Here is a 72,089-nt window from a genome sequence, read left to right on the forward strand (position 1 = left end):
TAATTGGCTACGGCTTCTAGCTACTGTGATAGTTTAGCTCAAGGTCTAATTTTCTAAAGGCCACAGGTCCCCAAATTGCCCCTACTGTAAACAGTAGAGCTCCATTCCATCACCATTATACTAACGGGAGAATTCCATGGGTATCACAGTAAATGGAATGAGTTTCAATCTGAGCAGAAGCCTTCACGGATACTAACAGGGTAAAATCCACGGGTACCGCTACATGACTCCCTCCTACTTCCCTAAAGGGTTAGAAAGCCCGGGTATAGGGCTGAAGTGTGTGAGGATATTGTGTAAGTACTCAGTGTGTGAAGGGACATATTTACCTCTTCCTTTCATGGGATATTTTCATTTTTTTTTTTTATGAAAGTTGTTGTGAGAAATAAGACAATCAAAAATGGTTAGAATAATAACAAATCAACATACCAAGATTTTTGAATTTTGCAAATTAAACCCCCCCTCTAATTACGAATTCAATTTATATGGGCATAAAACTAAATCTATTCTTGGACCTCTAAACCAGGATAAAAATTGTCCCCATTGGAGTCGCCAGGCTGTCGCAAGGTATTTTGCGATCGCCCAGACAAAGCTCTTCATCGAAGTGGGAAAAGTAAGGAGTCGCCACTCTAATTTTGAGGGAAATTAAAGAAAACCATTTTGTGAAAATAAATTAAAAGGAAACCACTTTAAAAAGATAAAAAGAGATTCTAGGTTCGGGGTCCGTTTACGGGTGGGGAAGGTGTTAGGCACCCTACCTCGTCCCTTAACAAGGGTAAACAGATTTAATGTTATGCTCTTTGTAAATTAAAAGGATAATTAGAGGGTTGGGATAGGGATGATGTTAATCCTTTGTGCATAATAAAGGAATATTTAATATTTCACTTATTTTGGATTGCCCTAAGAACACAAGTTCATGAGATGACCCTTTATTGATTAGGTGTCGAGTAAAGTTATCTAGTGTATTGGAGTTGTTTTGTTTTAATTTGGATTTTGTTAAGAGAGCTTGGATAAGAAGTTTCTACCGATCTCTTGGTATGTTTTTTATAGTTTTAAGCGGGAGATTTCAGATAAGAACTCTCCTCCGATCTCCATATATTTTATTAAGGTTTTGGCTGAGAATCGGGTAAGAACTTTCCCCCGATCTCTTAAAATATTTGGTTTAAAAATTTTAGACAAAGGATTTCGGATAAAAACTCTCTTCCGATCTCCGTGTTTTTTATTTAAATGAGAATCAGGTAAGAACTCTCCCTTGATTTCCATGTTTTTGGTTTAAAATTTTAAGTGAAGGATCTCGGATAAGAACTCTCCTCCGATCTCCATGTTTTATTTTAAATGAGAATTAGGTAATAACTCTCCCCCGATCTCTTAGAATATTTGATTTAAAACTTTAAGCGAAGGATCTCGGATAAGAACTCTCCTCCGATCTCCATGTTTTAAGTTTAAAATTTTAAGTGAAGGATCTCGGATAAGAACTCTCATCCAGTCTCCTATGTGATCGCCTTGTCAGAAATCTTTGGCTGGCGATATCCGATCTCTTCTGGTTACTAGTCTAGGATCCAATCTTATCTTAATTCCCACTCTATTATGCTATCTCCTGGGCTCGTTTAGTAGCTTGACCTCATGACTTTTCCTCTAATCTACTATTCAACCCCTTTTTATTTGTTTGAAAACTTTCACGTTAAGATACTTCTACCGATATTTTTAAGTTACCTACAATTTACCCACAACGAGAACACCTATTTTCGAAGGAAATGAAAACTAAGAAGAAATGAATAAAGTTTACGAATGAATAGAAGAAGTAAGCTCAAGGAATATCTATCAGCCTGAATAGTCTACGTTGGGATTTTTTAGTTCAACTGAACTTAATGGAAATTTCAAGAATAAAAGCAGAGAAAATAAAACACGAGCATTCTGTAGAGTGACAGTCAAAACACTTACTTGTGGGAGGTTGAGGCTGTTGAACTAATTTTGGGACCACAAATATTGTAGAGTTGAAAGCTGATGGTCTAGGGACTAATGCTTGCTTCGAAATAACAAGAACCAGGTCAGAATGCAGTTGAGCTGAAGCGACGATAACTGGGTCGGAATAAGATCAAGCTTGGAGAATAATATGCTGGTGTTAGGGCGATGAAGATGAAACTGAACAAAAAATGGTATCACAGAATAATGAACAGACTGAAAATGAAGATTTTCAGGGTCCAAAACTCTTTCAAAGGAGATACTTAAGAAAACTAGTTTCTGAAGTTTCTCGATTTATGCAAGCTTAGAACGGCAGAGTAGCAAGACTGAATTAAATTTTAGAGCCTTTCCACTATAATCACCACCACCTTTTTGTTCGTCTGTTTTACAGTATTGCATGCAGGTATTTATAGGGAACGGGTGCTTCTAATGAAGGGTCAGGATCTCTCCTGGGGAGATGGAAGGTTTGGATTCAAAGGACATAATCCGATGTCTGAGAATTAAAGAGAATCAAAATGGGCGGCTGGGGTCCTATTCAGAATATCCGTCCTTTCTCTCTTTAATCCAACGGCTCAGGATCTTGCCTTACAAGATCGATCCGAGGGCTGGGAATGAAAAGTGTCGAACCTATCGTATGCTTTTGATTCAAGGGCTTTGGGTTCGTCCTTACAAGTATGATCAGTGGTGGAGATTGAGATATACAGAACTGCCATAATTGTTTTGGCGTCTGTTAGCAATGTGGGCAATTCTATAAATGAGGTGTGCGGTGAAGATTTGATCACGCCTGCAACGCTTTAACTATCTCGGCTCTGATTATGTAGAGAGTTATTGGAAGCTACCTTATCTTCTTCGTGCTTTCCGATCTCTATTCCTTCCGATCCCTCTGCTATGACCCTCTTCTTTTCCGATCTCTCTCATATTGGGTCCCTCATTGCTTCCCGATCTCTCCCATTCTATAACTTTCCTCTTCATTTGACCTGCCTTAGTCAAAGTAATTAATTCTTCAGTTACCGATGCTTCCGCTTCGGTTTCTATATGCAATAAATGCTCAAGCCCCTATATATATGTACCAGCGAGAAAACTTCTCCATACTTCATTTCTCCTCCCTCCATTTCTTCATTTCTCCTGTTCTAGCTTTTTTGGCGACAATTTTGATTAAGGTGACTGCTTTTAATCTTTTTCTGATTGTTTTCTTTGCTTCTCGACAGAAAATTTATGATCCCGGTGATCAGAGAATCATGAGAACAATATCTGATGATAGTGAGGGAATCAGACTAATTTACTGATCAAGATCGAAAAGGTCGATCGTGCCGATCTCGAATCGGTCCACCATTATAATTGGTAGGCCGATCTCGGGCAAGAGTACTACTAATTTCAATCTTAATGTCGGTGGCTGCCTCTTAAAGTTCATTTGGCTCCTCACCACATTGGGCGTCCCGACTGCAGCTCAGTTCTGGTCGATGACATCGACGATGACTCTACTCACCACCATGAGAGTCATAGTCACCCCATCTGAGCTGCACATTTATCCGATGCCTATGGCTGGCTTTCTGATCAAACACATCTTTTGATTCAGCCATAAGACTAGGCTTTGACATAGGTCCTTACTAGGCAGGATGTAGTGCCGATCTTTAGAGATCTCCCAAATGATGTAATCTGATATTTAAAGGTTCTCTTAATGATGTAATCCGATCTCTTGAGATCGCCCAAATGATGTAGTCTGACCTTTTAGAAATGAAATGAAATTTTATTTGAAGGTTATTATTTAATTATTGCATTGGTTGTTTTTCCGATCTCTGATGTGCATATCCGATTTAATCTCTAACTAAATCGTCATTAGCCAATCTGTGACTCTGAACGTTTGCCCAATCCGACAACTCTAGCTAACCGATCTCATTTTATTCAATTTTATTTATTGTGTTTCTGGAACCTTCCCGTGACGTGTCAGGAAAGCGGGCTAATTCCGCTAATCGATGCATTACTTGGGACTCTGTGAGCATTGAATGCTCAAATGGGTATAAATAGGGGAAGGGTGCATCAGTTGCTCCCCTATGTCACTTTCAGCGCTCTACTAGCAACGTCAACATTCTCTCGTTTCTTTAAATTTTTTCGGCACCGACCATATTCCTATAAGGGTTTTGATCCTTTTCTTAGTTAAACCTCTTTTGTTTTTTGTGAAAATGAGCGGCGCCGAGGGTCAGAGAGCGGCGAGCCCCCCCTCCATCCATATCTCGTGGACAACGGATGAAGTTGAGGTGGTCAGGCCAAGCGGGCGACTTGAGCCTCCTATGACCTCTGCTTCAGCCCATGGTCGAATGGCCCAATCAAGACAGACATCTTCCTCTAGGAGAGAAAATCTTCCTGTGGCCGAGTTGCTGTCAATCCTCTAGGAAACTGATCTGCAATCCATTAATCGAGAGTATAACCTTTGGACCGACTCTTATGAGCTTATCAGATGCTATGGCGATCTCCGAGCCGATCACTTCTTTGAAGAAAATGATGCGATCATGGTGTATGAAGAGTAATTAAAAGCCGAGCTTCGGTTGCCCCTTGATGACTTCTTTAAGGACGTTCTGAAGTTCCACCACATATGTGTAGCCCAAGTGCATCCAAACTCATGGCGAATTCTGGTGGCTTTTAGAGGCCAATGCCAGGCCAAGAAGCTCGAGCCTACAGTGAAAGTTTTTGCTGAGTTGCATAGGCTCACTCGTTGAAAGGACGATGAATACTGGTTCTTCCAAGCCAAACCGCACTGCGGGCTTTTTACCAACCTCCCCTCTTCATTGAAGAATTGGAAGAATCACTTCTTTATGTTGAGGAGCAAGATTCTGAATGGTTTTGAGGGTTTCCCCAGTAGTTGGCAATATCTAGTCCCATCAATTCCAAAGAAGATCGCCCTGGGTAGGGACGAGTGTGCCATGGTAATGGAATTAAAGGATCAGGCAGCCACTCACAGATATTCATGCTTATACGCCGTTATGGCTGAACTGAGATGGTGGTTGATGCAGATAATCGCCAATGAAGATTATGAACTGCAACTCTCTGACCTCAGACCTAGGATCAGTATAACCTAAATCTTTAGTCTCCCGACTTAGGTAATCTCACTAACTATTTTTTTGTGCAGAAATGGCTGGAAGCAAAAGCGCAAAGGAGAGCCGCAAATGAAAAAGAGAAGTCTCCCGAAAGGTACGAGAAATGAAGATCGCAGCGGCAAGGCGAGATTCGGGAGAAGTGCCGGGAGACTCATCCCGACCTTCGGGACAACTGATCCCAGAAGTAGAGGTAGCTCCTTCCCCTTCTCAACAGGAAGAACGACCACCTCCACCTGTTTCTTCAAGTGCGAAAGGGGGGTCTTCCCAACCTACTGTGAGGACCCTTTCTCGTGGTGCCCAAGTCCTCATTCACTCTCTAGAGAAGAACCGATTAGTTCGGGAGAATCTGGGCTTGGCCAAAGTTCTGGGTGCTACCATATACCTCCAGGAGGACCGGAACAGGCTGACTCCAGATAGCATTGATGATCTCCTAGCTCAGATGATGTGTTTGAGCATAGAAAGCCTAGTGAATCAGCATATAATCAGGGAAAAGGCTCAGCTTCTGAGGCAGGAAATTCTGAAGGCGGTCCAGGACGCAACTTCCTCCCGAGCCCAACTTTTGTCCGCCCAGGACTATATTGCTGAAATCGAAGGTCAAATGAAATCCTACAAGGCTAAGTTAACCGAACAGGCCCGTGAACTTAGAGAAGCCCGGGCGCTCCGAACTGTCGACATCGTTCGCCTTACCGAAGAACTCAAAGCAAAAGAAGAAGAGGCTGTGACGAGGGAAACTGGCGCTTACGTGAATGCACACAGCGATCTTTTGGCCAAGCTCGAGAGGCATTATCCTGGGGAAGACTTCTTTTGGATGGTGTATCTTGCTCCTAGAGACGAAGAGGGGAGCAAGGAGGAAACCAAAAGAGAGAGAGAGGATGAACGAAATGATAATGTACCTGGAGAACAGGCTGGGGGTGACCCTCCAGCCAAATGACTTGTAAATTTTATTTTAAGATGAAATGAAATCCCTTTTGTTCAATTCCTAAATGAGATCGGAAAGTGTCTGAATTGTATGAGTGCTTGATTGTTTGAACAAATTAGAACATCAAACTTAAAAGCGATTATTAATCTAAGTATAAGAGGTCGGAAAAACATTGTAAGCGTGAGATCGGCCTAAGCTGAGACCAAACACCGGGTAGAACTTTAGATCATTAAAATTGGAAAGGCTTGATTTGAATTCTTAAGATCAGAATCACCATTAAGTCGGACTGAAACCTTAACTTTGTTTTAAGGAATGTCTAAGATATACAAATGAGGAACCCAATCTTAGTGTTAGTTAAACGAGTTTCAACTATATTTGTAAAGAAGAGATCGGGAATGAGACTGGATGGCATGGAGACCTGATATTGGTTTGATCTCCTTTGACGAGAGATCAGAAAGCAATCGACTAGATGTGGGATCAGTTTATTTCATGATCGAGTCACTTGTGACTGAAGAATGTTGGCTGGGGGTCGATTTTCAAAGTCTATTGACTTCGGTGATCGGCCAAAATATAGTGTCGACAGCTACCCCTCTTTACATAATTTCTATTGAAGGGAATAAAATTTTCTCATATAGGAATTATGTAAAGATTCAGACCCATATTTTGGACAATTGGGGTATCAAATAAAAAAAATTAAAACGTTGAGAATCAAAATTTGGCTCAGAAGTTAAAGTTGGAAGCTAAAATCAACTTAGATCAAAGAACCAGAGGTTGATGACAGAAATTTAAAATGCTGAAAATTAAAATCAACTTGGATCAAGGAACCAGAGGTTGATGACAGGAATTTAAATGCGAGAAATAAAAATCAACTTGGATCAAGGAACCAGATGTTGATAGGAATTTAAATGCAAGAAATTGAAATCAACTTGGATAAAGGAACCTGAGATTGATGATAGAAATTTAAAATATTGAAAATTAAAATCAACTTGGATTAAGGAACTAGTGGTTGATGACAGAAATTTAAAATGCTGGAAATTAAAATTAACTTGGATCAAGGAACTAGAGGTTAATGGCAGGAAATTTAAATGCGAGAAATAAAAATCAACTTAGATCAAGGAACCAGAGGTTGATGATAGAAATTTAAAATGCTGAAAATTAAAATCAACTTGGATCATGGAACCAGAGGTTGATGGCAAGAAATTTAAAATGCTGAAAATTAAAATCAACTTGGATCAAGAAACCAGAGGTTGATAGGATTTTAAATGCAAGAAATTAAAATCAACTTGGATTAAGGAACTACGGTAATTCTTTAAGTATACTACGGGATCATGTTATGCCTTATGGAGAGGTAAGGTGTGACAGATAGCTAAAATACAATTAGCAGCAGATACTGAGAGACAAAACAATAACTCAAATCCATCTTACATAGTGCTATAAAGCACAATGATAAAAAATGAGAGGAGAAAGGAGGGAAGAAAACTATATGTCCATTGAATTTCATTATGACGTATACATTTAAGTGAACAATTTGCAATACTTCTTGAAAAGTTAAGAAGTTAGACGATTAAATAAAAATGGCATTATAAGTTTATATCTATTGCCAATCCTTCAGCACCCAGCAAAATTCAACATAAAAATACACATTTTAGCTCAAAAGTAATCACATTAGCAAAAGCATTACCATCATATATCCCCACAACAAAAAAATGGATAGACTAAACATGGATATTGCATAAATAACGATAGGAATGTTAGATATCAAACATAAGCATCTATTTATAAGCATTTAACCAAACTCTCTCTCATAGAAAGAAGAGTGAGAAACTCATCTTGTATATGTAAACAACTTAAAAGATTAGCTATGAGAACATTTTCTTTCTGGCATAGTAAAATTTTGAGAAATATTATTCTCTAAATATTTAGTGCACCCTTTTTCAATTAGCAAATTAGCAAAGCAAAATGAAGAAAAAATTTAATCATAATCATAACTATTTACTTCTGTAAAACAAACCAAGAGCTATATAACGATCATCTTTTCTCATTAAAATGTTAGCAAGACTCCTAGTAATAGCTGGGAAAAGAAATTCATCTTAAAAGAGCCGGTTTATAAGTATCAAAGCTTGCCCACCATGCTTTGAGTCCTTGCTCCTCAAAAAATGTTGAATGATGGGAATGGCCTGTTGTTTACCATTTGTGAAAGTATTACATAAGTGATTGAATGACTTATAGCTTCAAAATAGGCTCTGGCATAGTAAGGGCTACAAGTTTTTCTTATGTTTAAAGTTCATCTTTGCATTTCCTACTTGATGGAAAATCTGTAGTTTCAAATTCAATTATGCATAAAAGAAGATTTGGTTTAAGTATACAGGTAAATACTTAATTTTGCAACTTAATCTTTCACATTCAGAAAAAAAAAATTAGAGGAGAAGCGAGGGAAGCTGCCACATAATTAGTTCAAGTAATGTAATGAAAAAAAAAAAAAAAAGAATGCATGGAGGCTTAAAGGTTTAAGACAAACGAGGTCTTATTGGTAGTAAAACTTGCATTTGTTAATATAATAATAATAATAATAATAATAAAACCTATATGTTATGACAAATCAGATTAGGTGCACTCTCCATAATTTCAATTTCAAATTTGAATAAAATTTCTCTTAATTTTGATATTTTAGACCATTAATCCAAAATTAAAAGAATTGGATTAAAATTCCAAAACATGAAAGGGTTTAATTTTTTAAGTCATTAGGCTTTATAAAAAAACACTTAAATTTTGGATACAGCTTCGACTGAAACTCAAATTCAAAAACTCACATATCAAATTCAAAACCTCATAAATTGATGGAGTCACATCATATAGGTATTTAAGAAGGATATTCATTTCATTTTATTAGTATTTTGTTACTTTCATATTTATTTTCAAATGTTTTTAGTTTTCTTTTAAAATCTATGTTAAATTGGTCTGATTCCTTAGTTTTCGGTCTTTATTAGGTATGTATCAACACCCAAGATGGTATGAAGGCAGTTGGAGAAGTGTCAGAGCCTCAAAAATGGAGTTTGGAAGCCATTTGACATAACACGACCCGTGTAAGTTTAAGAACAAACTACACGACCCATCTTATCAACAAAGTGGAAGAACAAACTACATAACCCATCTTATCAACAACATGGCCCGTGTTCTTGGAAGAGAAAAATAACAAGGCCCATGTGTGGCAAGGACTTTGCGGTCGCCGGAAGATTCTCACTGAAGTGGAAAAAGTGAGGAGTTGCCACTTTAATTTTAAGGAAAATTAAAGGAAACCATTGCTGAAAATAAAAACCACTTCCGAAATAGAGATTCTAGATTCGGAGTCATTCACGGGTGGAGAAGGTGTTAGGCACCCCACTTCGTCTCTTAACGAGGGCCAGCAAATTTAACGATGTGCTCTTAATTACTTACAATTGATAATTTGAGGGTTTTGGAGTCACGATGTTGGTCCTTTTTTATTGTCAAAAGAGGCGTTCAATATCTCACCATTTTGGGTTTTCCAAGAACACGGGTATATGGGATGACTCCACGGTGAATTGGTATTTTGTTTATTTGATTGGTTACATATTTTATCTAATTTTTCAGCTTTGAATTGGGATTCTAATTTTTAAAAGATGTTATTTGAGTCCCTAAAGATTCGTAATGAATGAGGATTCTTGACTCACATGTTATGTACCTCGGTATTTAAATATTAAAATTTTGATTAAAAAGCTTTCGAGAAAGGACTCTCTCCCAATCTCTTAAAATATTCTTATTAGAATTTTTGCTAAGAGAATTTGGGTAAGGACTCTCTCCCGATCTCTTAAAATGTTCTTATTAGAATTTTAGCTAAGAGAATTCAGGTAAGGACTCTCTCCCGATCTCTTAAAATGTGTATATTAGAGTTTTAGCTAAGAGAATTCGCGTAAGGACTCTCTCCCGATCTCTTAAAATGTTTTATTAGAGTTTTAACTGTGACACCCCTTACCTGTCTACAGTGTAGCCGAGTAAGATATACCACACAGTGTGACGGAGCACTATATCTTATTCCATTACAATTTATCATTTCTTAATTTATTTATTTATCAGTCACTAAGTGCAAAGTTTTACCAATTATATAATTTATTTACAATTTTGATTAATTGAATTTTCCGCAAATTTTATAGAAAATTCGACAGATTGCCAGCTGTAAATTGGAAAAACAATTCTTCTGAACCTATTAAAAATACTCCTAATATGGTTTTCAAATCCACAACTCCAATATACATACATATCAACTCAATCTCTAAATTTTAATATAATTTCCAAAATTTTGTTAATATTACATTTCAAATCAATTTCATGAATAACTCCCCAACATTTTATTACTCAACAAAATGTACCGATAATTACAGTAACATATAATTTCATATATTTACATCATCATATAATTACATGAGTTTGTAATTACAAACAAGAACTAGTACAAAATGAAAAGTACAAAATACAATCCAAAATCCTAATGTCCTACTGAGTGCACTTCAGATAAGAGGTGACTATGGACTCTATGCAGATTTGACTGATCACTGAGTCTGAGGTCTGCTGGGCTCTCCAGCTATATCTCCAGTACCTGCTCGTGGCAAAAGTGACACGCTAAGTAATACTGCTTAGTGGTACCAATATAAAATAAAATAGCTAAAATAAAATGGATATGCAAAATGTATGCTGATATTTTATGCAGACTGAGTTTCTGGCAATTATTTGTAGTATTATTAATCGGATACTTTTTATGTTAATTATTTGATTAAAATTTAGTAAGATTTATTTTGATTGCCCAGTAACCTATACTAGTTGACTGGACTGGATAAATAGGTAAACTAGCACTAGGTACCAAGTACCTCGGGCCGTCACACCATCGGTCACAATGTATCTCCCGGTGTGCAACAGAATAGCTAATAAGTTGTAATAATTATTAGGCATGAGACCAAGTATAGTAGTCTCAATCAAAATAGCCAAAGGCTATTATATCACAAAATGGCACGAAAGTCCATAAAACATAGAATGGGGTGAAACCATATGCAGTACTACTAACAAAACCCTATTGGCATGCCAACCTATCCAAACTAATCATTCTAGGTATACTAGGGCATTTTACACAGTTAATTATTTAATTATTTATTTTTGTAGTATATATGTCACTATTCACTTGACTATTTCCACTTAAAGGTTGACTTTTTAATTTATAATAGATTTGTTGAGCCTAAGTTCACCGAGATACCATATTTTGCATTTTATTTTTGTTGGCATTGATTGCCAAACTCAATTCCTAGCCTTCTAGGTTTTATTTCAAATTTTCAAAATTTGAGGTCCATGTTTACTATTCCATTGGACCTTGCTACAATAAAAATTTGACCAAACTCTCTTCTCCAAAGTTGTTCCTTATTATCTCTTCTTTAATTTCCTTTTTGAATCACTCCATTTAGAGTTTTCTAGCCCAAGTTATGCTAATTTCTTTAAAACTGACCGGATTAGTATCTACCCAGAATTTCTGGGCAGAAATGGTTCTGGCAGTTTTGATACCCTGACTTTGGTTAGTAATTCAGATAGGTTATGATCAGAATTTGGTTTGGTATTCTTCATGAATGTTGTTCTAAATTGTCTAAGCTTTCTATTGATATAAAATTTAGGTCAATTAGACATTTCTACACTAGGTTATGACCAAATGAATAAATATTGTTCATTTAGTCATTTTCCAGGGACAACATGTTGGTCACCCAGATTGAGGCATTTTTTAAGTCAACTTGGGTTGGTTTTATAGGCAAGGTTTCTTCACAAAAAATATTGCATTATGTGTCTAATTTCACCTCCAATTGGCCTTACATCAATTGAAGCTACACAAGTCAAATTAGGGCTGTTCATACCCACTGGACTTAGAGGTCCAACATTCCCTGCATGAAGGCAACACTTTCAATACTCCAATTCAATCATCAACTAGTTTTAAAATCCATTCATTTCTCATCAAATGGTCAATATGTGCCCTCCACAATCTCAATTAGACATTATAACACATTACTCCCAAATTTCCCCTCAAAACCCTAACCTCCACACTTCACATCTTACATAACTCATACAATCTTCAATTATACTTAAGTATACATTGCAATTGATGCTACTAGACAAAGTTTAATCAAAAGAAATCATCAAGGTTATCAACTTCCATTGCTGGCCGAAATTTAGGTCTTACCATTCATGCATGAATTTCACTCTTTCTTATGTAATTCATTCTTAACAACCCTTAATTTAAAGAATAAAGATGAAAGGAAAGGAGGGATGAGCACTAACCTTACTTAGGAGATTCCAAGCTTCACTGTAACACCCCTATTTACATAGCCTGGCACATTTTGTTGTTCCGATAATCGGTGTCGGTTTAGACAATTAAGAGAATTAGAACCACGTCTAAGACACCTAGTTAAGCCCTGAACACAAATAATTAGTAATTGCCAAATAGTTAAGTATAAAGAAGAAAAAAACAAAATACAAAAAGTTAAATGAGTCGGGAGTCACAGCGATGGGTGACCTTTTCGGGAATGACTGCGAGGTCAGTCTAAACTCAAATTTCAAACTATAAAATGTGATACCGCGGTCCTTAGGACTATTGCGAACACAATGGAAAAGAGAAAATCACAGAAAAGAATTGTTAAGCAGGTCAAATAATTAGGTTAGGGATCCGAAAGAAATATTAAATAACTTGTAAACCGGATCGAACCGGTGAGGGGCAATTTGATCAATTCACCCCTAGAGCTGACTCCTGACCTAACTGTCCAATAAAATTGGAGAAACAAATCTTTGGGAATCAGGAATTAAATTAAAGAACTAATGAAAAAATAAATGCAAAAGAAAAATAAAATTAAAAAGTTTATGTACATCACTCGGATGACATTATGGATAGTGTCAAAATTAATTTAATTTTTTCCTACAAATTTAGACTAAGTCAAATAGCTAATTAAAGATGAAAATAACATAAAAAAAAAAAAGAAATCACTCTCTTCTTCTTCCTAAACCAACAGCCCCATCTCTCTCTCATTCCTCTCTCTCAAAACTCCATTGAAGCCCACTTTAAGCTTGAGAAACCCTAAACCCAATCATTAAATCCATAAACTCCTCCATTAAATCTTGTCTTTGGACCTTGCTAAGCAACTTAAGAGCAAAAAGAAGAAAGGAATCAAAGGTTTGAGAAGAAGAAATTTTGTCTAAACAAGGTTAATAATCTAAACTTGAAAATTGTAGTTAAATATTTATGTTCTAGTTTAATTAACTTAGAAATTGTGTAAAATCAAAACAAAACAATTATTAGAGGACCAAATATGAATTTTGTCCAGCTAGGGATAGGGTTTGAAATGAATGAGTTTGAGGTGTTTGAATAGTTATTTGAGGTGAATTAGTGTATAGATCATGAATATACACTTTAAATTTGCATTAGAGTTGAAATGTATGTATCTAGGGTTTGAAGCTTGTGAAAAATTGGAGAAAAAGTTGAAAATTGGTCAAATGATGCAGTTGACCTTACTTGAGTTGAGAAATGGTCAATTGTCACCATTTGTGGTGTGTATGAATTGTTGAAACTAAGTTTCAATTCGGATTGGTGAGGGTCAATCTGCAGGCAGCTTGACCTAGGTCCTTTTCAAGGACCAAAACTGAAAATTTACCAACCTAATTGGTGTGAAGACAATTAAGAATGAAACTAGACACAAGATGACACATTTTTCATTTAGGAATCATGCCCAGAAAGTGACCATAACTTAGTGAACAATTAGGCCAAATCCGGAATTGGGCACACTACCCTATACAAAAATGACCAAATGAATAGTAGTTACTTAAATGACCATAACTTGGTCTAGGAAGGTCCAAATGATCTGAATTTTATACCGATAGAAAACTGAGACATAGCCCTACAACTTTCATGAAGAAAAAAAAAAAACCCAAAATTTGACCATAACCTGTCCAAAAACTTACCTGCAATCAACACACAAAAATGGCCAATAACTAGGGCTACAAAACTCCAAATGGAGTGATTCAAAAAGGAAAATAAAGTTAAGACAATAAGAAACAACTTCTATGAAGAAAACTTAGCCAAATTACCACAGCAACTTGACCAATGGAATAATGCAAAATAGGACACTAAATTTAAAATTTTTGAAGTTTCACCTAAGAAACTTAAAGTTTGAGAACACAACCAAAACCAACAAATTAGGTAACCAAAATGTGGTATGTAGGTGAAATTGAAATTGCCATACCTATTAAGCATTAGAAAGTCAATAATTTGACTTAAATAGTGTCATAAATAGATTTGAAACTGTTTTTGGATTTATGATAAATTATGATATTGAAACACTGTGAAATTGTGTGTTTTAGTTGAAAAGAATACCGAAAAAGAACTCGAGGCATCGAGTCAAGGCCAAGAGGCAACTTGCATAAGGTTTGTGCACAACATAGAAATTTCTATAAATTTTCTTCTACAAATTGTTTTGAATGAATTGTGATATTAAATTGTGACTTAATTGTATTGAAATGTTTATTATGCTTTTGACTTAAATTGTTGAAAGTTTACTTGTATGTGTTTGGAATAGCAATAAATGTTTAGTAAATTGCTAAGATGATTTTAAAACCACAGTGTCATTGTAACACCCCTATGTTCGGTAGTGCGTTCTACTGTTCCGGTGACCAGTGTTGTCCGGACAGCTAGGATGCCTAGAACTACACTTCGATATGAGTTAGGAGACATAAAATAATGAAATACAAGAAAAGAAAATACAAGAAAAACAAAGGAAAAATAATAGCAAAGAAATGTAACCAAGTTAAGCGAGCCGAGAACCCTAGCGATGGGTGACCGCACCAGAAAGTCACGGCGTGGACCGTTGACTAGCCCTGGACTGCGGGAAACCCTAGAAAATATTTTTAGGACTTAAATAGACCCCTATTGAGGTATAAATACCATAAGAAATATTAAATAAAAATTAAATAATTAGTACAAAGAAAAGTGAGAAATCGAAAAACGGATAAAACCCGGTGTTATCGAAAAATTGGGAATGCAACCCGAACAGGGGCATTGTGGTCATTTGAAACTCCGAGTTGTCTTTTAACCTAAATGTCCATTAAAAATAAATAATATTACATCTGGAAAATATAATGAAAAATTAATTTAGTGGTACCTAATGTAAATAGCAAAAATGGGGTTCAAATTAGGTAATTAACACTTTTAACTTATTAAATCATTAAATATTGATGAGTGGAGCACTTTGGGGATTAAATTAACCTTATGTGGGCAGGTGTAAACCCACTAACACCTTCATCTTCTTCATTCAAACACCATGGCCGAAATGAAAAGCTTGAGAGTCTTCCATGGCCAAAATTGATGAAGCTTCCTAATCTCCTCCATTCTCACCTCCAACCACTAAAGTTTCTTCACTAATCTTGATCCCCACCTCACAAGGAAGAAGTAGATACTAAATTTAAGGGAGTTTAGTGCAGATTTAACAAGCCTCATCAAGAGGTAAGTTGGTGTTTTTTTATTATTGTTTAATTAAAGTTTGTAAGGATGTTATGGGTGTTTAAATTATGGAGAGATTTTTGAGGTTTGATGTTTAAAGGGGGAAGTGCACTTTTTGCAGCCATGGAAACACCTTGAAGACAGTTTATTTTTGATTTTAAATGGTGAATTAAAGGATTGATTAAATGTTTATTTGTGTAAGAAATTATTTGGGTGATGTATGCTTAGTATATGTGAATGTGTATTGAAATTTGAATGCTTGGAAATTATGGGAATGTAATGCATGAATCGGCAGCCTGGTTGGGTGAACCATAAGGATGTTATTTCATGTTTGGATTATGGAATATTAATGTTGAATTGTGATAGTGGTTATGGCAGTTTGAGTGTATGTATGATGGTGTGAGGTTGGACATGTAAAAGTGTTATGGTTAGGTGATTGAATTGTTGTAAATTGGGTTTGAAAAATTCTGTACTAAATGGTGCAAATGTAATTGTAAGCTACCAAAATGACCTATAATATGTTGTGAATTATGTTTAGGTTATGGTACAACCAGAATTGGCTTGAATGTTGAGTTTGGTAAGTGTTAAAAGTGATCCTTAATGTGTATGAAGGAAATGCAATAAGGCAGTTTGTGTTTTGAGCCTAGAACTTTAAGTGTGTGGCTCCAATTGGTATGACACCAATTGGAGGTGAAACTAGGCACAAAATGTGCCAACTTTCATGAAGAAAGCTTGCCAAAATTGTACTTGCAAGGTAGCTTGAAAAATGACCAAATCCGAATTAAGTGCAAATAAGGCCTGAAAATTGATCATTTGGGCAGCAGTTAGTTTTTAGGCCATAACTCACTCAAAACAGGTCCAATTGACCTGAAATTTTGACCATGAATAGTTAAGACCAATATCTACAAGTCTTATGAAGACACCAAAACCCATAATGACCATAAGCAAGTCAAACAGCTTGCACAATTTCGGGTCCAAAAACTGGCCAAACCAAAATTGACCTAAAATGACCTAAAGTGACCAATTTTGATGCATTTTGACCAGCAATAGTAAAATGACCATAACTTGGTCTACATAACTCATAATGACATGAAATTTTTCCCCACGCGCAATAAGACATAGATCTACAAGTTTGTAGCTTTGATCGAAACCCGAAAACCGAGAGAACTAGGTCGTCCGGCTAGGTCAAACTAGTATCCCGTCCAGCAAGTTGCAATAAAACATAGTATACATGGAAATGAAATTGGTAACATGTACCAACCCTAAAAGACTATCGAATGTGACATTATTAGTAACATTAAAACCTAATTTACCTAGAACGCATTGAGGGTCGACATATTAGGTGATTAAGCAAATAATAGAATTCAGTGAATTAATTATCAAGCATTATCATCTGAGACAGTTTAAATGAGTACTGAAACACCTCAAATTGTGTTTCTCAATTAGCAAAGATTCAGGGAAAGGGAAGGAAACAGTGAGTCAAGGCCAGGAGACAGTTATCAGAGATTTGTGCATAATAAGTATTTCTTTTGAATTTTTCAATTGAAATAAATTACGATTATTTGTATGTCATTGTTTTAAATTATGTTTGTGCACAATAGCTATTCCTTTTGAAATTTTCAATTGAAATAAATTATGATTATTTGTGTGTTATTGTTTTAAATTGTGTTTGTGCATAACAGCTATTTCTTTTGAATTTTTCAATTGAAATAAATTATGATTATTTGTATGTTATTGTTTTAAATTGTGTTTATGCACAATAAGTATTTCTTTTGAATTTTTCAATTGAAATAAATTATGATTATTTATATGTTATTGTTTTAAATTGTGTTTGTGCACAATAATTTTGACTTCTCATTTTCTACTTAAAAATTTATTTGAACATTATAGTTTTAAATTGTGTCCGTGCACAATACTTTTATATTCACTGCTTTTACTAGCAAAGTTATTTGGAGAAATGGGTTATGAATAATTTTTTATTGTTTTGGCTTTGAGAATCTTATTTAGAAATTATTGTGTTGCCAACTTTGCAAATGGAAATTTTGAGATAAAATGTGATTTATGGTTTGTATGAAATATTGTGATTTGAAATTGTTTTGATTCACACTTGGCATGACACTGTTACTATGTTCCTCCTCCATTTATGGGGTGAGTGTGATATATTCCTCCCTCTTTGACCTATCAGTCTGGGGTGAGTGTGATTATGTTCCTCCCTCTTTGACTTGCCAGTCTGAGGTGAGTGTGGATGAGTATTCATTATTCAGCTAGCTTCCTCCCTCATTGATTTCGATTATTAGAGTGAGTGTGTCTTGTCGTGGTGTACAACACGGCATGTGTGGAAAAATTGTGTTGTGGCTTAAATTGTGATATTGATCGGCAACACTATATTATTCAGTTATTTGATCAAATTGTGTTATTGATGGGCAAAACTATATTATTCAGTTATTTGATCAAATTGTGTTATTGATGGGCAAAATTGTATTATTCAGTTATTTGATCAAATTGTGTTATTGATTGGCAAAACTGTGTTACTCAGTTATTTGATCAAATTTGTATTATATGAACTTTGTAAATTTTGTGAACTATTTGATTTGTGAATTGTCAATAAAAGATTTATATATATCACATTTCAAATTATTATTGTGCACCACTGAGTAAATTTTACTCAGCGATAGCTTTTCATTGCTGTCGCAGGTAGACAGACTGACAGGGCAGCAGACTAGGCTGCTAGTACTACATTGAGAGATCATCGGGTATATTGAGTATACCACATTTTGCATTTTGTACTGCAATGTATGTTCACTGTATGTATATATTGTTCTTGGTTTTGAGCAGTTGTAAATTAAAATTGTACATTAAAGTTGTAAAATAAATTGTAAATTATTTTGGTTTGTAAATATTGTGTTATATTTCTTTTATCTCAGCCTTTAAAAATACTGAAAAATTATTGTGGATTTGCGTTGATTAAATATTGGAGTTGAGATTGAAAAATATATTTAAAGTACTTTTTACAGGTTTTTGGAAGAACTATTTTATTCAAAATACAGATGGCACTCCGCTAAAATTTTTACAGAAATTACTAATAATTCAAATGTGTTAGCTATTTCACTTTAGTTCAAAAAAGTTGTTAACACATGTAAATAGTGCTCGCCACTGTAAAAGAAAAAAAAGAAGTTTTAAAATCCCTTGTAGTGTATTTAATGGGTTATCAGTAGACAAAGTCGGTAATTCATTAGGTATACTACGGGATCATATTATGCCTTACAGAGGGGTAGGGTGTGACAGTCATGATCATATATTTGAATGCCTCACTAGCATGACTAGTGGGGGAAATTAGTTTTGAATTTTGATTCCTTCTCTGGCTGAGGTGTTAAGTTGTGTGCCAGTAGAAGAAGAAATTTGAATGGGTACCCATATATTTGAGCTAGCTAGCCTTGTGTTTTCTCATAAGCCTCTGACTATTGAGATGACTATTGTTCTAAATGGCATGATATAACTGTGTGTTTTTATGAAATTCGTTTTGAGACTTCCAAAATGAAATTGTTTGGACTAAAAGTTTATAAATCATGTTTTGTATCTGTCTTTCATTTTCAGTACTGTATTTGAATAAATGTGATTTGAATTATGCATAAACTGTTATTTTAGTATGTTGTGCACCACTAAGTCATAATACTCAGCGATGGCTGTTATTGCTGTCGTAGATATAGAGACTAGAGGAGCAGCAGAGTGAGCTGCTAAGGATCTTGAGCTGCATCCCTAAAATTTTATCGGGTATATTTTATACCCTGATTGTAATATTTATTTTGGTGTATGTAAATCTTTGTGCATGTATAAACTGGTCATGAGCAGTTGTATAGAGTTTGTCATAAAATTAGTTTGGATTTTCTCATGTATATTTTGGATGATGAATGTAATTTGATTTTACTTTAATGAAAAATGAATGAAGTTATTCTCATGCGGAGGCTCCAATTAGACAAGTAGAGCACATTAGGTTAGAGGATAGAAAGAAAAAAAGGGGTAGACCTAAATTGACTTGGAGGAGAGTAGTACAACATGACTTAGAAGCATTACACATTTCTGAGGATTTAACCCAAAATCGTTCAGAGTGGAAAAAGCCAATCCATATAGCCGACCCCAAATTTTTGGGATAAAGGCTTAGTTAAGTTGAGTTGAGTTGAGTTGAAAAATGAATGAAGTTATTTAGTATTATATTTTAAAGACAATTGAAATGAGAATTATTTTGAATTTTGGAGTTGGGAAAAATTGATGTTGATTTTGTTGTGGTAGTGTTTGATTTGATGAAATGAGATATTAGAAGTGTTTTTACAGGTTTTTGAAGAACTGTTTTCTTAAAATATAGACGGCACTCTGCTGAAATTTTTCTAAAATTTGCGAACAAATAAAAATAGATAAAAATTTTAACTAACTTTTAAACTTCTAGTAAATGTAAGAAAATGCTCACCACTTCCAAAAAGTAAGAAAATGGTTTTAAAATCCCTTGCAGGATACTTAATGAGTTATCGGTAGGTGAAGTTCGATAGTTCATTAGGTATTCTATGGGATCATATTATGCCAAAAGTAAGAAAATGATCACCACATCCAAAAATGTAAGAAAAAGCTCATTTTTTTCTCTCTCTTCTCATTTTCATTACTTTCTTCCCATTCTTTCTCTCTCTTCACTCTAATTCCCTCCATTGAAGCTACTTCCAAGCTTGCATAAATCCCAAATTAAACCATAAATCCCTTAAATTCCTTAACTAAAACTTATAATCAAGCCTTGGCAAGAAGATTGGTGAAGGAAAAATTCAAGAAGAAGTGGGAAAAGTGAAGAGAGAAAAGCTACCCAAAAGGTTAGTGAAATTCTTTCATTTCTCTCTTTAGATTCATACATGAACGTTTAATTTAAGTTAGAATTGGTGAAAATTGAAACAAAATGAGATGATAAGGAACCATAGAGAATTTGGCCAGCCTGGAATTGATTAGGGTTTGATGGTTTTTGATGCAATTGAATATGTAGGTAAGTTGGATTGAATATGCGGATGAAGATTATGTACTTTGATTTCATGAATTGAGTAAATTGATGAATTAGGGTTCTTGAGCTTTAGAACTTAGGGGGAAATTGGTAATTTGATTTAATTAGACCTAATTGAGGTTTTAAGTGACCAATTGGTAAGTTTGGGAGTGCATGGGAATGCAGGAAATGGAATTGAAATTGTGCAGATGAAATAGCCAATTCTGGCAATTGGACCTTGGTCAACTCAAATGGCCATAACTAAAAATTGGTTGGTCTAATTGATGTGAGGCCAATTGGAGATGAAAACTAAGACCCAAAACTACAATTTTCATACAGAAACCCAACTCTAAACCTGAACTCAAATCCGGGTAATGTGCACTGCCACTGTACAAAAATGATCAAATGAACAATGTTTGTTCATTTGGCCATAACTTGGGATAGACAGGTCCAAATGACCTGATTTTTGTGGCATTGGAAAGCTATGACATAGCACTAAAACTTTCATGCGAAACAATAGCCCAAATTCTGCCCATAACCTAGTCATTTTGCCACCCAAAATTAGTTATCCAAAACTACTAGAACCAATAAAGTGCCCAGAAATTCTGGGTAATACCAATCTGGCTAGCCTTAGTAAAATAGCCATATCTTAGCCTACAAAGCTCCAAATGGAGTGATTAAAAAAGGTAATTAAAGATAATATAATAAGAAACAACTTTGATGAAGGACACTTAGCCAAATTCCCACAGTAACCAGACCAAAGGAACAGGGCAAAACAGGGCACCAAAACTGAAAAATTAAAAATTCTCCTAGGAGACCTAGAAAATTTAAATGGCAACGAAGACCAACAAATTAGACACTCAAAATGTGGCATGTGGGTATAATTGGAATTCACATACCTATTAAGCATGAAAAATTCAATATTTTGACTTGAATGTGCCATGAATAGTAACCCTAAAATGCAAAGTTTAAGAAATGTTATTTTAAGTAATTTTAGGGGTGCAAGTAAGTAGGCATAAATTTATTATTGGATTTATTATAAGTTATGATACTAAAACACTACAAATTGTGTGTTTCAGTTGAAAAGAATATGAGGAAGGAACCTGAAACATCGAGTCAAGGCCTAGAGGCAACTCGTACGAGGTTTGCGCACAACATAAAAAAATTATCTTTAAATTTTCTTTTGCAATTTGTGTGAAATGAATTGTGACTTAATTATATTGAAATTGTGATTGAAAGGAACCATATGCTTTTGACTTAAATTGTTGGCAAAATAAATTGTACGAGTTTGATTTGCAAATTAATGTTTAGAAAATTGTTAAGATAGTTTTGAAATCACAATGTCATGACCAAATGTCTGAATGCCTCACTAGCTTGACTAGTGGGAGGAATTAGTTTTGTATTCCCTCTCTGGCTGAAGTATTGAGGTGTGTGCCATTAGAGGAAGAAATTTGAATGGGTACCCATAGATTTGAGCTAGCTAGCCTTTGTATTCCTCATAAGCCTCTGGCTATTGAGACGAACACTATACTGATGGCATGATATGATTGAGTTTTTATTAAATTTGTTTTGCTACTTTTGAAGTGAAAAATTAGTTGACTAGAAATTTAAATTATGATTTGTATCTGTTTAACGACTTCAACATTATAATTGGGATAAGTGTGATTTAAATTATGCATAAATTAGTATTTTTGTTATGTTGTGCACCACTAAGTCATTGTACTCAGCGATGGCTTTTTATTGCTATCGCAGGTAGAGAGACTAGTAGAGTAGCCGAGTGAGCTACTGAGGACTACAGCACTACCTTTGAGATTTTGTTAGGTATAACATTATACCCTTATTGTACATATTTATTTTGATGTATATGACTGTATGTACATATTGTAAACGGGTCTTGAGCAGTTGTACCGAACTTGTAATAATATTATTTTGGATTTTCTTATGTAAATTTAGACCGATGAATGCAAATCAATTTTTCTTTAATGGAATGTGAATGAAATTCTTTAATATTAGTTTTGAAAATAATTGAGTTGAGAATTAACTTGAATTATGGAGTTGAGAAATATTATGTTGAATTGAGTTGTGTTATTGGAGGTTGGATTCGGGACCTTCGAATTATGAATAGTACCATTTTTGGTCCGTGACTAATACTATTCAAAGACACCTTGAGGACCAAAAATAAATAGAAAATTAATTGAGATAGACACAATAAAAATTCTAGTGAACAAAAAAGCTAAGGACTCATCTGTATTATAAAAGAAGGATTATGACTGATGAGGGCATTTTGGTCAATTCACCTCAAGAGTTGACTTTTGACCAAAATGTCAATTAAATTAAATGAAATTAATGAATTGAATTATGGGGTAAAAATTGAAGAAAAATTCAAGTAAAAATATGTAAGGGAAAATTTAAGAAATGAAAACTTAAACTTTCATTTCCATTATGACAAAATTAAAATGAAAGACTTATGGGCTTTTGATAGTTAAATTTAATTATTTAATTAAAAGGAAAAATTATGTTTAAATGTAAAAAAAAAAAAAGGAATAAAAATTTAAGTTTAATTATCCTTATGACACAATTAAAATTTATAATTTTAATAAGCTAATTTTGGGGATATATATATATATATATATATATATATATATATATATATATATATATATATATATATATATATATAAATAAGAAGACAAATGTCTTCTTCATTTCTTTTTTTTCATAAGAGGCCACCACCCTCTCCTCTCTCTTCCTCTCCCTCTCTCTCTTTCTCTTCTTCTTCCACTTTTTCCCCTCATTGATTTCCCCTCCCAAGTTTTAATTTCCTTAAATTCCAAGCCCACTAAAAGAAAACATCAAAGAGATCTTTGATTGAGAGATTAAAAGCAAGGAGAACAAGAATTAGAAGAAAAGTTAAGTTGGAAAGAAATCAACAAGAGGTAATTTTTTTTTCATGTTAGATTAGTTGTATAAGCTTGGAATGAAGTTAATTTATGATGAAATTTCATAAGAAAATAAAGAAAACATATATGAAACCTAAACTAGGGTTTTGGCTAAATGGGAGAAAAATTAGGGTTTTGAACATTAGGGTTTAGAGACCAAAAATGTGAAGAAGTGCTAAATGATGTCTTTGACATAGTTTAAGGAAAGAAATGGCCATTTGTGACCTAATTAAGTGTGTTAGAAGTGTTTAAATCAAAGCCAAATTCGGATTGGGTATGAAGCATGACTAAAAGTCAACTTTGAGGGACCAAAAATGAAATTTTACAAGTCCAATTGGTATGGAACCAATTGGGACTGAAAATAGGCACTAAATGACACAATTTTCATTTAGGAAGCATGCCCAAAAAGTGACCAAAACCTAGTGAACAAACTGACCAAACTTGAAAAACTGCAGTATGAACAGTACACATGAACAGTAATCGTGTTTGGGTCATAACTCGAGTTAGGCAGGTCAAAATGACCTGAAATTTTACCAGTTGTGAGATGAGATATAGACCTAAAACTTTTATGAAGAATACAAACCCAAATTATGCCATTAACCCAATCAAATTATTGAGCAAAGTTGAGTTACTGAATCTGCAAAACTGCAGAATTGCCATATGAGCAGTAAAGTTTCCATGGCTATAACTCTCTCTAGAAAACTTCGATTTAGGTGATTCTTAAACTGATGGAAACCTAAGACATAGTAGAATATTTCATATGAAGAATATTAGGCCAAATTATGAACTTAACTCAATCAAATTGTGAAACAAATTCGGGTCACCAAATCTGCTAGAATCTGGGCACCTAAAATTGACCAAATGAACAATAAATTTTTGCAAGGCTATAACTCTCTCTAGAAAACTCCGATTTAGGCAATTCTTAAACCGATGGAAACATAAGACATAGTAGAACATTTCATATGAAGAACATTAGACCAAATTATGGACTTAACTTGGTCAAATTGCTGAACGAAGTTGGATCGATAAATCTGCCAGAACAAAATCTGCAGCATGAATAGTGACGTAAATAGTAATGGTGTTTTGGGCATAACTTGAGCTACACAGCTCTGAATTAGGTGATTCAAAAAGGAAAATAAAGTTAAGACCTAAATGAACAATTTTCATGAAGAACACCTCACCAAATTATGATCGAAACTAGGTAAAAATTGGGTTCAAAAATTGGGGCACCAAGCTGTCCCAAAACAAAAATATTCTAAAATTTTCAAAGCTAACTTGGGATGCATTAGGCATGCATATAATGAGTTCTTGGCAGCAATTGAGATTGGTATTGAGGTATTCTATTTGTGTATTTTCAGTAGAAAAAAAAGTTGGAACGGACAAGGAGAAATAGGTAACAATAAAGGAGAGCATTGAAGGTTTGTGCACAACTAACATTTTCTTCGTTTTTAAATTTGTAAATTGCTTGGAATGTGTTAAATTGAATGAGTTTTCTTTGAACAAGTTTATTTTGACTGAAATATGGTTTTTCTCTTGCATTTAAGAAATTTAGGTGTTGCTACCTTTATTTGGATATTATGATGAATTTAAATGTATTTATTGGTTTATAAATGTGATAGTTGAATGGAAAATTTTTGGAAACTGTTTTGAAACCACAGTTAGCATGACAGTCCCTTTCGGAACTCCCCAGTAGTAACGGCTACTTGGGATTGGTAATTGATATTGATTATGTCTCCCATTAATAACGGTTAGTGGGGTAAGACTATATGAGTACTCATTAGCTAGCTAGCCCTTCCCTCATTAATAACGGTTAGTGAGGTTGAGATTGCTTTGTCGTAGTGTACAACACGGCACTGATCGTGAAATTTTGTGTCATGGCCTGAACTGTGTGTTGATGTTGGCAACACTAATGCTTTGTGAATTGTGATTTATGAAGTATGATTTCTCATTTGCAATGTTATTCTAATAAATGGCTCTTATGAACTTAGAACTCTTGTGAAGTTTTCATGCTTAAGAAAAATGTGATTTATTATGCTTTGACAAATTGTGTTTTACCTTAAGTTTTAAAGTTATTAGTTGTGCACCACTGACTGATATACTCAGCGATAACTTCTTTATGCTGTCGCAGGTAAGGGAAAGGAGAAGGCTGCCGAGTGAGAGACTTGAATGCAGCATTTTGGTATTGTTTGTGGGTATTTATGTTAGGTATACCCTTGTGATTCCTTTGGATGTATTTTGTACCTATATGTATGGATGTACGGATATTGAGCAGTTTGTATTTAAAAGCATTGCATTGCTATCTCATTTTGAGTTTGTAACTATTTTGTATTTTACTTTGAGACTTATGAAAATGTAACTTTTGTAATATTTAGTCTATCATTATTTCCAATGAATGTTTACATGGAATTTTAATTATTCTCATGCAGTTTTTCGCAAAAGAATTGATAAGATAAAAAGTTATGGTTTGTTTTAAAATCCTTTATAGCATAACTAATGGGTTATCTGTAGGTGGAGTTTGGTAATTCATTAGGTATGCTACGGGAACATGCCGTGCCTTATAAGGGATAGGGTGTGACAAAGTGTATTATTGGAAGTGTTTTTCTACAGGTCAAAATTTTGGGTTTTCTCAATTACAGCCGGCATTCTGTTGAAATTTTTACAAAAATTGCAAAAAAATAAAAATGGTCAAAATTTTTACTTATCTTTGAAACTTCACTTAAACATTTTTAATACCTGTTAAAAATGCTCGCCACCTTCAAAAAGAGATAAAATTGTTTTAAAATCCCTTAGACGACTTCATCAGAGAGTTCAGACAGAAATATGTCCCAGATGCATATGTGGATAAAAAATTGCAAGAATTTCTGAGTCTGAAGCAAGGGAATAAATCTGTGGCAGAGTATGAGAGGGAGTTCTCCCGCTTAAGCCCACTTAAGCCACTATGCTGGGAGTCTCCTGTCTACCAGCAAAGAAAGGTGCAAGAGATTTGAGACCGGTTTGAAGCCTAGTCTGAGGATGTAAGTAGTGGGATTCAGACACAGTAACTTCTCTGAGCTCATCTCTCAGGCACTTGAGTTAGAAAGGATTGAATTAGAAGCGACACTAGCGAAAGATAAATCAGAGAAGACTGAGAAATTAAAGAAAGATAAAGGAGAAAAATTAGTAGAGCAAAGTCCTAGTGGTACATCGGGAAAGAAGAAAAAATTTGGGGGACCAAGAAGAGGTAGAAGAGGAAGGTTTGGAAGGGGCAGATTCTTTGGACAGAGACCCCCTAGGTCTGGTCAGCAGTCGACCAGGGGTTCATATCCTCCCCACCCCTGTGAGACCTGTGGTAAGACTCATCGGGGAGAATGTTATGGGGCAACAGGAGCTTACTTTAACTGTGGAGGCAAGGGCCATCTTGCTAAGGACTGCACCAGTGCCCCTAGATTTGGTCTAGCTCGTACTACTACAGAAGGATCCATTCAGAGTCCGACTACTAGAGGTTCACAACCGATTAGCAGAGGACGAGGCAGAGTTAGAGGCAATGCTTCTGGCAATCAGGGTACTATTAGCCAGTCAGCACAAGGAAGTGCTCCAGCCAGAGTTTACATGATGAGACAACGGGAAGAGGCTGAGACTTCCGATGTTGTAGCCGGTATATTCTCTATCTCTGATCAAGATGTATTTGTACTGTTTGATTCGGGTTCAATCCATTCATATGTTAGTACTAGTATAATTAGTTCTCTTGCGGTTCCGTGTGCCAAAATGGATTTTGAAGTGCTTGTAACTAGTTCGTTAGGACAAGAGGTCCAAGTCAATAGAATTTATAGAGATTGTCCTTTGGTGATCCAAGGACACACTTGTCTGTCAGATTTGATTGAAATGCCCTTCAGAGATTATGATATCATCTTGCGCATGGATAGGTTAGCCAGGCATCATGTCACACCTTACCCGATAAGGCATAATATGATCCCGTAGAATACCTAATGAACTTCCGAACTTCACCTACCGATAACTCATTAAGTACCCTACAAGGGATTTTAAAACCATTTTCTGATCTTTTGGAACTGGTGAGCATTTTGGTAGGAATTAAAATCATTTAATTGAAGTTTTAAAACTAGTAAAAATTTTTGTCCATTTTTATTTGTCCGCAAATTTTAAAAAAATTTTGGCAGAGTGTCGTTTGTATTTTGAGAAAATAGTTCTTAAAAAACCTGTAAAAACACTTCAAATAATTGTTTCCACAACTCCCAACCACCAAAATGACTCAAGTTAACACAATTCAATTTAAGTCCACAATTCAACCAAAGTTTGTCATCTCAAAATACTTCATAAATTCATTCACATTGCATATAATACTTAATTTACAAATATAGATCTTAATTTACAAAAAGAAAATCTAAAATAACATTATTACAAATTACTGTACAACTGCTCAACTTTACATTAATACATATGACATTACAATATTTACATTAAATAACTACAAGGGTATAAACAAATACTCGTACAAAAAAGATCAGTGAAGTCCTTGTCAATTCAGCAGCTCACCCTGCTACTTTTTCCTTACCCTTATCTGTGACAGCAAAATAAGCTATCGCTGAGTATAAAAATACCCAGTGATGCACAATAAAAATTTGAAATGCAGTACATATAACATTCATTGATAAATCACAATTAAAATATTTCACAAATTATCAAAACTCATTATAGCAAATTTTGGTTAAACAATTTAATAAGCATAGTGTTGCCAATTCATACATAACTTAAGCCATGATACAAAATATCCGATCAATGCCGCGTTGTACACCACGACAAAGCAATCTACAACCCCACTAATCGAAATCAATGAGGGAGGTGGCTAGCTAGCTAATGAGTACTCATCTGATCTATAACCTCAATCGGTAAACCAGAAAGGGAGGAAAATAATCGATCTCAACCCCATAAATGGAGAAGGAATAATAAGGCACTGTCATGCTAAGTGTGAATCAGAAATCAATTTCAAACATTTTATTCAAATAATTCATGAGAAATCTGATAAATTTCCAAAGTCATAGTTTCATTCACAAAGTAGCAACACAATTCATGATTAACACCAAGTTTTCATAAATCATACCCAATCAAATCGGTAATAAGAAAATGATGAAATAAGATTTATTGTGCACAAACCTGACGTGAGTCGCCTCTAGGCCTTGACTCAGTCCCTTAGACCTTTCGGGTTTTTTTCAGCTGAAACACGAAATTTATAGCGTCTCAGTATCTTTGCCTCACAATAATTCCAACAATTAATTTATAATGTTTAATTCTAGCCCCAATATGCTTAAACTTACATTCTTGAAAATTTTCATGTTGAGGTTACTATTTATGATACTATTCAAGTCAAAATATTGACTTTCTTATACTTAGGTATGAAAAATTCAATTATACCCACATACCACATTTTGGTTACGTAACTTATTGGTTTTGGTCTTTTTCTCTAATCTTAAGTCTTTTAGGCACAAATTTGAAATTTTCAGTTTTGGTGTCCTGTTTTGTATTGTTCCATTGGTCATGTTACTGTTATAATTTGGCTAAGTTTTCTTCACAGAAGTTATTCCTTATTATCTTAACTTTATTTCCCTTTTTGAATCACTCCATTTGGAGTTTTGTAGCTCAAGTTATAGCCATTTGAACATGGCTGGCCGGATTGGTCTAACCCAGATTTTCTAGGCACCAAACCTGGTTCTGGTAGTTTTAGGTCACTAATTTTGGGTGGCTAAATGACTTGGTTAAGGGCATAATTTGGGTTTGTATTCTTCATGAAAGTTATAGGGCTGTCTCAGCTTTCTACTGATAAAATTTCAGGTCATTTGGACCTGTTTAGCCCAAGTTATGGCCAGATGAACAAACACTGTCCATTTGGTCATTTTTGTACAGGTCAGATTGCCTAATTCGGATTTGGCCAATTTGTTCACTATGCTATAGTCACTTTCTGGGCATGATTCCTAGAAAAAAAAAATGTGCCATTTTGTGTCTAGTTTCATTCCCAATTAGCCTCACACCAATTGAGTTTGTAAATTTTCAGTTTTGGTCCCTAAAGGGACCTTGGTCATACTGCCTGCAGAATATCCATAACCAATTCGAATTTCAATTTGGTTCCAACACTACCAACACACCACAATTGGTCATACATAACCATTTTTCAACTCAAACAAGGTCAAACACATCATTTGACCAATTCTCAAAATTTTATCTCCCAAACCCTAGGTGCCAAAACTCTAATTTGTCCAATCATCACAATTCATGCAATCTAAATATATAAATCACATATACAACATCAATTCACCAAGATTTCATGTTTAACCTAACTAAACACCATCAAAACCCTAGGGTTCCATGGCTGCCGAATTCTCTCTTCCCTTATTCAAGCATGGTTTTCTTTATTTCTAATGCAATTTCATCACATTTAAACTTAAATTCATGAATTCAATAAGAATCTAAGCTTGAAGTTGCACTTACCTAAATTTATAGATTCCCTAGTTCTTCAATTCTCCAAGTTTTCTCTTCCTTCTTGCTCCCAAAGTGTTTATCTAGGTATATGGGTAAGATTTAATGTTGGGATTTGGGGGATTTATGGAAAGGAATCAAAGAGTTTCAAGCTTTTGTTCTTTAAAAATGGTGGAAGAAAAAGAGAAAGGGAGGAGAGAGAATTGGGGCGGCACTTATGGAGAAGAAGACCAAAACAATTTTCTTTTATTTTGTTATTTTATGTGTTTTTTTAATTATTAATTAATACACAATTATCCTAAAATTTTCAATTTGTTTAATTATTAGGTTTATTGCATCATGCATGATGTTATGCACGATGTAATAAACTTTTTCAACTTTTCTTTTTCTTTTTTTTTTATTTTTATTTAGTTCTTTAATTTAATTCTTTATCCCAAAATTTTCTTTTCTCCAATTTTATTGGACAGTTAGGTCAGGAGTTAGCTCTAGGGGTCAATTGACCAAATTGCCCATCGCCGGTTTGACTCGGTTTGTAAATAATTCAATACTTCTTTCGGATCCCTGACCTAATTATTTGACCTGGTTAACAATTTTTTTTTTGCGATTTTCTCTTTTTCACTGTGTTCAAAATAGTCCTAAGGTTCTCAGCATCACATTTTACGGTTCGAAATTCGAGTTTAAATCGACCTCGCAGTCCTTCCCGAGAAGGTCACCCATTGCTGTGACTCTCAGCTCATTCAACTTCTTGTGTTCTGTTTTTCTTATTTATACTTAACTATTTGACAATTACTAATTATTTGTATTCAGGTCTTATCTAGCTGTCTTAGATGTGGTTCTAATCCCCTTAATTATTCGGACCGACATCGGTCACCGAAATAGTGAAATATACCAGGCTATACAATTAGGGGTGTTACACAACACGCCATGATTGACTGTAGACTGAAGACAGTCACTTTTGGTCTCCCTCTGTACGGTGATGTGGTAATACATGGGGAGAGGCAATTACTGCCATCAAACATCATTTCAGCTGCACTAGCTAGAAGGATGATCAGAAAGGGGTGTGAACCATACATGGCACATGTGATAGACACGCAAGTGGGGAGTCCAGCACTGAGGAACATCCCTACAGTATGTGACTTTCCGGATGTGTTCCCTGATGAGTTGCCAGGATTACCTTTAGAAAGAGAAGTGCAGTTTGAAATTGATGTTATGCCTGGTGTGGACCCAATCTCCATAACACCATATAGAATGGCACCAGCAGAATTAAAAGAATTAAAAGTGCAGTTGCAAGAGCTGCTTGATAAGGGCTTTATCCTCCCTAGTGTGTCACCTTAGAGAGCGCCAATGTTGTTTGTTAAGAAGAAAGATGGCACTCTTCGTTTATGTATTGACTATCAGCAGTTGAATAAGGTGATAATAAAGAATAAATTCCCATTACCCTGCATTGATGACTTGTTTGATCAGTTGAGGGGTGCAGCTGTGTTCTCCAAAATTGACCTGAGATCAGGTTATTATCAGCTGAAAGTACAAGGGTAGAGTATCCCTAAAACTGCCTTTAGAACCCGCTATGGCCATTATGAGTTCTTGGTCATGCCATTTGGGTTAACTAATGCTCCGACTGCTTTTATGGATTTGATGAACACTATCTTCAGACCATACCTCAACCAGTTTGTTGTGGTATTCATAGATGATATATTGTTCTATTCGAGGAGTGTAGAAGAGCATGATAGACATCTGCGGATTGTATTGCAGACTTTGAGGGAGAAACAGCTATATGCCAAATTGTTGAAGTGTGAATTTTGGCTAAAAAAAATTATCCTCTTTGGGCACATAGTTCGGTAGAGGGCATCAAGGTAGATCCAAGTAAGATAGAAGCTGTCCTTAATTGGAGGCTACCCAGAAATATCACTAAAATTCGCAGTTTTCTGGGTCTAGTTGGATATTACCGTCGATTTGTGAAGCAGTTCTCCATGTTGGCATCTCCATTGATTAAGCTACTTCGAAAAGATGTAAAATTTCAATGGACGGATAAATGCTAATAGAGTTTTGATAAATTGAAGAGGTGTTTGACTGAAGCTCCAGTTCTTACTTTACCTACCCCGGGTAAAGAGTATACAGTTTACAGTGATGCTTCTCACAATAGGTTAGGCTGTGTACTAATGCAAGAGCGGAATGTTATTGCCTATGCATCATGCCAACTGAAATCGCATGAGAGGAATTATCCGACATATGACTTGGAGCTTACAGCTATTGTATTTTCTCTTAAGATCTGGAGACACTATTTGTATGGGGAGAAGTGTTACATCTACACAGATTATAAGAGTTTGAAGTATTTGGGCACTCATAAGGAGTTGAATTTGAGGTAGAGGAGATGGTTAGAGTTGATAAAAGACTATGATTGTCTGATAGACTATCAGCCAGGGAAAGCTAATGTGGTGGCTGACACCTTAAGTCGCAAGACTATGGCAAGTCTACAAATTTCTCCTTTGTCTATAATACATGAGTTGAGAGTATTGCATGCTAGCTTAGAGATTAATGATGAGGGGTAGACAGTAGTTGCATGGCATGTACAGCCAATGTTGATTGATAAGATTAGAATGGCTGCACAGAATGATGAGAAATATCAGAAGCTATTAGAAGAAGTCAGACAGGGCAAAAAACCAGAATTCTCAGTAAGAGATGATGATCTACTGCTTCACTAAGGTAGAATGTGCATTCCTAATAACGTTGACTTGAGACAGATCATTTTGAAGGAAGCACATTCTCCTTTTGCTATGCACCCTGGTGGCACAAAAATGTATAGAGGGCTGAAAGAGCACTACTAGTGGATGGGTATGAAAAGAGATGTAGCAGAATTTGTTTCTAAATGCCTAACTTGTCAGCAAATAAAGGCAGAGCATCAAGTAGCAGCTAGTTTGTTACATCCACTACCAGTACCAAAATGGAAATGGGAGAGAATAACTATGGATTTTGTGATGGGACTTCCGAGGACACAGAAGAGTCATGATGCAGTATGGGTTATAGTTGACAGACTGACCAAGTCTGCTCATTTTCTGCCTGTCCGAATGGACTATAGTTTAGAAAGATTGGCCAAGTTGTAAATTGATGAGATACTAAGATTGCATGGAGTGCCAGTATTCATTGTATCAGACAGAGATCCTGGGTTAACTTCTAGACTCTGGGGTAGTCTTCAGAGAGCCCTTGGAACTAGATTGAACTTCAGTACGACATTCCACCCACAGACAGATGGCCAGTCTGAGAGAGTAATTCAGATCTTGGAGGGCATGCTATGGGCTTGTGTGATTGAATTTGAGGGCAGTTGGGACACACACTTGTAACACCCCTAAGTTCGATAGTGCGTTCTACTGTTCCAGTGACCAGTATTGTCCGGACAGCTAGGATGCCTAAAACATACACTTCAATATGTGTGAGGAGACATAAAATAATGAAATACAAGAAAAGAAAATACAAGAAAAACAAAGGAAAAATAAGAGCAATGAAATGTAACCAAGTTAAACGAGCCGAGAACCCTAGCAATGGGTGACCGCAGCGTTAAGTCATGGCGTGGACCGTTGACTAGCCCTAGACCGCGGAGAACCCTGAAAAATATTTTTAGGACTTAAATAAATGTCTATTGAAGTATAAATTCTATTAGAAATATCAAAGAAAAATTAATTAATTAGTACAAAGAAAAGTGAGAAAACAAAAGACGGACAAAACCCGGTGTTACCGAAAAATCGGGAATACAACCCGAACAGGGGCATTGTGGTCATTTGACACCCCGAGTTGTCTTTTGATCTAAATTTCCATTAAAAATACATGATATTATATTTGTAAAATGTCATGAAAAATTAAATTAGTGGTACCTAATTCAATTAGCAAAAATTAGGGACTTAATGTGGGAATATGGAAAGTTTAACAATTATTTATTATTAAACTATGTTAGTGGACCATTATACAACATATTATATCTTAAGTGGACAGAAATATCCACTAACAAATCTGCAATTCATCTTCTTCAATTGAAAATTTCCATTAGCCGCATGAAAGCTCTCAAACCTCTCCCATGGCCGCCCACCTTCAAGCCATTACAACTCCATGATCAAGCCATCTTTTCCCACACTTGTCTTCATTAAAGTTTATCTTCACCTTGCAAGGAAGAGTTTGATAGCAATTTTAAGAAGTTTTGGTGAGGTTTTGAAGAATTTCCAAAGTGGTAAGTTTGTGTTTTTTATTATTGTTTTATTAAAGTTTATAAGGATGTTATGGGTATTTGAATTATGGAGAGGTTTTTGAGGTTTGATGTTTAAAGGGGGATGTGTACTTTTGGCAGCTATGGAAACTCTTTGAGGACAGTTTATTCTTGCTTGTAAATGATAGATTAAAGGGTTGATTAAATGTTTGTGTGTGTAGGAATTAATTTGGGTGATGTATACTTAGAATATGTGAATGTGTATTTGAAATTGGAAACTTGGAAATTAATGGAGTGTAATGTATGAATCGGCAGCTTGGTTTGGTGAACCATAAGAATGTTATTTCATGTTTGGTTTATAGAATATTAATGTTGAATTGTGATAGTTGTTATGACAGCTTGGGCATATGTATGATGGTGTGAGGTTGGATATGTAAATGAGCTAGGTTAGGTGATTAAATTGTTGTAATTGAGTTTGAAAAATTCTGCACTATATGGTGCATGTTGAGTGTGATTATAAGCTGCCAAAATGACTAACAATATGTTGTGAAATGTGTTTAGGTGATGGTACAAACCAGAATTTGCATGAATGGTTAGTTTGATAAGTGTTAAAAGTGACCTTGATGAGTAATGAATGAAAAGCAATAGGGCAGTTTATGTTTTGGGCCTAGAACCTTAAGTGTGTGGCTCCAATTGATATGAGACCAATTGAAGGTGAAACTAGGCACAAAATGTGCCAACTTTCATGAAGGAAGCTTACCAAAATTCTGCTTGTAAGGTAACTTGAAAAGTGACCAAATCCGGATTAGTGCATTTAAGGCCTGAAAATTGACCATTTGGGCAGCAGTTAGTATTTTGGCTATAACTCACTCAAAACAGGTCCAATTGACCTGAAATTTTGACCATGAATAGTTAAGACCTATTTCTATAAGTCTTATGAAGACACCAAAGCCCAGAAATGACCATAGGCAAGTCAAAAAGCTTGCACAAGTTCGGCTCCAAAAACTGGCCGAACCTAAAATGACCTAAAATGACCAATTTTGGTACATTCTGACCAGAAATAGTAAAATGACCATAACTTGGGCTAGTAAACTCAGAATGACCTGAAATTTTGCCCCGTGTGCAATAAGACGTAGATCTACAAGTTTGTAGTTTTGACCGAAACCCGAAAGCCAAGGGAACTAGGTCATCTAGCTAGGTCAAATTAGTATACCAGGATCCGAAAAATTACAATAAAAAGCAATATACATGGAAATGAATTTGGTAACATGTACCAATACTAAAAGGCTACAAATGTGACATATTGGTAACATTAAAATCTAATTCACCTAGACTATATCGAGGGTTGACATCTTAAGTTGACTAAGGAAATAATAGAATTCGATAAATTAATTATTGAACCTTATTCTTAGAGACAGTTTAAATGAGTACTGAAACACTTCAAAATTGTGTTTCTCAGTTAGTAAAGACTCAGGGAAGGGGAAGGAATCACTGATTCAGAGCCAAGAGACAATTATCAGGGGTTTGTGCACAACTAGTTTTTAACTAATTTTGTTCTGAATATTTCATATGATTAAATGACATAATTTTTTTATGTATTATGTTTAACAAGCATTGGATTTAATTCAATGATTATTGAAATTGTTATAGTATGTATGAATTTAGCTTTGTGAAATGATATTTCCACAAGTATTAAGCATTATTATGGATTGAATAAATTATGTTTTAGAAAATTGTGATAGAACATGTTTTGAATTGTGATGAGCATAAAAGGATTGTGATATTGTTTTATTTCTCACTATAGATGCTTGACTAGGTTAATACCCGTCTCTCTCATTTGTTGAGAAGACAATCAAGTTAGTTGTGTTTTGATTACCATGGTACGTGCACAGGCTTAGATTTTCCTCTGATTTGAGGTTAGATTTAAGGTTTTTTTTTTTTTTTTTATCATTATGGCCCTTGCGAAAGATTCATTATTGTGGTGTGTACTGTGCACGATGATTCGACCTCCCCGACCATAGGGAGTTAGAATCACTTCGAACATGGCCCTTTCGGATTAGTCTTGCATAGTTAGTGAGATAAAGAATGATTTTTGAGATACAGTATGGTTTTTGAGATACAACATGGTTTTTGAGATACATAATGGTTTTTGAGATACATAATGTTTTTGAATAGTAAAGAATTGTGATTTCAATTATGATTTATGTATAATTGATTTTTTTGGAATTACCTTAAATGGTTAGTTATGATTTGATAAATTGAATTTCGTGATCAAAGTCATTTTATACAAATGATTTACATTGTTGGCAATGAATATTTTGAGTTTTGGAAATTAATGAGTATTCAGATTTCCAAATTATTTGCTGTAAATTTTATCAAGGTATATTGTACTATGTTTTAAATTATAGTTGTGCACCACTGAGTTCACCACTCAGCGATAGCTTTGTTTGCTGTCGCAGGTAAAAAGAGCATAGAGCAGTGAGTAAGTTTCTTTGAAGACACATTCAGATCAGCTCCAAGTATATCATAGGTATACCCATGTACATAGGTTTTGATGTATACATGTAATAATATGTATGTAAATTATTTGAGCAGTTGTATAAAAACTCTTGTAAAATATTTTGGTATGTAATTAAATGTAAATTATCATAAATGTAAATTTGAAATTTCATTTACTTGAATAGTCTTGTAATCAATGAAATGTTTCTTTATGATGAGATTAGTTTGAAAATGAATAGATTGTTTATTGAGATTTGAATTGTGAATTGAAAAGAAGTTATTGGAGTTGTATTTGAGAAAACATATTGGGAGCATTTTCTTTTGCAGGATTGATGAACTATTTTCTCAAAATACAGCTGGCACTTTGTCGAAATTTTGAAAAACTTTTTTATAACACCACATTTTAATTGATGATTTTAATTTCACGAAAATTGTTTTAAAATCCCTTGTAGTATATCTAATGGGTTATCAGTAGGCAAAGTACGGTAATTCATTAGGTGTACTACAGGATCATGTTACATCTTACAGGGGAGTAGGATGTGACAATAATTGCCTTTGATTGAGTTTGCTTACAACAACAGCTACCAATCAAGCATTAAGATGCCTCCATATGAAGCTTTGTATGGTAGAAAATATAGAACCCCGTTGTGTTAGGATGAGGTAGGTGAAAGAAAGTTGATTGGGCCCGAAATTGTTCAGCAAACTGAAGAGAAAATCAAATTGGTTAGAGATCGACTCAAGGCTGCATCAGACCATCAGAAGTCCTATATTGATCTAAAGAGAAGGGATATTGAATATGCAGTAGGTGAGAAAGTATTCCTAAAGGTTTCTCCTTGGAAGAGAATTATGAGATTCGGCAGAAAGGGGAAACTAAGTCCTCGTTCCATTAGGCCATATGAGGTTCTAGAGAGAGTGGGTCCTTTGGCATATCGTTTGGCACTACCTCCAGAGTTGGAGAAAATACATAACTTCTTCCATGTATCGATGTTGAGGAGGTATTGATCAGACCCATCTCATGTACTACCAGTAGAAGAGATTGAAGTGAATCCAGACCTCACATATGAGGAAGAACCCATAGAGATTCTGGCTTATGAGGCGAAGCAGCTACGGAACAAACAGATACTGTTAGTGAAAGTGCTGTGGAACCATCATTCGAGCTAGGAGGCTACTTGGGAATGAGAGGAGGACATGAGGAGACAACACCCAAAGCTGTTCAGAGATTGATACCAGGTAAAAATTTCGAGACAAAATTTATTTTAAGGGGGGGGGGGGAGAATTGTAACACCCCTATTTGCATAGCCTGGTACATTTTGCTATTCCAGTGATCGGTGTTGGTCCGGACAATTAAGAGAATTAGAACCACGTCTAAGACACCTAGTTAAGCCTTGAATGCAAATAATTAGTAATTGCTAAATAGTTAAGTATAAAGAAGAAAAAAACAAAAAAACAAAAAGTTAAATGAGCCGGGAGTCACAATGATGGGTGACCTTCTCGGGAATGATTGCGAGGTTAGCCTAAACTCGAATTTTGAATCGTAAAATGTGACACTGCGGTCCTTAGGACTATTGAAAACATAGTGGAAAAGAGAAAATTGCAGAAAAGAATTGTTAAGTAGGTTAAATAATTAGGTCAGCGATCCAGACGAAATATTGAATAACTTGCAAACCGGATCAAACCGGCAAGGGGCAATTTGGTCAATTCACCCCTAGAGCTGACTCCTGACCTAACTGTCCAATAAAATCTCAGAAATGAATCTTTGGGAATTAAGAATTAAATTAAAGAACTAATGGAAAAATAAATTCAAAAGAAAAAGAAAATTAAAAGTTTATGTACATCACTTGGATGACATCATGGATGATGTTAAAATTAATTTAATTTTTTCTTACAAATTTGGACTAAGTCAAATAGCTCATTAAAGACAAAAATAACATAAAAAAAAAAAGAAATCACTCTCTTCTTCTTCCTAAACTAGCCGCCCCATCACTCTCTCATTCCTCTCTTTTAAAACTCCATTGAAGCCTACTTTAAGCTTGAGAAACCCTAAGCCCAATCATTAAATCCATAAACTCCTCCATTAAATCTTATCTTTGGACCTTGCTAAGCAACTTAGGAGCAAAAACAAGAAAGGAATCAAAGGTTTGAGAAGAAGAAATTTTTCTAAACAAGGTTAGTAATCTAAACTTGGAAATTGTAGTTAAATGTTTATGTTCTAGTTTAATTAACTTAGAAATTGTGTAAAATCAAAACAAATTAATTGTTGGAGGACCAAATAGGAATTTCATCCAACTAGGGTTAGGGTTTGAAATGAATGAGTTTGAGGTGTTTGAATGGTTATTATAGGTGAATTAGGTGTATAAATCATGAATATACATTTTAAATTTGCGTTAGATTTGAAATGTATATAACTAGGATTTAAAGCTTGTGAAAAATTGGAGAAAAAGTTAAGAATTGGTCAAATGATGTAGTTGACCTTACTTGAGTTGAGAAATGGTCAATTGTGACCATTTGTGGTGTGTATGAATTGTTGGAACTAAGTTTCAATTCAGATTAGTGAGGGTCAATCTGCAGGCAGCTTGACCTAGGTCCCTTTCAAGGACCAAAACTGAAAATTTACTAACCTAATTGGTGTGAGGACAATTGGGAATGAAACTAGACACAAAATGGCACATTTTTCATTTAGGAATCATGCTCAAAAAGTGATATAACTTAGTGAACAATTAGCCCAAATTCAGAATTGGGCACACTGCCCTGTGCAAAAATGACCAAACAAGCAGTAGTTACATAAATGACCATAACTTGGTCTAGAAAGGTCCAAATTACCTGATTTTTATACCAATAGAAAGCTGAGACATAGCCCTACAACTTTCATGAAGAAAAGAAACCAAAAATTTGACCATAAGTTGTCTAAAAACTTACTTGTACTCAACATACAAAAATGGCCAATATCCAGTAAATGCCCAGAATTTCGGGTAACACCAAATCCGGCCAGCCATGTTCAAATGGCCATAACTAGGGTTACAAAACTCCAAATGGAGTGATTCAAAAACGAAAATAAATTCAAGATAATAAGGAACAACTTCTATGAAGAAAACTTAGCCAAATTACCATAGCAACTTGACCAATGGGATAGTGCAAAACAGGGCACCAAATCTGAAATTTTGAAAGTTTTACCTAAGAAACTTAAAGTTTGAGAAAACAACCAAAACCAAAAAATTAGGTAACTAAAATGTGGTATGTGGGTGACATTGAAATTCCCATACCTATTAAGCATTAGAAAGTCAACAATTTGACTTGAATAGTGTCATAAATAGATTTGAAATTATTTTTGAATTTATGATAAATTATGATACTGAAACACTATGAAATTGTGTGTTTCAGTTGAAAAGAATACCAGGAAAGAACCCAAGGCATCGAGTCAAGGCCAAGAGGTGACTCGCATAAGGTTTGTACATAACATAGAAATTTCTGTAAATTTTCTTCTGCAAATTGTTTTGAATGAATTGTGATATTAAATTGTGACTTAATTGTATAGAAATGTTTATTATGCTTTTCACTTAAATTGTTGAAAGTTTACTTATATGTGTTTGAAATGGTAATAAATGTTTAGTAAATTGCTAATACAGTTTTGAAACCACAGTGTCATAATCATATATTTGAATGCCTCACTAGCATGACTAGTGGGGGAAATTAATTTTGAATTTTGATTCCTTCTTTAGCTGAGGTGTTGAGGTGTGTGCCAGTAGAAGAAGAAATTTGAATGGGTATCCATATATTTGAGCTAGCTAGCTTTGTGATTTCTCATAAGCCTCCGGCTATTGAGATGAGTATTGTTCTGAATGGAATGATATAACTGTGTATTTTTATGAAATTCATTTTGAGACTTCCTAGATGAAATTTTTTGGACTAAAAGTTTATAAATCATGTTTTGTTTCTGTCTTTCATTTTCAGTATTGTATTTGAATAAATGTGATTTGAAATATGCATAAACTATTATTTTAGTATGTTATGCACCACTGAGTTATAGTACTCAGTGATGGCTGTTATTGCTGTCGTAGATATAGAGACTTGAGGAGCAGCAGAGTGAGCTGTTGAGGATCTTGGAACCTTATCCCTGAAATTTTATCGGGTATATTTTATACCCTGATTGTAATATTTATTTTGGTGTATGTAAATGTATGTGCATGTATAAACTGGTCATGAGCAGTTGTATAGAGTTTGTAATAAAATTAGTTTGGATTCTCATGTATATTTGGATGATGAATGTAATTTGATTTTACTTTAATGAAAAATGAATGAAGTTATTTAGTGTTATATTTTGAAAACAATTAAAATGAGAATTATTTTGAATTTTGGAGTTGGGAAAAATTGATGTTGATTTTGTTGTGGTAGTGTTTGATTTGATGAAATGAGATATTGGAAGTGTTTTTACAGGTTTTTGAAGAACTATTTTCCTAAAATATAGATGGCACTCTGTCGAAATTTTTGTAAAATTTATGGAAAAATAAAAATAGACAAAAATTTTAACTAACTTTTAAACTTCTATTAAATGTAAGAAAATGCTCACCACTTCCAAAAAGTAAGAAAATTGTTTTAAAATTCCTTGTAAGGTACTTAATGAGTTATCGGTAGGTGAAGTTCGATAGTTCATTAGGTATTCTATGGGATCATGTTATGCTAAATGCAAGAAAATGATCACCACTTCTAAAAATGTAAGAAAAAGCTCATTTTTCTCTCTCTCTTCTCATTGTCATCACTTTCTTCCCATTCTTTCTCTTTCTTCACTCTAATTCCCTCCATTGAAGCTCCTTCCAAGCTTGCATAAATCCCAAATTAAACCATAAATCCCCTAAATTCCTTAACTAAAACTTATAATCAAGCCTTGGCAAGAAGATTGGTGAAGGAAAAATTCAAGAAGAAGTGGGAAAAGTGAAGAGAGAAAAGCTACCCAAAAGGTTAGTGAAATTCTTTCATTTCTCTCTTTAGATTCATACTTGAACATTTAATTTAAGTTAGAATTGGTAAAAATTGAAACAAAATGAGATGATAAGGAACCATAGAGAATTCGGCCAGCCTGGAATTGATTAGGGTTTGATGGTTTTTGATGCAATTGAATATATAGGTAAGTTGGATTGAATGTGTGGATGAATATTATAGACTTTGATTTCATGAATTGAGTAAATTGATGAATTAGGGTTCTTGAGCTTTAGAACTTTGGAGGAAATTGGTAATTTGATTTAATTAGACCTAATTGAGGTTTTAAGTGACCAATTGGTAAGTTTGGGAGTGCATGGGAATGTAGGAAATGGAATTGAAATTGTGCAGATGAAATAGCCAATTCTGGCTGTTGGACCTTGGTCAACTCAAATGGCCATAATTGAAAATTGGTTGCTCCAATTGGTGTGAGGCCAATTGGAGATGAAAATTAAGACCCAAAACTACAATTTTCATGTAGAAATCCAACCCTAAAACTGAACACAAAGTGGTGAAAAATCAGGTCAAATCCAGGTAATGTGCACTGCCACTGTACAAAAATGATTAAATGAATAGTGTTTCTTCATTTGGCCATAACTTGGGCTAGACAGGTCCAAATGACCAAATTTTTGTGGCATTGGAAAGCTATGACATAGCACTACAACTTTCATGCGGAACAATAGCCTAAATTCTGCCCATAACCTAGTCATTTTGCCACCCAAAATTAGTTGTCCAAAACTGCTAGAACCAATAAAGTGCCCAAAAATTCTGGGTAACACTAATCCGGCCAGCCTTAGTAAAATAGCCATATCTTAGCCTACGAAACTCAAAATGGAGTGAGTCAAAAAGAGAAGTAAAGATAATACAATAAGGAACAACTTTGATGAAGGACACTTAGCTAAATTCTCACAGTAACCAAACCAATGGAACAGGGCAAAATAGGGCACCAAAACTGAAAAATTGAAAATTCTCTTAGAAGACCTAGAAAATTTAAATGGCAACCAAGACTAACAAATTAGACACTCAAAATGTGGTATGTAGGTATAATTGGAATTCACATACCTATTAAGCATGAAAAAGTCAATATTTTGACTTGAATGTGCCATGGATAGTAACCCTAAAATGCAAAGTTTAAGAAATGTTATTTTAAGTAATTTTAGGGGTGCAAGTAAGTAGGCATAAATTTGTTATTGGATTTATCATAAGTTATGATACTGAAACACTACAAATTGTGTGTTTCAGTTAAAAAGAATACGGGGAAGGAGCCTGAAACATCGAGTCAAGGCCTAGAGGTGACTCGTATGAGGTTTGTGCACAACATAAAAAAATTGTCTTTAAATTTTCTTTTGCAATTTGTGTGAAATGAATTGTGACTTAATTGTATTGAAAATTGTGATTGAATGGAACAATATGCTTTTAACTTAAATTGTTGGAAAAATAAATTGTACGAGTTTAATTTGCAAATTAATGTTTAGAAAATTGTTAAGATAGTTTTGAAATCATAGTGTCATGACCAAATATCTGAATGCCTCACTAGCTTGACTAGTGAAAGGAATTAGTTTTGTATTCCCTCTCTAGTTGAAGTATTGAGGTGTGTGCTAGTAGAGGAAGAAATTTGAATGGGTAACCATAGATTTGAGCTAGCTAGCCTTGGTATTTCTCATAAGCCTCTGACTATTGAGACGAACACTATACTGATGGCTTGATATAACTGTGTGTTTTTATAAAATTTGTTTTGCTACTTTTGAAGTGAAAAATTATTTGACTAGAAATTTAAATTATGATTTGTATCTATTTAACGACTTCAACATTATAATTGGGATAAGTGTGATTTAAATTATGCATAAATTAGTATTGTTGTTATGTTGTGCACCACTGAGTCATTGTACTCAGCGATGGCTTTTTATTGCTATCGCAGGTAGAGAGACTAGTAGAGCAGCCGAGTGAGCTGTTGAGGACTACAGCACTGCCTTTGAGATTTTGTCGGGTATAACATTATACCCTTATCGTACATATTTATTTTGATGTATATGACTGTATGTACATGTTGTAAACTGGTCTTGAGCAGTTGTACAGAACTTATAATAATATTATTTTGGATTTTCTTATTTAAATTTAGACTGATGAATGTAAATCAATTTTTCTTTAATGGAATGTGAATGAAATTCTTTAATATTAGTTTTGAAAATAATTGAGTTGAGAATTGATTTGAATTGTGGAGTTGAGAAAAATTGTGTTGAATTGAGTTGGGTTATTGGAGGTTGGATTTGATGAAGTGCATTATTGGAAGTGTTTTTCTACAGGTTAAAATTTTGGATTTTCTCAATTACAGCCGGCACTCTGTCGAAATTTTTACAAAAATTATAGAAAAATAAAAATGGTCAAAATTTTTACCTATCTTTGAAACTTCACTTAAACGTTTTTAATACCTGTTAAAAATGCTCGCCACCTTCGAAAAGAGATAAAATTGTTTTAAAATCTCTAGTAGTGTATTTAATGGATTATCGATGGGCGAAATTTGGTACTTCATTAAGTATACTATGAGATCATGTTATGCCTTACAGAGGGGTAAGGTGTGACATGTTTTAGTAGTATCAGAGCAAATTTTTTAAAATATGTTTTGACTTGTGAATTTGTCTATTTTCATTGATAAGTACAACTGCTCAATGTCCTTATTTGATACATACAGTGCATTACATTATAAATATGAACTAATGGAGGAAAATCTCCTTGTGTTATATGTTTAGGAGATATCCTACCCCAAATTGTAATGGAAGAAGGGAACCGCTCAATTGAGCAATCGGTAGAGGCTGAGGCACAAGGGGAAGCCCCAGCTCTTAAAAATGTCAGTGGTTCAGTGGCACTAGCCCTACAAATGCCACAGTTTCTTGCACAATTTTTCTAGTAGATGGCTGCGATGTTTCAATAAATGGTTGGGAGCATGCCTACTCAAGCTCCACTTCAGACACTGGTGGTGCAACCACAGCCTCTAGCCAGGTAGTATGACAAGCTACTTAAGTATGGGGCTACAGAGTTTAGGGGTACAGTGGACCCTTTAGAGGAAGAGTAGTGGTTAGAGAGAATGGACAAAGTGTTCAAGAAACTGCACTGCACGGATGAATTGAAATTTGAGTATTTAGTGTCACTGTTGCAAGGGGATGCATATGATTGGAGGAAAACTATCCCCCATAGCTTGGTGGAACTCCCAATACTGACATGGAACAACTTCATTAGAGAGTTCAGACAAAAGTGTGTTCTAGATACTTATGTGGACCAGAAGTTGCAAGAATTTTTAAGTCTGAAGCAAGGAAGTCGATCAGTGGCAGAATATGAAAGGGAGTTCTCCTACTTGAGCCCCTATGCAGGTAGTCTACTTTCTACCAGCAGAGAAAGATGTAAGAGGTTTGAGATCGGTTTGAAGTCTAGTCTGAGGATGCAAGTGGTTGGATTCAGACATAATAACTTCTTTGAGCTCATCTCTCAAGCACTTGAGTTAGAAAGAATTAAGTCAGAAGCGATACTAGTGAAAGAGAAAACAGTAAAGACAGAGAAATTAGAAAAAGTGAAAAGTGGAAAGTTAGCAGGTCAAAGTTCCAGTGGCAATACTGGAAAAAGAAAGAAATTTGGGGAACCAGGCAGAGGTAGAAGGTTTGGAAGGGGTAGATTTTCCAGACAGAGACCCCCTCAGTCTGGTCAGCAGAAGACCAAGAGTTCTCACCCTCCCCGCCCTTGTGAGACATGTGGCAAGACTCATGGTGGGATATGTTACTGGGCTACAGGAGCCTGTTTTAACTGCGAGGGTACGGGGCATCTAGCTAAAGATTGTACCAGTGCCCGTAGATTTAGGCCACCTCCTACTACTATAGAAGGATCTATTCAGAGTTCTGCTACCAGAGGTTCACAACCAGTTAGCAGAGGTAGAGGCAGAGGTCAGGTAACACTTTAGGCAGTTAAGGTACAGTAAACCAGTCAGAACAAGGTATTGCTCCAGTTAGAGTCTACACTATAAGATAGAGGGAAGAAGCTAAAGCTTCTGACATTGTGGCCGGTACATTCTCTATCTCTGATCAGGATGTATTTGTGTTGTTTGATCCAGGTTCTACCCACTCATATGTTAGTGCTAGCATCGTTAGTTCCCTTGCTGTTCCGTGTGTCAAAATGGATTTTAAGGTGCTAGTAACAAGTCTGTTAGGGCAAGAGGTCAGAGTCAACGGAATGTATAGAGATTATCCTTTGGTCATCCAAGGACATGTTTTTCTGTCCGATTAGATTGAAATGCCCTTCAGAGATTATGATATCATCTTGGGCATGGATTGGTTAGTCAGGCATCACGCCATGATTGACTGTAGATTGAAGACAGTCACTTTTGGTCTCCCTCTGTACGATGATGTGGTAATACACGGGAGAGGCAGTTATTGCAATCAAACATCATTTTGGCTGCACTAGCTAGAAAGATGATCAGAAAAGGGTGTGAAGTATACTTGGCACATGTGATAAACAACCAAGTAGGGAGTCCAGCATTGAGGGACATCCCTACAGTATGTGACTTTCCAAATGTGTTCCCTGATGAGTTGCTAGGATTACCTCTGGAAAGAGAGGTGCAGTTTGAGATTGATGTTATGCCTGGTGTGGACCCAATCTCCATAACACCATACAAAATGGCACTAGCAGAATTGAAAGTGTTGAAGGTGCAGTCGCAAGAACTACTTGACAAAGACTTCATTCGCCCTAATGTGTCACCTTGGGGAGCTCTAGTGTTGTTTGTTAAGAAGAAAGAAGACACCCTCCGCTTATGTATTAATTACCAGCAGTTGAATAAGGTGACAATAAAGAATAGATATCCATTGCCCTGCATTGATGACTTGTTTGATGTATTGAGGGGTGCAGCTGTGTTCTCCAAAATTGACCTAAGATCGAGTTATCAGTTGAAAGTGCAAGAGCAGAGTATCCCAAAAACTGCCTTTAGAACTCGATATGGCTATTATGAGTTCCTGATCATGCCATTCGGGTTGACTAATGCTCCAGCTGCATTTAATGGATCTGATGAACACTATTTTCAGACCATACTTTGATCAGTTTGTGGTGGTGTTTATTGATGACATCTTGGTGTATTCGAGGGATGTAGAGGAGCATGATAGACATCTGCAGATTGTACTATAGTCTTTGAGGGAGAAACAGGTATACGCTAAATTATCAAAGTGTGAATTTTGGCTGAAGGAAATATCCTTCTTGGGACACATAGTATCGGCAGAAGACATTAAGGTAGATTCTAGTAAAATTGAAGCTATCCTTAATTGGAAGCCATCCAGGAATGTCACAGAAATTCGCAGTTTTCTGGGTTTAAATGGATACTATAGCTGATTTATGAAGAGATTCTCTATGTTGGCTTCTCCACTAACCAAGCTGCTTCGGAAAGATGTGAAATTTCAGTAGACGGATAAATGCCAGCAGAGTTTTGATGAGTTGAAGAGGTGTTTGACTGAAGCTCCAGTCCTTACTTTACCTACTCTGGGTAAAGAGTATACTGTTTACAGTAATACTTCTCACAATGGGTTAGGCTGTGTACTGATGCAAGATTGGAATGTCATTGCATATGCATCACGCCAACTAAAACCGCATGAGAGGAATTATCCGACACATGACTCGGAGCTAGCAGCTATTGTATTCGCTCTTAAGATCTAGAGACACTACTTATATGGAGAGAAGTGTTATATTTACATAGATCATAAGAGTTTGAAGTATCTAGGCACTCAGACGGAGCTGAATTTGAGACAGAGGAGATGGTTAGAATTAATTAAAGACTATGATTATTTAATAGACTATCAGCCAGGGAATGCAAATGTGGTGGCTGACGTCTTAAGTCGTAAGACTATGGCAAGTCTAAGAATTTCTCCTTTGTCCATGGTGCATGAGTTGAAAACATTGCATGCCAGCTTAGAGATTAATGATGAGGGGCAGACAGCAGTTGCATGGCATGTACAGCCAATGTTGATTGATCATATCAGAATGGCTGCTCAGAATGATGAAAGATATTAGAAACGACTGGAAAAAGTCCGGCAGGGCAAGCAACCTAAATTCTCAATGAGAAATGATGGCCTACTGCTACACCAGGGTAAAATGTTTGTTCCTAATAATGTTGACTTAAGACAGATCATTATGAAGGAAGCACATGAGTCTCCTTTTGCTATGCACCCTGGTGGCACTAAAATGTACAAAGGGCTAAAGGAGTATTACTGGTGGATGGGTATAAAAAGGGATGTAGTTGATTTTGTCTCTAAATGCCTAACTTGTCAGCAAGTGAAGGCAGAATATCAAGTACCAGCTGGTTTGTTACATCTATTGTCAGTACTTGAATGGAAATGGGAATGGATAACTATGGATTTTGTGATGGGACTTTCGAAGACACAGAAGAGTCATGATGCAGTATGGGTCATAGTTGATAGATTTACTAAGTCTGCTCATTTTCTGCCAGTCCGGATGGACTATAGCTTAGAGAGATTGGCTAAATTGTACCTTGATGAGATTGTGAGACTACATGGAGTGCTAGTATCGATTGTATCTGACGGAGATCCTAGGTTCTCTTTTAGATTCTGGGGTAGTCTTCAGAGAGCCCTATGAACTAGATTGAACTTCAGCAGGACATTCTACCCACAGACAGATGGCCAGTGTGAGAGGGTAATATAGATATTGGAGGATATGCTACGAGCTTGTGTGATTGAGTTTGAGGGCAGTTGGGACACACACTTGCCTTTGATTGAATTTGCTTATAACAACAGCTACCAATCAAGCATTGGGATGCCACCATATGAAGCTTTTTATGGCAGGAAGTGCAGAGCTCCCCTATGTTGGGATGAAGTGGTTGAAAGAAAGATGATTGGGTTAGAAATTATTCAGTAGACAGAAAAAAAGATCAGACTAATTAAAGATCGACTAAAGGCAGCATCAGACTATCAGAAGTCCTATATTGATCTGAAAAGAAGGGATATTGAGTATGCAGTGGGCGAGAAGCTATTCCTCAAGGTTTCCCCTTAGAAGAAAATTATGAGATTTGGCAGAAAGGGAAAACTGAGTCCTTGCTTCATTGGACCATATGAGGTTCTAGAAAGAGTGGGTCCTTTAGCATACCGTTTGGCACTACCTCCAGAGTTAGAGAAAATACATAATGTCTTTCATGTGTCCATGTTGAGGAAGAATAAATCAGACCCATCTCATGTACTACCAGTAGAAGAGATTGAGGTAAATCTAGACCTCACATATGAGGAAGAACTCATAGAAATTCTGGCATGTGAGGTGAAGCAACTGAGGAATAAGCAGATACCATTGGTTAAAGTGTTGTGGAATCATCACTCAGGCAAGGAAGCTACTTGGGAATGAGAAGAGGATATGAGGAGGCAACACCCACAACTATTCAGAGACTAATACGAGGTAAAATTTCGGAATGAAATTTCTTTTAAGAGGGGTAGAATTGTAACACCTGAACTTTCAAGCTCTGAATAGTGTCTTTACTTGTAACTTTTCCTTGACCAAGGGGGACTAAAATGAAATTTTCACATTTGAGAAATGCAAATTTGTTTTTGTGTCTTCATTAAAAAGTTTATCAAATTAGCTTTCCAACGGTTCAAACGGGTTGAAAATCTGAGTTTCGATCAAAAAGTTATGCAATTCCGAAGCTTAAGTGCCCTTTTGACACTTTCTGTCCAGAGAGCATTTAGGCAAGCGAAAGTGAAAAGTTTGACTGCCGAAATGCATTCTTTAATTGTGGTTTTTAATTGTTAAAAGCCATTTTGCCTAGAGAGGATTCCAGTAGCCAAAAGTGGGCAGTTAGACAGTCGAAAGTGACTTTTTAAAAGCTCATTTTTCTCTCTCTCTTCTCATTGTCGTCACTTTCTTCCCATTCTTTCTCTCTCTTCACTATAATTCCCTCCATTGAAGCTCCTTCCAAGCTTGCATAAACCCCAAATTAAACCATAAATCCCCTAAATTCCTTAACTAAAACTTATAATCAAGCCTTGGCAAGAAGATTGGTGAAGGAAAAATTCAAGAAGAAGTGGGAAAAGTGAAGAGAAAAAAGCTACCCAAAAGGTTAGTGAAATTCTTTCATTTTTCTCTTTAGATTCATACTTGAACATTTAATTTAAGTTAAAATTGGTAAAAATTGAAACAAAATGAGATGATAAGGAAGCATAGAGAACTCGGCCAGCCTGGAATTGATTAGGGTTTGATGGTTTTTGATGCAATTGAATATATAGGTATGTTAGATTGAATGTGTGGATGAAGATTATATACTTTGATTTCATGAATTGAGTAAATTGATGAATTAGGGTTCCTGAGCTTTAGAACTTTAGGGGAAATTGGTAATTTGATTTAATTAGACCTAATTGAGGTTTTAAGTGACCAATTGGTATGTTTGGGAGTGCAGGAAATGGAATTGAATTGTGCAAATGAAATAGCCAATTCTGGCAGTTGGACCTTGGTCAAGTCAAATGGCCATAAATGAAAATTGATTGCTCCAATTGATGTGAGGGCAATTGGAGATGAAAAATAAGACCCAAAACTACAATTTTCATGTAGAAACCCAACCTTAAAACTGGATACAAAGTGGTGAAAAATTAGGTCAAATCCAGATAATGTGCACTGCCACTATACAAAAATGACCAAATGAACAATGACCATAACTTGGGCTAGATAGGTCCAAATGACCTGATTTTTGTGGCATTGGAAAGCTATGACATAGCACTAAAACTTTCATGAAGGATAATAGCCCAAATTATGCCTATAACCTAGTCATTTTGCCGCCCAAATTTAGTTGTCCAAACTGCTAGAACCAATAAAGTGCTCAGAAATTCTTGGTAACACCAATCTGGCCAGCCTTAGTAAAATGGTCATATCTTAGCCTACAAAACTTCAAATGGAGTGATTCAAAAAGGGAATTAAAGATAAGACAATAAGAAACAACTTTGATGAAGGATACTTAGCCAAATTCTTACAGTAACCAGACTAATGGAATAGGACAAAACAAGGCACCAAAACTGAAAAATTGAAAATTCTCATAGGAGACCTAGAAAATTTAAATGGCAACCAAAACCAACAAATTAGACACTCAAAATGTGGTATGTGGGTGTAATTGGAATTCACATACCTATTAAGCATGAGAAAGTCAACATTTTGATTTAAATGTGCCATGAATAGTAATCCTAAAATGCAAAGTTTAAGAAATGTTATTTTAAGTAATTTTAGGGGTGCAAGTAAGTAGGCATAAATTTATTATTGGATTTATTATAAGTTATAATACTGAAACACTGCAAATTATGTGTTTCAGTTGAAAACAATACGGGGAAGGAACTGAATGTAACACCCCTATGTTCCGTAGTGCGTTCTATTGTTCCGGTGACCAGTGTCTGTCCAGACAGCTAGAATGCCTAGAACTACATTTAAATGTTAGTGAGGAGACATAAAGTAATGAAATACAAGAAAAGAAAATACAAGAAAAAAAAAGGAAAAATAATAGTAATGAAACTTAACCAAGTTAAATGAGCCGAGAACCCTAGCGATGGGTGACCGCACCGGGAAGTTACGGCGTGGACTGTTGACTAGCCCTGGACTATGGGGAACCCTGGAAAATATTTTTAGGACTTAAATAAATGTCTATTTAAGTATAAATCCCATTAGAAATATCTAATAAAAAATTAATTAATTAATACAAAGAAAAGTGAGAAATCGAGAAAACGACAAAACTCGGTATTATCGAAAAATCGGGAATGCAACCCTAACAGGGGCATTGTGGTCATTTGACACCCCGAGTTGTCTTTTGACCTAAATTTTCATTAAAAATAAATGACGTTACACTTGGAAAATGTCATGAAAAATTAAATTGGTGGTACCTAATTCAAATAGCAAAAGATAGGAGCTTAATGTGAGAATTTGGAAATTTAAGATTAAACAAATATTAAATCTCACTTAGTGCTCCACACAACTCACTTAAGTGGACCACTACACCTTCATTTGGACAAAAATTTCATCTTCTTCAACCCTCCCAAAAACCAGCAGAAAATGGAAGAAGCAAAACCTCCATTGCCGTCCCACCTTGGAGCTCCCATTCCCCATGATCAAGCCATGATCCTTCAATGCTTCCTTCACTAAAATTGCTCTATACCACTTGGGCAGTAGATAGACAGCAAGAAGATTAAGTTTTGGTGAGGTTTTGAAAAGGTTCAAAAGTGGTAAGTATGTATTTTTTTATTATTGTTTCATTAAACCTTGTGAGGATGTTATGGGTAGTTGAATTGTGCAAGGATTTTTGAAGTTTGATGAGTTAAGGGAGAGGTATATTTTTTGCAGCCATGGAACTTCAATAAGGGCAGTTTATCCTTGCATGTAAATGGTAGATTAAAGTGTTAATGAAGTGTTTATGTGTGTAGGGATAAATTGGGTAATGTATACTAAATGTATATGTGAAAGTACACATGATTTTGGAAGCTTGGAAGTTAATTCAAAGAGAGGTACAATTCGGAAAACTTGAAGTGTATATCAAGATATGTTATTTTGTGGTTTGGTTTATGGAATTATATTGTTGAATTATGGTGCTTGTTATGGCAGCATGTACATATGTATAAAGGTGTGAGTTTGGACATGTAAATGAGCTAGGTTATGTGGTTAAATTGTTTGTAATTTGGACTTAGAAAATTCTGGACTATAATGTGCATATTGAGTGTGGTTATAAGCTGCCAAAATGACAAAAAATGAGTTGCTAAATGTGTTTATGTTATGGTACAAAACATAAATGGCATAAAGGAAGTGACTTGGTAAGTGTTGAATGTGTCCTTTGGTATGTGATGAAAAGTATATTGCAGGGCAGTGTATGTGTTGGCTTAGAACCTTAAGAGTGTGGCTCCAATTGGTATGAGACCAATTGGCGGTGAAACTAGGCACAAAAAGTGCCAACTTTCATGAAGAAAGCTTACCAAAATTTTGCTGGGAAGGTGACTTGAAAAATGACCAAATCCGGATTAGTGCATTGAAAGCCTGAAAATTGACCATTTGGGCAGCAGTTACTGTTTTGGCCATAACTTACTCAAAACAGGTCCAATTGACCTGTCATTTTTACCATGAATAGTTGAGACACATATCTACAATTCTTATGAAGTTACCAAAGCCCAGAAACGACCATAAGTAAGTCAAATAGCTTGCATAATTTCGGATCCAAAAACTGGCCGAACCAAAAGTGACCTAAAATGACCTAAAGTGACCAAATTTCAGGTCATTCTGAGTTATATAGACCAAGTTATGGTCATTTTACTAATTGTAACACCCCTATGTTCGGTAGTGCGTTCTACTGTTCCGGTCACCAGTGTCTGTACGGACAGCTAGAATGCCTAGAACTTCATTTAAATATTAGTGGGGAGACATAAAGTAATGAAATACAAGAAGAGAAAATACAAGAAAAATAAAGGAAAAATAAAAGTAATGAAATTTAACCAAGTTAAACGAGTCGAGAACGCTAGCGATGGGTGACCGCACCGGAAAGTTGCAGCGTGGACTGTTGACTAGCCCTGAACAGCGGGAAACCCTGAAAAATATTTTTAAGACTTAAATAAATGTCTATTTAAGCATAAATGCCATTAGAAATATCAAAGAAAAATTAATTAATTAGTACAAAGAAAAATGAGAAATCGAGAAAACGACAAAACTCGGTATTACCGAAAAATCAGGAATGCAACCCGAACAGGGGCGTTGTGGACATTTGACACCTCAAGTTGTCTTTTGACCTAAATGTACATTAAAAATAAATGATGTTACACTTGGAAAATGTCAAGAAAAATTAAATTGGTGATACCTAATTCAAATAGCAAAAGATAGGAGCTTAATGTGAGAATTTGGAAATTTAAGATTAAACAAATATTAAATCTCACTTAGTGCTCCACTCACCTCACTTAAGTGGACCACTACACCTTCATTTGGACAGAAATTTCATCTTTTTCAACCCTCCTAAAAACCAGCCGAAAATGGAAGAAACAAAACCTTCATTGCCGTCCCACCTTGGAGCTCCCATTCCCCATGATCAAGCCATGATCCTTTAATGCTTCCTTCACTAAAATTGCTCTACACCACTTGGGCAGTATATAGACAACAAGAAGATCAAGTTTTGGTGAGGTTTTGAAGAGGTTCAAAAGTGGTAAGTATATATTTTTTATTATTGTTTCATCAAACATTGTGAGGATGTTATGGGTAGTTGAATTGTGGAAGGATTTTTGAAGTTTGATGAGTTAAGGGAGAGGTATATTTTTGGCAGCCATGGAACTTCAATAAGGGTAGTTTGACCTTGCATGTAAATGTTAGATTAAAGTGTTGATGAAGTGTTTATGTGTGTAGGGATAAATTGGATAATGTATACTAAATGTATATGTGAAAGTACACTTGATTTTGGAAGCTTGGAAGTTAATTCAAAGAGAGGTACAATTCGGCAAACTTGAAGTGTATATCAAGATATGTTGTTTTATGGTTTGGTTTATGGAATTATATTGTTGAGTTATGGTACCTGTTATGGCAGCATGTACATATGTATAAAGGTGTGAGTTTGGACATATAAATGAGCTAGGTTATGTGGTTAAATTGTTTGTAATTTGGACTTAGAAAATTCTGGACTATAATGTGCATATTGAGTATGGTTATAAGCTGCCAAAATGACAAAAAATGAGTTGCTAAATGTGCTTATGTTATGGTACAAAATAGAAATGGCATAAAGGAAGTGACTTGGTAAGTGTTGAATGTGTCCTTTGGTATGTGATGAAAAGTATATTGCAGGGCAGTGTATGTTTTGGCTTAGAACCTTAAGAGTGTGGCTCCAATTGGTATGAGACCAATTGGAGGTGAAACTAGGCACAATAAGTGCCAACTTTCATGAAGGAAGCTTACCAAAATTCTGCTTAGAAGATGACTTGATAAATGACCAAATCCGGATTAGTGCATTGAAAGCCTGAAAATTGACCATTTGGGCAGCAGTTACTGTTTTGGCCATAACTTACTCAAAACAGGTCCAATTGACCTGAAAGTTTTACCATGAATAGTTGAGACACATATCTACAATTCTTATGAAGACACCAAAGCCCAGAAACGACCATAAGCAAGTCAAATAGCTTGCATAAATTCGGATCAAAAAACTGGCCGAACCAAAAGTGACCTAAAATGACCTAAAGTGACCAAATTTCAGGTCATTCTAAGTTATGTAGACCAAGTTATGGTCATTTTACTAATTGTAACACCCCTATGTTCGGTAGTGCGTTCTATTGTTTCGGTGACCAGTGTCTGTCCGGACAGCTAGAATGCCTAGAACTACATTTAAATGTTAGTGAGGAGACATAAAGTAATGAAATACAAGAAAAGAAAATACAAGAAAAACAAAGGAAAAATAATAGTAATGAAACTTAATCAAGTTAAACAAGCCGAGAACCCTAGCGATGGGTGACCGCACCGGGAAGTTACGGCGTGGACCGTTGACTAGCCCTGGACTACGGGGAACCCCGAAAAATATTTTTAAGATTTAAATAAATTTCTATTTAAGTATAAATATCATTAGAAATGTCAAATAAAAATTAATTAATTAATACAAAGAAAAGTGAGAAATCGAGAAAACGACAAAACTCGGTATTACCGAAAAATCAGGAATGCAACCCGAACAGGGGCATTGTGGTCATTTGACACCCCGAGTTGTCTTTTGACCTAAATTTTCATTAAAAATAAATGACGTTACACTTGGAAAATGTCATGAAAAATTAAATTGGTGGTACCTAATTCAAATAGCAAAAGATAGGAGCTTAATGTGAGAATTTGGAAATGATTAAACAAATATTAAATCTCACTTAGAGCTCCACTCACCTCACTAAAGTGGACCACTACACCTTCATTTGGACAGAAATTTCATCTTCTTCAACCCTCCCAAAAATCAGTCAAAAATGGAAGAAACAAAACCTCCATTGCCGTGCCACCTTAGAGCTCCCATTCCCCATGATCAAGCAGTGATCCTTCAATGCTTCCTTCACTAAAATTGCTCTACACCACTTGGGCAGTAGATAGATAGCAAGAAGATCAAGTTTTGGTGAGGTTTTGATGAGTTTCAAAAGTGGTAAGTATATATTTTTTATTATTGTTTCATTAAACCTTGTGAGGATGTTATGGGTAGTTGAATTGTAGAAGGATTTTTGAAGTTTGATGAGTTAAGCGAGTGGTATATTTTTGGCAGCCATGGAACTTCAATAAGGGCAGTTTATCCTTGCATGTAAATGGTAGATTAAAGTGTTGATGAAGTGTTTATGTGTGCATAGGGATAAATTGGGTAATGTATACTAAATTTATATGTGAAAGTACACTTGATTTTGGAAGCTTGGAAGTTAATTCAAAGAGAGGTACAATTCGGCAAACCTGAAGTGTATATCAAGATATGTTATTTTGTGGTTTGGTTGATGGAATTATATTGTTGAATTATGGTGCTTGTTATGGCAGCATGTACATATGTATAAAGGTGTGAGTTTGGACATGTAAATGAGTTAGGTTATGTGGTTAAATTATTTGTAATTTGGACTTAGAAAATTCTGGACTATAATGTGCATATTGAGTGTGGTTATAAGCTGCCAAAATGACCAAAAATGAGTTGCTAAATGTGTTTATATTATGGTACAAAACAGAAATGGCATGAAGGAAGTGACTTGGTAAGTGTTGAATGTGTCCTTTGGTATGTGATGAAAAGTATATTGCAGGGCAGTGTATGTTTTGGCTTAGAACCTTAAGAGTGTGGCTCCAATTGGTATGAGACCAATTGGAGGTGAAACTAGGCACAAAAAGTGCCAACTTTCATGAAGGAAGCTTACCAAAATTCTGCTTGGAATGTGACTTGAAAAATGACCAAATCCGGATTAGTGCATTGAAAGCCTGAAAATTGACCATTTGGGCAGCAGTTACTATTTTGGCCATAACTTACTCAAAACAGGTCCAATTGACCTAAAATTTTTACCATGAATAGTTGAGACACATATCTACAATTCTTATGCAGACACTAAAGCCCAAAAACGACCATAAGCAAGTCAAATAGCTTGCATAAGTTCGGATCCAAAAACTGGCCGAACCAAAAGTGACCTAAAATGACCTAAAGTGACCAAATTTCAGGTCATTCTAAGTTATGTAGACCAAGTTATGGTCATTTTACTAATTTTAATACCCCTATGTTTGGTAGTGCGTTCTATTGTTCTGGTGACCAGTATCTGTCCGGACAACTAGAATGCCTAGAACTACATTTAAATGTTAGTGAGGAGACATAAAGTAATGAAATACAAGAAAAGAAAATACAAGAAAAACAAAGGAAAAATAATAGTAATGAAACTTAACCAAGTTAAACGAGCCGAGAACCCTAGCGATAGGTGACCGCACCGGGAAGTTACGGCGTGGACCGTTGTGTAAAACCCCTTACCCGGACTATAGTGTAGCCGAGCAAAGTGTGCTACATTCGGTGTCGGAGCATCCTATTCTGTCTTGCCATGTATAATATTAATTCAATTATATTATATTATGTGTAGAATTTTTTTTTATCCCATTCTGTCACATCATTTCTCATGTTATTTGTTCATGTACCATATCATAACATTACTCATAAAATCTTCAAATAAAATAAACTTGCATTTTATTCATATAACATTACTCACAATAATATACAATTTTATATACAATCCAAAATTTAGTTACATCACTTAATTACATACAATACCAAAATGCAAAGTCTAATATGTACATGAGCCCTACCAAAACAACTGATAAGGTGACGACCACTCTTTAGCAGATCTGATCAAGGTCCTGTCTAAGCTCTACTGCTGCTGCTGCTGTGGCTCTCCTGTACCTATGCGTGGTAAGAACCAACGCGCTAAGCATAATGCTTAGTGGTGCATATATTGAAATAAAAATAAACAAATAACTAAAATAATTATTCTACGTGTATTCTTATAAGAAAATATAAAAGTTTATGAATTTCTAGGTCTTTTACCTGTTTATAGAACTTTGGACAAAATAAATTAATCGGAATCTTTTTATCATGTATCTTATGTCTAATTCAATGAACTTCACCTTAACAATCTTCTCATGTATTTATTTTAATTAAAAATTTCTACTCATTTCTGTGCCCAAGTAACCTATGACAGACTATAAAGACTGGATACACGGGAGTATACAAGTTAGACAGCCGTATGTCTATCAAGTATACAACGGTCATATCAGGCACAAGGCCAACGGGCAGGCATAAGCCAGTAATAATAAAAATTGGCACTATGGCCATCGGGCAGGCATAAAGCCAGTAGAATAATCATCTTAGACATATGTTGTCTGTCAATGATTATCTCTGTGGGCAGTACTGCAATATGTAGTCCCTAATTAGTATACCAATCGATTCAAGCTATATAAATGAGTCTAGGTGTACTTTGGGCAGAATAATATTATTAAGTAATTATAATTTCATTAATTCATGTTATTTTTATGCTTAACAATTTATTCTAATTCATTTCATGTCATATGCCTAATTGTTTTACGGACTTTTCTTTACGTCCAGATTTGGTGCACTATCTTTACATAGCAGATTGACTAGGATGTGGCCACTGTTTGGCCACACTCCCTTCATAGAATTTGTTTCTCTATGTCTTATAGTCACTCAGAAATTTTTATTACAATTTTTCAAGTTCTGTAGAATTAATTATGGCCAAATCACTGGCCTGGACTCATGTACCCTGTTCTACCAGGACTCATGTTTAGATCAGAAATTTTGACTCCCATTTCGAGGTTCTTATGTTCCTAATTTGAGGACCAAGTCTAAAAGAAAGTTGGAGCCCTGTTTCTTAAGGTTCCAGATCTGTATGGCCCAACCTAATTGGAGCTTTCTTGTAGGAGATATAGCTAAATGTGTGTTCTGAGGTCAAATGGTTCTTTTGAAAATTTCCAGAATTTATATGTTAACTTAACCTAGTCAATTGACCTAGTTTCCTAGGTTTCTAGGTTTTGGTTAAAAGATCAATATTGTATATCTACGTCTTATAAAACTTTTTCCGTTGGTTTCATTGCATTTGGATTTTTATAGACCAAGTTATGACCATTTTGCCAAAACTGGTCGGGTGAGCTTTAGTCCAGAAAATTCTGGGCAGAATAGTGCAGGTCAGTTTGGTGTCCCGAATTGAGTCAACAATTTCATTTGGTTAGAGGCATTTCTGGGCTTGGTGTTCTCAATGAAAGTTGTAGTCCTAGGTCTAATCTTTCAACTGGTTAAAATTCAGATCATTTAGACTTGTCTAGAAGAAGTTATGGCCAATTGAACATGTACTGTTCATTTGGTCAATTTTCTGGGTTCAAGGTCTGGACATCCGAATTGTGACAGTAAATTGGTCAACTTATGGACAGAATTTGGGCATGGTTTCTTCATGAAAAATGGGGCATTTTGTCCTAGGTTTCATCTCCAATTGGCCTCACACCAATTGGAGCAACACAGGTCCAGTTATAACTCAAAAATTGCACTGGACTCAAAGGTCCGATTTTCCCGCATAAAAATCAACACTCCCAAACTCAATTCTCCCAACTCCACAACTTCATTTAACATATATAGCACTTCTAATGGTCATTAAATCATCTCAACATTGTCCATTTCAAGACACACATCAATTTCCTCAAAGTTAGGTCAAAAACCCTAACTCACAATTCTTCAATTCATGTAAACACATGCCAATCAATTTGCTCATCACAATTACTCATCAATATCACTAATAAACACAAATACTTTCCTCAAAACCATCAAACCACAACTCATATAATGGCTGCTGAAATTTAGAAATTTTCTATCCCTACAAATTTCTTTTAATTTTATATCAATCTAACTCAATTTAGCAAGCTTGTCATACTTAGAAAAGAAATAGAAATAAATTAGTGCACTAACCTCTTTGGTGAATTAATAAACTTCACTTCTACCTCTTCTTATGACTATCAATAACTTCCTTATGATGTGGTGAGAAATTTTTGTGAAGACAAATTAAGGTTTAGAGGTGAAAAAGCTAAGAAAAAAAGAGCTTGAAAAAAAATGAAAATGGTGGAGCTTGGGATGGGGTTTCTTGGCCATGGGAATGAAAGGAAGAAGATAATGGCCAATTTAATTTTTTTTGTCCTCTTTTAAGCCTTCTTATCCCTTCTTGTAAATTTGTTAATTTTCTATTGGTTCAAAATTTTTAAATGATGTCATATGACATCATAAATAAGATAATTACTTTATTTCTTTTCTTTTCTTTTCTTTTCCTATTTTATTATTATTATTATTATTTTTTTATAAATTCATAATTTAAATTTATTTTTGGTATTTTTAATCTATTTTATTTTAATTGACATTTAGGTCAAAATTCAACTCTGGGGTTGAAATGACCAAAATGCCCTTCGTTATGCTTGTCGGGTTATTTTTGTCTGTACCGATAAATAAATTTTCCTGGATTTTCTTTGATATTTTTAATGTCATTTATACCTCATTAACCCTTAAATTTAGTCTCGAAAATTATCTCTTGAGATTCCTCACGTGTCTGGAGTCAGTAATTGTCTTTACCGATACTTCCCCGTATGGTCACCCATCGCTGTGACCCTGGCTCGTTTAACCGAGTTGCACTTCGTTTTTTTTACTTTTTTTTAATTTTTCTTAGTCTATATTCAGTAAATTTATGTTTCCTCACTCTAGTTTAAGTGTAGTTCCAGACATTTAAACTGTCCGAACAGAAAATTAGTCGTCGAAACAGTAGAATGCACGGACTACCCAAAGTGAGGGCGTTACACGTTGACTAGCCCTGGACTACGGGGAACCCTGGAAAATATTTTTAGGACTTAAATAAATGTCTATTTAAGTATAAATACCATTAGAAATATCAAATAAAAATTAATTAATTAATACAAAGAAAAGTGAGAAATCGAGAAAATGACAAAACTCGGTATTACCGAAAAATCGGGAATGCAACCCGAACAGGGGCATTGTGGTCATTTGACACCCCGAGTTGTCTTTTGACCTTAATTTCCATTAAAAATAAATGACGTTACACTTGGAAAATGTCATGAAAAATTAAATTGGTGGTACCTAATTCAAATAGCAAAGGATAGGAGCTTAATGTGAGAATTTGGAAATGATTAAACAAATATTAAATCTCACTTAGAGCTCCACTCACCTCACTTAAGTGGACCACTACACCTTCATTTGGACAGAAATTTCATCTTCTTCAACCCTCCCAAAAACCAGTCAAAAATGGAAGAAACAAAACATCCATTGGCGTCCCACCTTGGAGCTCCCATTCCCCATGATCAAGCTGTAATCCTTCAATGCTTCCTTCACTAAAATTGCTCTACACCACTTGGGCAGTAGATAGATAGCAAGAAGATCAAGTTTTGGTGAGGTTTTGAAGAGGTTCAAAAGTGGTAAGTATATATTTTTTATTATTGTTTCATTAAACCTTGTGAGGATGTTATGGGTAGTTGAATTGTAGAAGGATTTTTGAAGTTTGATGAGTTAAGCGAGAGGTATATTTTTGGCAGCCATGGAACTTCAATAAGGGCAGTTTATCCTTGCATGTAAATGGTAGATTAAAGTGTTGATGAACTGTTTATGTGTGTGTAGGGATAAATTGGATAATGTATACTAAATTTATATGTGAAAGTACACTTGATTTTGAAAGCTTGGAAGTTAATTCAAAGAGAGGTACAATTCGGCAAACCTGAAGTGTATATCAAGATATGTTATTTTGTGGTTTGGTTGGTGGAATTATATTGTTGAATTATGGTGCTTGTTATGGCAGCATGTACATATGTATAAAGGTGTGAGTTTGAACATGTAAATGAGCTAGGTTATGTGGTTAAATTATTTGTAATTTGGACTTAAAAAATTCTGGACTATAATGTGCATATTGAGTGTGGTTATAAGCTACTAAAATGACCAAAAATGAGTTGCTAAATGTGTTTATGTTTTGGTACAAAACAGAAATGGCATGAAGGAAGTGACTTGGTAAGTGTTGAATGTGTCCTTTGGTATGCGATTGAAAAGTATATTGCAGGGCAGTGTATGTTTTGGCCTAGAACCTTATGAGTGTGGCTCCAATTGGTATGAGACCAATTGGGGGTGAAACTAGGCACAAAAAGTTCCAACTTTCATGAAGGAAGCTTACCAAAATTCTGCTTGGAAAGTGACTTGAAAAATGACCAAATCCGGATTAGTGCATTGAAAGCCTAAAAATTGACCATTTGGGCAGCAGATACTGTTTTGGCCCTAACTTACTCAAAACAGGTCCAATTGATCTGAAATTTTTACCATGAATAGTTGAGATACATATCTACAATTCTTATGAAGACACCAAAGCCCAGAAATGATCATAAGAAAGTCAAATAGCTTGCACAATTTCGGATCCAAAAACTGGCCGAACCAAAAGTGACCTAAAATGACCTAAAGTGACCAATTTTGGTACATTCTAACCAGCAATAGTAAAATGACAAGAACATGGTCTACATAACTCAGAATGACCTAAAATTTTGCCCTGCGTGCAATAAGACATAGACCTACAAGTTTGTAGTTTTGACCAAAACTCGAAAACTGAGGGAACTAGGTTATCCGGCTAGGTCAAATTAGTATACTGGAATCCAGCAAATTGCAATAAAATGCAAAATACATGAGAATGAATTGGGTAACATGTACCAACACTAAAAGGCTATCAAATGTGACATATAGGCAACATTAAGACCTAATTCACCTAGACTGCATCGAGGGTCAACTTCTTAGGTTGACTAAGGAAATAATAGTATTCAATAAATTAATTATTAAGCATTATCGTTAGAGACAGTTTAAATGAGTACTGAAACACTTCAAATTGTGTGTTTCAGTTTGCAAAGACTCAGGGAAGGGGAAGGAAATACTGAATCAGAGCCAAGAGACATTTATCAGAGGTTTATGCACAATAAGTTTTTAACTGATTTTATTCTGAATATTTCATATGATTAAATAACATATTTTTATTATGTATTATGTTTAACAAGCATTGGATTTAACTCAATGATTATTGAAATTATTATTGTATGTATGAATTTAGCTTCGTGAAATGGTATTTCCACAAGTATTAAGCATTGTTGTGAATTGAATAACTTCTGTTTTGGAAAATTATGATAGAACATGTTTTGAATTTTGATGGGCAATTTGCATGGAAAAATGCAAATTTATGATTTGAATTGTGATGAGAATAAAAATTATTGGATATTGGAATTGACTTTGGATCGAATTGTCTTGTAATTTATGCTCACTAAAAGGATTGTGATATTGTTTTATATCTCACTATAGGTGCTTGACTAGGTTATTACCTGTCTCTCTCATTTGTTGAGAAGACAATGGAGTTAGTTGTGTTTTGATTACCATGGTACGTGCACAGGCTTAGATTCTCCTCTTATCAGAGGTTAGATCTAAGTTTTATGTTATGGCCCTTGCGGAAGATTCATTATTGTGATGTGTACTGTGCACGATGATTCGACCTCCTCGACCATAGGGAGTTAAAATCCGATTCCACCTCCCTGACCATATGGAGTTAGAATCACCCGAAGATGGCCCTTTCGAATTAGTCTTGCATAGTTAGTGAGATACATAATGGTTTTTGAGATACATAATGTTATTGAATAGTAAAGAATTGTGATTTCAATTATGATTTATGTATAATTGATTTTGTTAGGATTACCTTAAATGGTTAGTTATTATTTGATAAATTGAATTTCGTGATCAAAGTCATTTTAAACAAATGATTTACATTATTGGCAATGAATATTTTGAGTTTTGGAATTTGATAAGTATTCAGATTTCCAAATTATTTGTTGTAAAATTTGTTAATGTATATTGTACTATGTTTTAAATTATAGTTGTGCACCACTGAGTTCACCACTCAGCGATAGCTTTATATGCTGTCGCAGGTGAAAAGAGCATAGAGCAATTGAGTAAGCTTCTTTGAAGAGACATTCAGATCAGCTCCAGGTTTACCCATGTACACAAGTTTTGATGTATGTATGTAATAATATGTATATAAATTATTTGAGCAGTTGTATAAAAACTCTTGCAAAACATTTTGGTATGTAATTAAATGTAAGTTATTGTAAATGTAAATTTGAGATTTCATTTACTTGAATAGTTTTGTAATATAAATTTTGAGTCTTGTAATCAATGAAATGTTTCTTTATGATGAGATTAGTTTGAAAATGAATTGATTGTTTATTGAGAATTGAATTGTGAATTGAAATGAAGTTATTGGAGTTCTATTTGAGAAAACATATTGGGAGCATTTTCTTTTACAGGATTTAAGAACTATTTTCTCAAAATACAGCCGGCATCTTGCCGAAATTTTGAAAAAAATTTTATAACACCAGATTTTAATCGATGATTTAAATTTCATGAAAATTTTTTTAAAATCCCTTGTAGTATATCTAATGGGTTATCGGTAGGCGAAGTATGGTAATTCATTAGGTGTACTACGGGATCATGTTACATCTTACAGGGGAGTAGGGTTTGACATATTTTATGGTATCAGAGCAATGGTTTTAAGGTAAATTTCGAACTGTGAATTTGAAATCTTTTTGTCGATAACTACAACTGCTCAAATGTTTGATACATATAGTACATTTACATCATAAATATAAACTAATGAAGAGGAATCTCCTTGTGTTGGTTGTATAAGAAATAGAAAATCCTGTGAAAAGATATGGAAGAGAAGAATAAGACAATAGAATAGTCTATTACGGCAAAAGTACAAGGTGAGGCCTCAGCCCCTCAGAGAGTTAGAAGTCTGACTTTTTTAGCCCCACCTGTACAAATTACTGTACAAATGACCCAACAAATGGCCACTTTCTCTCAACAAATGGCTGATAATCTGTCAGCCTAAGCCCAAGTACAAACCCAACTCCACAAGGGCAACATGAAATAGAGAAGAGGGAGAAACCTATGAGTCAAAGCTCGAATAGTCATCTGGGAAATAAAAGCAAGACATAAAAGAATAATTTCCTTTTAGGAAATGGGGCCAAACAGTGGCTACACACTATCCAAAGTGATATGCAAAGTTAAAATCTCAAAATTGAACCTAAAGAAAGGTTCTTGAAAAACATTATTGGCTTATCCCTACTAAGTCACTATATACTAAATTACTTGAAACAGGTATGTGGGACCCACTTTCCCACTGTACATTGACATGGAAATTTCGTTATCACTACATGCTAAATCACATGAAATAGTAATATGGGACCCACCTTTTCCACAATACATGGACATGAAAATTTTGTTAGACAATTGATAATGCTTAATTGCTCAAACTAAACCTAGGCTTATCTATATTGTATAGATCGATTGGTATACCAATTAGGAATTATAGATAGCAGTACTTCCTACATGGAAAGTCATGGATTGACAACATATGGTGGATATGATTTTAAAAAACAATGAATATCGACATCAAGGGTTTTGCAGGGATGGCAATACGTAATGCTTGCAAAGTGCTCTAAGAGGTACCACCTAAGGGCTTGCAGGGACGGTGATACGTAACGCCTGCAAGTGCTTTGATAGGTACCTTTAATTGCCACAAAAGATAGAGAAGAGACTTGCGGGGACAGTGATACATAACGCCTGCAAGTGCTTTGATAGGTTACTTGAGCATAAATATAAATAATGAGTTTTAGATTTAAATAATTACATGAAGAAACCACTGATATGACTTTAAAAGATAGAGAAGGAAATAAGTGTGTGGATAAGATGTTAGAAAACCTAGTCCATGAGGTTATAACGTAGTGACTATGTAATGTTCTCGATGTTTGTATTGTAAGCTACAAATTATAGTACCGACACGAGATTATTGTGTAGAGCTACGTGCTTCCTCGTGGTACAATAAAATAAGATTATTTGTAAGTAATCTATAAATTGATACAGTTACGCTCGAATAGAGTGCTATTACAGGAAATAAATGTGAAAATTTTAGTCAAAAATTTAAAACTTCAGAACTAGCCTGTTGAAAGACTACACTTGTAAGGTAGCTGGAGTCAGTAACTCGGTTATAATAATGTGAACTACCTGTACCACAGTAATTGCTATAAGTTTAGAGATATTAGTATGACTTATCATCCTCAAACGGATGGACAGTCAAAACAAGTAATTCAAGTAAATTCTGAAACTCATTGAGTCTCTGTAAATAATAAAATGAAATGATAATAATATCCTGTAAAATGTAATAAGCCCTCGAGAATATACTGAGAACTTATGTCCTTGAATCCGAGGGGAGATGGGACAGATACCTTCCACTAACAGAATTTGTATACAATAATAAGTGTTAAGCTAGCATACAGACGGCACCTTATGAAACATTGTAAGGGAATGGATAACTATGGATTTTGTGATGAGATTTTCGAGGACGCAGAATAGTCATGATGCAGTATGGGTCATAGTTGATAGACTGACCAAGTCTGCTCACTTTTTGCCAGTCTGGATGGACTATAGTTGGAGAGATTTGGCAGAAAGGGGAAATTGAGTCCTCGTTTCATCGGACCATATGAGGTTCTGGAGAGAGTGGGTCCTTTGGCATATCGGTTGGCATTATCTCCGGAGCTAGAAAGGATACACAGTGTCTTTCATGTGTCCATGTTAAGGAGGTATAGATTTGACCCATCTCATGTACTATCAGTTGAAGAGGTTGAGGTAAATCCAGACCTCTCATATGAGGAAGAACCCATAGAAATTCTGGCATATGAGGTGAAGCAATTGAGGAATAAACAGATATACCTAGTTAAAGTGCTGTGGAACCATCATTCAAGCCAGGAAGCTACTTGGGAACGTGAAAAGAAAATGAGGAGACAGCACCCACAGCTGTTCAGAAACTAAGGCCAGGAAAAATTTCGAGACGAAATTTATTTTAAGGGGGGGAGAATTGTAACACCCCTATGTTCGGTAGTGCGTTCTACTGTTTCGATGGCCAGTGTCTGTCCGGACAGCTAGAATGCCTAGAACTACGTTTAAATATTAGTGAGGAGACATAAAGTAATGAAATACAAGAAAAGAAAATACAAGAAAAACAAAGAAAAAATAATAGTAATGAAATTTAACCAAGTTAAACAAGTCGAGAACCCTAGCGATGGGTGACCGCAACGGAAAGTTGCGGTGTGGACCGTTGACTAGCCCGGGACAGCGGGGAACCCTGGAAAATATTTTTAGGACTTAAATAAATGTCTATTTAAGTATAAATACCATTACAAATATCAAATAAAAATTAATTAATTAGTACAAAGAAAAGTGAGAAATCGAGAAAACGACAAAACTCGGTATTACCGAAAAATCGAGAATGCAACCCGAATAGGGGCATTGTAGTCATTTGACATCCCGAGTTGTCTTTTGACCTAAATGTCTATTAAAAATAAATGATGTCACACTTGGAAAATGTTATGAAATATAAAATTGGTGGTACCGAATTCAAATAGCAAAAGATAAGAGCTTAATGTGAGAATTTGAAAATTTAAGATTAAACAAATATTAAATCTCACTTAGTGCTCCACTCACCTCACTAAAGTGGACCACTACACCTTCATTTGGACAGAAATTTCATCTTCTTCAACCCTTCCAAAAACCAGCAAAAAATGGAAGAAACAAAACCTCCATTGCCGTCCCACCTTAGAGCTCCCATTCCCTATGATCAAGCCATGATCCTTCAATGCTTCCTTCACTAAAATTGCTCTACACCACTTGGGCAATAGATAGACAGCAAGAAGATCAAGTTTTGGTGAGGTTTTGAAGAGGTTCAAAAGTGGTAAGTATATATTTTTTATTATTGTTTCATTAAACCTTGTGAGGATGTTATGGGTAGTTGAATTGTGGAAGGATTTTTGAAGTTTGATGAGTTAAGGGAGAGGTATATTTTTGGCAGCCATGGAACTTCAATAAGGGCAGTTTATCCTTACATGTAAATGGTAGATTAAAGTATTGATGAAGTGTTTATGTGTGTAGGGATAAATTGGGTAATGTATACTAAATGTATATGTGAAAGTATACTTGATTTTGGAAGCTTGGAAGTTAATTCAAAGAGAGGTACAATTCGGCAAACTTGAAGTGTATATCAAGATATGTTATTTTATGGTTTGGTTTATGGAATTATATTATTGAATTATGGTGCTTTTTATGGCAGCATGTACATATGTATAAAGGTTTGAGTTTGGACATGTAAATGAGCTAGGTTATGTAGTTAAATTGTTTGTAATTTGGACTTAGAAAATTCTGGACTATAATGTGCATATTGAGTGTGGTTATAAGCTGCCAAATGACCAAAAATGAGTTGCTAAATGTGTTTATGTTATGGTACAAAAGAGAAATGGCATGAAGGAAGTGACTTGGTAAGTGTTGAATGTGTCCTTTGGTATGTGATGAAAAGTATATTGCAGGGCAGTATATGTTTTGGCTTAGAACCTTAAGAGTGTGGCTCCAATTGGTATGAGACCAATTGGAGGTGAAACTAGGCACAAAAAGTGCCAACTTTCATGAAGGAAGCTTACCAAAATTCTGCTTGGAAGGTGACTTGAAAAATGACTAAATCGGGATTAGTGCGTTGAAAGCCTGAAAATTGACCATTTGTGCAGCAGTTACTGTTTTGGCCATAACTTACTCAAAACAGGTCCAATTGACCTGAAATTTTTATCATGAATAGTTGAGACACATATATACAATTCTAATGAAGACACCAAAGCCCAGAAACGACCATAAGAAAGTCAAATAGCTTGCACAAGTTCATATCCAAAAACTGGCCGAACCAAAAGTGACCTAAAATGACCTAAAGTGACCAATTTTGGTACATTCTACCCAGGAATAGTAAAATGACCATAACTTGGTCTACATAACTCAGAATGACCTGAAATTTTGTCCCGCGTGCAATAAGACATAGACCTACAAGTTTGTAGTTTTGACCGAAACTCAAAAACCGAGGGAACTAGGTCATCCGGCTAGGTCAAATTAGTATACCGGAATCCGGCAAATTGCAATAAAATGCAACATACATGAGAATGAATTGGGTAACATGTACCAACACTAAAAGGCTATCAAATGTGACATGTTGGTAACATTAAGACCTAATTCACCTAGACTGTATCGAGGGTCAACATCTTAGGTTGACTAAGGAAATAATAGCATTCAATAAATTAATTATTAACCATTATAGTTAGAGACAGTTTACATGAGTATTGAAACACTTCAAATTGTGTGTTTTAGTTAGCAAAGACTCAGGGAAGGTGAAGGAAACACTGAGTCAGAGCCAAGAGACATTTATCAGAGGTTTGTGCACAACTAGTTTTTAACTGATTTTATTCTGAATATTTCATATGATTAAATGACATATTTTTATTATGTATTATGTTTAACAAGCATTGGATTTAATTCAATGATTATTGAAATTATTATTGTATGTATGAATTTAGCTTTGTGAAATGGTATTTCCACAAGTATTAAGCATTGTTGTGCATTGAATAACTTATGTTTTGAAAAATTGTGATATAACATGTTTTGAATTTTGATGGGCAATTTGCATGGAAAAATGCAAATTTATGATTTGAATTGTGATGAGCATAAAAATTATTGGATATTGGAATTGACTTTGAATCGAATTGTATTATGATTTATGCTCACTAAAAGGATTGTGATATTGCTTTATATCTCACTATAGATGCTTGACTAGGTTATTACTTGTCTCTCTCATTTGTTGAGAAGACAATGGAGTTAGTTGTGTTTTGATTACCATGGTTCGTGCACAGGCTTAGATTCTCCTCTTATCAGAGGTTAGATCTAAGTTTTATGTTATGGCCCTTGCGGAAGATTCATTATTGTGATGTGTACTGTGCACGATGATTCGACCTCCCCGACCATAGGGAGTTAGAATCCGATTCGACCTCCCTGACCATAGGGAGTTAGAATCACCCCGAAGATGGCCCTTTCGGATTAGTCTTGCATAGTTAGTGAGATACATAATGGTTTTTGAGATACAGAATGTTTTTGAATAGTAAATAATTGTGATTTCAATTATGATTTATGCATAATTGATTTTGTTGGGATTACCTTAAATGGTTAGTTATGATTTGATAAATTTAATTTCGTGATCAAAGTCATTTTAAACAAATGATTTACATTATTGGCAATGAATATTTTGAGTTTTGGAATTTGATGAGTATTCAGATTTCCAAATTATTTGCTGTAAAATTTGTCAATGTATATTGTACTATGTTTTAAATTATAATTGTGCACCACTGAGTTCACTACTCAGCAGTAGCTTTGTATGCTGTCGCAGGTGAAAAGAGCATAGAGCAATTGAGTAAGCTTCTTTGAAGAGACTTGCAGATCAGCTCCAGGTTTACCCATGTACACAGGTTTTGATGTATGTATGTAATAATATGTATGTAAATTATTTGAGCAGTTGCATAAAAACTCTTGTAAAATATTTTGGTATGTAATTAAATGTAAGTTATTGTAAATGTAAATTTGAGATTTCATTTACTTGAATAGTTTTGTAATATAAATTTTGAGTCTTGTAATCAATGAAATGTTTCTTTATGATGAGATTAGTTTGAAAATGAATTGATTGTTTATTGAGAAGTGAATTATGAATTGAAATGAAGTTATTGGAGTTGTATTTGAGAAAATATATTGGGAGCATTTTCCTTTACAGGATTGAAGAACTATTTTCTCAAAATATAGCCGGCACCTTGCCGAAATTTTGAAAAAAATTTTATAACACGAAATTTTGAAAAAAATTGGTGATTTAAATTTCACGAAAATTATTTTAAAATCCCTTGTAGTATATCTAATGGGTTATCGGTAGGCGAAGTACGGTATGTAACACCCCTCACCCGACTACAGTGTAGCCGAGCAAGGCATGCTACAATCGGTGCCGGAGCACCCTAACTTATCTTACTTTATTTCTTTAATAATTTTGAATTCATTTAATTTAATATCAAATATTTTTTTTTGACGGAGAAACCAGCGAAGTTTTCCCTATTTTATTATCGTTTGGCGTATTTCAATGTTCACCTGTTTGAAATTCAATTCAACAATATTTCTAAAATAAAATCTTATCCATGCTAATCATAATTATCTCATATTTCAAATCTCATCCATACATTTCAATTTCATAATCATTTCCATTCATACTCAATTCATATGTAAACATTCTCAAATTACATAAGCAAAATTTTCAAATTTCCTTAATTTACATAATTTACAAAATAATTACAAAATTTCATAATTTACATCCTAATACAATATCTAGCATTTTATACAAAATACAAAATATGATCTATATGGGCCCTATCTACATGCATTGCTGAGGGGGTGACAACCTTGAATACTTCAAATACTTCTGCAGATCAAAACTCCCAAAATTCCCAGTCAAACGTCCATTGGGTTCTAGCTTCAGTACCTGCGCGAAGGAAACAATTCCATCGCGCTAAGCATTGCTGCTTAGTGGTGCAATAATATAACAAGGAAATAATATACAAATAAAGATAGAAATAAAACATAATTCAAATAATTAAGATTTATTTATACTTCACATGCGGTTTCTAAAATTTAATATGTTTTATCCTAATTTAGTCTTCTTTGAAAGTGTTTATTTGCCAATGTACAGTAATAATGTACAAAGAAAATGATCTGACAATAATAAATTTATGCTTATATTGTTATATAAGCACATTTGCAATATTTATTTATGTTATAATTATCTTTGCTAATCTTTTAGCATTTTCTCTATACTTGCTAGGTTGTCTCAGATTATTTCATAATAAGTAAATTTTGATATCTGTCCAGTTCATTTCGATTTTTTTTCTAATAAATAACTATCCTAATTTATTTTAGGTCATCTTACTCATTTATTTTATTTAATTTCTAATATTTTTAATTGCTAATATTCTTAACTTATCTCAATAAATTTCACTGCCCAAGTAACCTATGACAGGCTGACTAAACTGGATAAGGGGTCGTTGGCACTGGACACCGCGGTGCCTCGGGCCGTCATACCATGGGACGTAGAACGTCAACCACGTATGCAGTCAGTATGGCTAAAAAGCCATGATAACACATAATGGGGCATAAAAGCCATGAATGTTGGCATAAAGCCATGGATGCGGGCATGAAGCCATGAATACAGGCATAAAGCCATGAATACAGGCATAAAGCCTTTCGCAGTACTGCTAAAACAATACCCTATTGGCATGCCAAACTATCCAATCTGACACACATGTCTAGGCAATACAAGGGCACATAATATCATTAAATATTAATACATTGTGTTTTATGAGTTTATTATTTCATGATAAATTTCAATTATAATTCATACATTCATTTGATCATTTATATGATCACAATTCACATCAATTATCCTTTTATACCATTGTACTCAAAATACTTCTCCTCTCTACAATAAAGAGAACTAATGTCTCATTCATAAATTAATA

This window comes from Hevea brasiliensis, chromosome 5 (assembly GCF_030052815.1).
Source record: "Hevea brasiliensis isolate MT/VB/25A 57/8 chromosome 5, ASM3005281v1, whole genome shotgun sequence".
Classification (NCBI taxonomy): domain Eukaryota; kingdom Viridiplantae; phylum Streptophyta; class Magnoliopsida; order Malpighiales; family Euphorbiaceae; genus Hevea; species Hevea brasiliensis.